The sequence below is a fragment of the Capsicum annuum genome, chromosome 3, assembly GCF_002878395.1.
Source record: "Capsicum annuum cultivar UCD-10X-F1 chromosome 3, UCD10Xv1.1, whole genome shotgun sequence".
NCBI classification, from domain to species: Eukaryota; Viridiplantae; Streptophyta; class Magnoliopsida; order Solanales; family Solanaceae; genus Capsicum; species Capsicum annuum.
In genome coordinates this window covers 211,874,234-211,946,322 of record NC_061113.1, presented here as the reverse complement: position 1 = coordinate 211,946,322, position 72,089 = coordinate 211,874,234, and the positions used below count along the sequence as shown (strand labels likewise).

The following is a 72,089-nucleotide window of genomic DNA, read 5'->3' as shown; positions in this document are numbered from 1 at the left end:
TTTGGAACTCCGAGTGAGAAGTCCACATTGTTTTCAATTTAAAGAGACGTTTAAGAAAAGAAGGGTTATCTTTGAAGATTGTAAGGAGAATAGGGCAGTGGTCGGAGTGGGTGCATGGTAAATGGAGTCGTTAACCAATCTTTGGATAACTAATTAACCAATCGTTAGCGGCCAGAAATCTATCCAATCTTTCAAAAAATAAGGCATTACATTTGTTAAATATTTTGTTGAGCCATGTATATTTATTACCTTTAAAACCCAAATCAATAAACCCACAGTAATTGATCATGTCTATAAAGTTCGAAAAGCAGGATTGGTTAATTAACTTACCTCCTTTTTTATCAGAGTTCAAGATGAGTTTGTTAAAATCTCCTCCTATCAACTACTTACCTGGATTGGTATCCTTAATCATTTTAAGGTTTTGCCACAATACCTTGCATTTCCATCTGTAAAGTCTAGCATAAATGCAACTAAATAATCAAGAATTATTTTCTTGTCTTACTTTTATAATGGCATGGATCTCTTGTTCAGTAGTAGCAATATCATCTAATTCCAATAGCGACTCATCCCACATGAAAGAAAGTCCACCAGTATTACTTATGAATGGGACTTCAATGATTCTGTTGAATGAGAAGTCATTTAGAAGGGTCCTGCATCTTGGTTACCAGCAACACCATAAGAGATGGTTTATGCCAGTCAACCAGAGTTCTGAAGTTCCTTATAAAATCTTGCCCATTAGCACCTCTATAATTCCATATTATGATATTCGTGGCTCTGTTGTGGTGGGGTGGATTTATCACTGGAATTTCTCTTGAGGAACTTGACAAGGGGGTAGTCTGGTTCCTCACCGTATGGTTCATTACTAGTACATAACTCCCTATCTTGGGAGTGAATGGGCGACGAATGTCTAGGGATGTTTTTACTAGGTTCTACGGACAAATAAGGATGTCGTTCTTTGCATATTTGTTGTTGAATACCATTCCTTTTATGTCTTTTAACACAGTAATTCTGGTTTTTTTGTCTCTCAGTATTTCTAGATCCTTCTCTATTTCTAGCATCGTTGTACTCACTTTTTTTTTTGAGTTAAGTCTACATTGGGAGGTACCTGGAATGATGAAGCTATGCTGTTAGGTACTTGGATTCCTAGATTCTCCATTGGCCTATAAAGAGGACCTACTCCTTGAGTCGATCCCTACATCTGCCTGTGATAGTAGAGCAGGTTGATGTCTTGGAAGTTCAGGTAGTTTGGAGGAAATGCAGGAGTTATCATTGGTAGAGATATTTATGGCAGGTTGGATGTTGAAGTCTCCTACATCGGGATATGAAAGAATGGTATTTATCGTACTGAGAAGTTCATTGGGGCTGGAGAACTATTGACATCCATAAGTGGCTGATGTATAGATATATAACCCTCTTTATTTCTTCCGACATGAGGTGGGCTAGGATTTTAGGGTTGTAGATAATGAACATTACTTCCTTGCTGTCCATGTACGTATTCATTAATATATATTGAACTTGTAGTGCCATTTCCACCCAAGACGTTGGATTTGGGTTTATTGCAGTTATGGGGGTGGAGTATATGGCTATTGATCCCACTAATAAACCAGGGGCTGGGTATAAATGGACAGTATAAAGGATAATTTGAGTGACAGTTGGATTCATTATACGTTGGATTAGTGGTGTTTAGTTGGATGTTCTCCGAAATTGTGACCTTCGTGGGCGTCTGGTCATAGTTAGTGTATTTTTGTTTGTGTTGTATTTAATGGCAGTCTGACTTATATTTAGTGTTGCTTCTAAAGTTCCTTAGATGTTAGAAGTGGATAAGTTTGGATATTTTGTGGTCCCAGTTCCTAAATCTAGAGAGTTTAGACTAAAGATTTCCTTACAATTCATAGTATCTTGATTTAGGATGCTTTGCTAAAAGTAAGATTTTGGTTTATTGGACTTGTGGCCATACTTTTTGCCATGTTTGAAGTATGGTCATCTATTTTTAAAATATTGGTAACTGAAGAGGCGTTTTAATGACGTGTTGTCACCTTATTTGTAGCTGAAGAGGCGCTAGTTTGATGTGACTCATTTTGGCCCCTTGAAACACCCCAAACTTTGGCCCTTGCAAACTTCTTATGTATTGAACCCTCTGATCATCATACGACTTACAGCCTTAACTTGTATGGTATGGGTGCGGGTCTCAGACCCTAGTCGTATGTTGGTCAGTATCATATTGGCCAAGTTCTATTTTGGTATAAGAAAACATCATACGAGTCGTATGTGCATTATACGAGAGGTAGGGTCCAAACCATATATTTTCTAGTGTTTAGCCTTTGATATTCTTCTTAGGGTACAATTTGAAGGGTACTAGTCGTATGGTTAGGGTACAAGTTAGGCTAAGGAGTCGTATGTTGGACAGAATATGAGGTCCAGCTTTCTGATCAAGTTACGAGTAGAGGGTCTCACTTGTATGATGTGGATAGAGTGGGGTGTCCAATCGCACCCTCCTGCATCCTTTTTATAGCTTTTAAGCTAAGGGTATTTTATATATTTCCCACCTCAAGCCCTTAAGACCCCATGTCTTATAATACTTTTTGGCCTTTCATTCTTCACGTTAGAAGATTAAAACACTCTCTAAAAACCTCTCAAGGAGATTAGGATAGTGTTTCATCAAGGTGGTTATCTAAAGGCTTAAGGATCGAAATCTCTTCATGAATCTTCATAACTCAGGCATGTGACTCTTCCTTCATTGTTAGTTCATAAAAATCACGTGTTTTAAACTTTGTTCTTAAATCATAATAGTGGTTTTGAAATCCATGGTTGAGGGTTTGAATGCATAGTGTTGAATATTGTTCTCTCATGATTTCTCTTGAGTTCATACATGTTTTTTATTATGGTTTTGAACATGTGGGTGGATGGGAATTGTGATTTAATAAATGGGTTATGTCTAACCCTAGCATAATGGTTTTTGCCTTGAATAATGGTTTGATAATGGTATGCCATCAACGTGTTTGTGAAAATGTCTATAAGAAGAATCTTGTCATATAATGAATTGTGTTTTAAACTAATGCTTGACATAAGAATGTTAATGAAGGATGAATGGTTTTGTAAGGTTCTTGATGACCATAAATTGAATTGAATTGTGATTTACACTAAGGCATTGGCCTAATAATGTAAATGGTTAGTAAATGGTTTCATGTGGGCCTTGTTGGTCATAAGTTTATTTGAATTGTAATCTTATTAGTTTAAATGGCTATATGGGTTAGAGTCCCTAAATGTTGAATTGAATTGATGTCTTTCATAGAAAATGGGTTCAAGTCCCAATGTTGAATGATAATGGTTATAGCATATTTTACGACAAGTGGGATTGGTATGACGATACCAATGGGATGCCTTCTATAAGTAATTGGACTAATGGTTGTGCGTATGTGTAAAGAATATTTTAATTTGGTGTTAAAGAGGAATGTGTATCTGGGTTGTGAAGGTGGAGTCCAAAGGACTAACACTGGAAATCGCACTAGTCGGTGCGGGTGTGTATATGATCGAGAGGTTCGAGTCCCCCGAATGGATATATGAATGGGAGGTTCGAGTCCCCTATATTGTATACATTGGTGCTTTAGTCACCTTAATTATGTCAGGAGGTTTGAGTCTCCCATAAAGGCATATACGAATATGGATATTCTCTAGTTCGTACGGCTACACGCACTGGGACACTTCCAGCTAAGGAAGAGCCGGGCCCATATAGCCTATGGGTTCCTTGTCATATGATGGCTGTGATACATATCCCAGGTTGAGGTTTTTAATATGCATGCTAAGCCTTATTTCCTATCCCGGCATGATGGATATATAAATGTATGTATATGATTGCATATGATGATTTGACTTGGTTTTGTATGATGACAGTACTTTATTTCTATATCCCTGAGTTACATGCTAGCGCTTCAACCGATAATAATCTCTGCACACTGTATCCCTATGCGATACAGGTTTCGGGATTTCTTCTAATTTACCTGCGCAGTGATCAGGTGTTCGAGTGGTTTGTAAGTTGACATTGAAGTAGTGAGCTTCCATACTTCGGAAGGCTTTATTTTGTTATCTTTATATTCTATGTCTTAAACTTGTTTAGACTTTGGTTTTAGCTATTGTTGAGGGCATGTCCCTATATTTTATTAACTTCAAATTGTAGAGGCTTTGGTAGATTACTTTGGACTTGGGTGTGTTGTTTACGATGGATTGGTTTAGATAATTCATGAGTTGTGATCAGTCTTATTCGTCATTATCTTGTTATATGTCAAAATTCATCCGACACTTGTGGTTGTTGTACTGGTTAGGTTAGGTGAAGGGGGTGATCTCTAGTCCACGTGGGACTTGAGATACCCATCAAGGCCAGGCCCTGGTACGGGTCATGACAAAGTTGGTATCAGAGCCTAGGTTCAAAGTCAATAGGGTATCTACAAAGCCGTGTCAAGTAGAGTCTCTTTTATGGGTGTGTAGCGCGCCACACTTATAAGAGAGAGGCTACGAGACATTTAGGAATGCTTTCTTTTATTGTTATCTTACTTCGAGCTATAGAGTCTAAGGTCTTGGATTCCTCTAATTCTCATTTGCTCGCTTTTTTCATATCATGCCTCCAGACGATCTGAAGCTCACAGGGACTCCTCTGTTCCACTTAGGGACACTGTTGATGGAACACACCCTATTTATGAGGTGCATACCCGGTCTAGGGGTCCATTTCCTTATTGCCCTCCTGGAGTTCCACCAGTTCCCTCTAGCCCTTCTCGAGCTCCTCAGGCAGATGTGATGAATGCTGAGTTTCGTCAGTCTATTCATATGTTGGCTCAGTTGGTCACTTCTCAAACTGAGCATAGTGCTTTTGTTGCTCCATTATCTGAAGCCACAAGGATTGGCCAATTCACGAGGTTTCACCCTCCAATGTTTACTGGTACAAAGGTTGAGGAGGAGCCTCAAAGTTTCATTGATAAGATGGAGAAGATCTTCTAGGTTATGCATGCTTCAGAGGTTGAAGATATAAGTTTGTTGCCTATCAATTAAAAGACGTGGCGTACCAATGGTATGAAGAAGAGGATTAGTCTGGAGGTAAGGATGCTAGTTTTGCCGTGTGGGATGATTTCTCTAGTGCGCTTCTATACCGCTTCATTCCTCAGGAGTTGAGGAAATCTAAAGTAGAAGAATTCGTTGACTTGAAGCAAGGTAGAATGGTAGTCAAGGAGTATGCTAGTAAATTCCATCAGTTGTCTAGGTATGCTCCTGAGTTGGTGTCTAGCATGAGAGCTAAAATGCGTAAGTTTGCTTTTGGGTTGTCCCATGAGTTGGTTCTAGTAAGTAAGGCTGCCTTGTTGAATAAGGATATGGATATTTCTCGACTTGTGGTGTATATGCAGCAGGCTGAGGAAGAAAGTAGAGATTGGTGTGATAGAGTAAGAATTTCTAGTTCTTACATCAGGGTAGAGGCCAGCAACAAAGTGGTAGAGATAGAGAAAGTGGCCTAAGAAGAAGTGAGGGAGTTTTGGTTCTTTCTTTACGGCTAGTACTCCTTACCTAAAGTTGTCGGGTAATTGTTTCTCTCAGCATGGTGGAGGGTATAGGGCACAAGGTGCCCAATATTTGACTAGTGGGGCTCATTCCTCTCCATCATATCCTCCCTGCAAATTCTGTTGTCATTTCACGACCCGAGGCTACCCCAAAGCCGGGACAATGGTGATTTCGGCCACAAGTGACCACAAGCGAACCCTTGATCTGGTACCTACTGTGAGTAATAAATAAAATAGTAATGCAACACATGTGCGAAAGATAAGCTGATAAGATACTTTAAATCTGAATACTGAAAAATATAGCAATGGCATGTCTGAGATATCTGATAAAAATACTGGAATCTAAACTATTTGTCTGAAACAACTGATAAAACTGAAAGAACTGAATGACTGTCTAACTAATTGTCTGAAAGCCTCTAAACATCATGAGGAGATGATGGGACAAACCCCCAACTAACTATAACTAACTGAACATAAATAAATACTAAAATAGATGAGAAAATATATCATGTCCCCGATGGATGAGGACTCACCACTATGACCGCTGGGTAACACTGAGTTGTCTAAAAGCGGCCGGGAAACTGAGCGTTCGAACCTATGTTATAAAACAACATAGTGCAAAGAAAGGTATGTGGTCAGTACTTTAAATGTACTGGTATGTAAGATAAGAGGTGACTGAAATACATGGGATAACTGAGCATAAATATATAAGCATGTAATATCTGATCATACAAGACCAAGCATAAACATATTACTGAGATAATCTGAAATTTGAGAGACTAAAATCTAAATAACTGAATAATTGATAATTTGTACACTTGGTCAAGGAAACCTGAGCTAATATACACTAAAATACTGACTAAAACTCTGGGAGATATCATGTAACCGATATGACCTAATCTGAGCTAATAGGGGGCCAACCTGTAACCCCAATTGGAAGGGTGTCAGTACTGTGCCACGGGTACTAACACTGGCTGTACGTATCCACTAAACTAATGTCTCAAAGGACTAGGGAGTCACCCTCTACAGGCAGGTGCTCTCATGAGATATGAATCAACCCTCAACTGGCAGAAAAACATCTCAAACCTATGCTGGTTACGTAGTTATAGAACTTAGGGACTGCTACTAAAGGTCACACCCTCTACTGGCAGGTGAGCCCCCATCTTTGGGTTTGCTCGGAGCTAAATCCTACACCTAACTGAATTGAACTAAGTTTAACTGAATATTATTTCTGATATGGCTCATCATGATCATAAATGTCTGAGTACAATGATAAGATTCATGTCTTAACTGTCTTATCACTTAAAAATATGAAATCATGTAAAACACATAGTTATTGGGTGTTCACAACCCTCCAATACTGAATGATCATAAAATACGACATCAAAGCTTAAAATTGTAGTATGGAATCATGGTTCAAAGACTCAAAACATGAACATTTCACCAAAACGAGTGAGAAGCATGAACTTGAACATGGGAATGTCTTGTACATGAAAAAACAATATGATTACATGACTCAATTCATAATTCGGGGATTTAAAATGAAATCAATGGCTTATGACATGGAAACTTGCAATTCAAAACATGAAATAGCGTAATTCACTTGGAAACACTTGTAGACATGACTTTTAATTGATTTAGCATGAAATTCATGAATTAATTTCACAAAGTAGGATAAGATTTACACTTGTAAGTTAAAATAGGGTTTGGGATCAATGGGTGAAAGGGACCCATTGATGAATACCCACATACCTTAATAGATAGTTTCTTGAAGATTTCTTGAGGGTTTCTTGAACTTGGAAACTTGAACTCTTGATTTCTTGAGAAAGGGGCTTGGATCTTGTTCTTGGGAAAGGAGGAGGGTTTCTTAAAAGTAATTTTTAGAGGAAGGGGAAAATAATTCCCCTATGATTTATCCTATTCGTGTTATGGACAATTTGGGTTGAGGGAAAAGACCAAATTACCACTTAGTTTAAAGACCAAAGAGCTGGACAGAATATCACTGGCGCACCACAAACCTTCCTCCAGTGGAGCAATCCCCACGCGACGACCCTCAGTTCGATGGAGCAAGCCCCACACTGCGACACTCAATCTGACGAAGCGAGCCCCACACCGTGGGCCTATCGTGAGGGAGCACTATTTGTGTTTTTCGAACATGCCCCTACTCCCATCTAAAAATCTTGAAACTCCCCCGAGATATACATTTAACATCCCCTAACATATCTCAACCCAAAAACCAACATCTCGTGGTCGAAAAGACCAAATAAAAATCTGTGAAGTTTAGGGGTCTTGAAAATGACTAAGTACTCAACACTTAGTGAAAAATCCCAAGCCTTGAAATCCTTAAGCTTGTAACTAGAAAATGAAATGAGCTTAGAATTTTATGGGGTATTACAAGATCTCTCCCTTGAGAATAGTCATCTTCGAATGAGACTGGTTAGACCGAGAAGACAAAGGCAACTAAGATCACATACTGAATATGCATGACTTGGAACATGATTACATAACTGAGTCTGAAGCATGATACATGAACTGAACTGATTTCGTGAATGCATGCAATGACATGAGAATGGGTACATGGATGAAACAGAGAACGAAAAGGATAAATCTAAGGAAGATCGTTACCTCAACTAAATCTGAGTTTGTGGGGAAAAGATGAGGGTACTTGGTTTGCATATCTGTTTTTGCTTCTCAAGTAGCTCCCTCAACAGACTGATTTCACCATAGAACTTTAGCAAAGGGAACTTCTTTATTCCTTAGCCTACGAATCTGACGATCAAGGATCTCAACTGGAACTTCTTCGTAGGAAAGACTATCCTAAACATCTATACTTTTAAAAGGAACAACAATAACTATATCACCGATGCATTTCTTTAACAAGGAAACATGAAACACCGGATACACTGATGCCAAATCTACAGGAAACTCAAGCTCGTAAGATACATTTCCAAAATCATTTAATATTCTATATGGGCTAACATAACGAGGACTGAGTTTCCCTTTTTGCCAAATTTCTTTACACCCTTCATAGGAGAAATCTTTATATAAACCAAATCACCAACCTCAAACCCAAGATCCCTTCTCCTCACGTCTGCATAAGACTTCTAATGGCTTTGGGTTGTCTTCAGTCTTTTCCTAATCAACTGAACCTTCACCATTGCCTTAAAAACTGAATCTGTCCCTATCAAAGCGGCCTCACCTGCCTTAAACCAAACAATATAAGATCTACACTTTTTTTTCATAGAAAGCCTCAAACGGAGCCATCTGAATACTTGAGTGATAACTATTGTTGTAAGCAAACTCAATCATTGGTAAGTGGTCATCTCAACGACCTTAAAAGTCAATAACAAAGGCACTCAACATATCCGCTGAATTTTGAATGGTTCATTCTGCCTAACTACCTGTCTGAGGATGAAAAGCTATACTAAGACGAACTTGGGTACCAAGACCCTTTTTAAAACCTTTACAAAAGTGAGAGGTAAATTGAGTACCTCTATCTGAAATGATAGACAACGGAATCCCGTGCAACTTAATCAACTCTCTAAGATAGAGTCTAGCATAATACTCGGCTGAATATGATGCATGAACTGGTAAGAAATGAGCTAGTTTGGTCATTCTATCTACAGCATCCCAAATTGAACCATGCTGATAAAGAATACGAGGAAATAGATTTCTCCCAAGTCACGGTACATCTAAGTTCTCCCTAGATGAATATAGTACCACGCACTATGCACTTCTACTAAAATTCATTGTCTCAAACCATCAACACATGGAATGCATAATCTGCCCTAACAACGGATCATACCATCACCCCCTTGGGAAAAAACCTCTATTTTTTTATCTCTAACCACCTCTTTAAACTTAACCAAACTAGAATCCCTATCTTTCTTTTCCTTTACCTCGGTAACTAAAGAATATTCTAAACCATTCTGAACCCATGTATTACCTTCAGCCGAATCAGCCAATCAGACACCTAATCTAGTAAGCTGATGAACCTCACGGACTAAATCCTTCTTATCATCCTTTACATGGTCAAAACTACCCATAAACAACCTACTAAGGGCATCTTCCACTATATTGTCCTTTCCCGGATGATATAATACATTCATATCATAATCTTTTAACAATTCAAGACACCTTCTCTAACAAAGATTCAGATCTTTTTGTGTGAACATGTATTGTAAACTCTTATGATCCGTGAACACTTCAACATGAACCCCATAAAGATATTGCCTCCAAATCTTTAAGGAAAAGACAACAGTTTCCATCTCAAGATCATGGGTTGGATAATTCTTTTCATGGGGTTTAAGCTATCTAGAGGGCTAGGCTATGACCTTACCTCTATGCATCAACACATAAACAACACCAACTCTGGAAGCTTCATAATAAACTACAAATACATCTGAGCCATCTAGAAAAGTTAATACTGGGGCGAAGGTGAGTCGAGTCTTAAACTCTTGAAAAATCTTCTTGTATAAATCTGACCACTGAAATTTGACATTCTTCTGAGTCAATCAGGACATGGAAGAAGCAGTAGAATAGAAACCTTCAATAAACTGCTTGTAATAGCTAGCCAAACCTAATAAACTACTGATATCTGATGGAGAGATGGGCCTAGGCCAGTTTTACACTTCTTTAGTGTTTTGAGGGTCCACTTAGATGCCATCACTGGTAACTATATGGCCAATGAAATCTACTTATCTTATCCAAAATTCTCACATACTGAACATTTTGAATAACTGATGATCTCTAAGGGTCTGCAGCACAACCCTTAGATGATTTACATAATCATTCTCACTATGGGAAAAGATAAGGATATCATCAATGAAGGCTATGGCGAACTTGTCCAAGTACTTATTGAACACCCTATTCATGAAGTACATGAAGGCTGTAGGGGCATTTGTTAATCCAAAATACATAACCAGAAATTCAAAGTGACCATACCGAGTTCTGAAGGCTGTCTTCAGAATGTCACACTCTCTGACTCTAAGTTGATGATAGTCGAAACTGAGGTCTATCTTAAAGAAATAACTAGCACCCTAAAGTTGGTCGAAAAAGTCATTAATTCTGGGGAGAGAATACTTATTATTGATGGTGACTTTGTTCAACTGATGGTAGTTGATGCATCTTCTGAGAGAATCATCTTTCTTACACTCGAACAGGACTGGAGTGCCCCATGGAGAAATACTAGGCCTGATAATATCCTTATCTAAGAAATATTTTAACTATTTCTTCAATTATTTAAGATCAACTGGAGCCATTCTGTAAGGGGGGATAGAGATAGGCTGGGTATCTGGAAGAAGATCTATTCAGAAGTCGATTTCCCTCTTGGGAGGAGCTTTGGGAAGATTTTCATAGAACCCGTATGAATATTCATTTACTACTGGAACCTACTCAAGACTCGGAGTCTCAAAAGTTGAGTCGTTGACTCAAACTAGATGATAAATGCACCCCCTTGGATATCATCTTTCTTTCTCTAAGATAGGAAACAAACTAATATTTAGGTATTGAAGTACTACCCCTCCATTCAATAACTAGTTTATTAGGAAACTGAAACTTAAAGACTCTATTTCTACAATCAACTCAGGCATAGCATGTGTGGAGCCAATCTATGTCGAGAATGATATCGAAATCAGTTATCTCTAACTCTATAAGATTAACTGAAGTGATTTTCTGAGATATTGTGATCGTGCAATTTTTGTATACCCGCCTAGCTATAATAGATTTACCCACCAAGTTAGACACTGAGTAAAGTCTGCTAACATTTTGAGACTGACACCAAAGTTTTTAGCTATATAAAGAGTCACAAAAGAAATTGAAGCTCCGTGATCTAATAAAACATAAAAATGAAGATGAAAGACCTACAACATACTCATAACCATATTAGGAGAAATTTTCTAATCATGCAGAGTTTGGAGAGCATACAATCTATCCTTACGTTACCCACTGGTTGCACTGAAAGTGGCACCCTGCTGAGTTGGGCAACTTGCTAGAGCTAAGAAATGATTGGACTGACTCTACTGACCAGCCTCTAGGCAATCCCTAACCCTATGTCCTCGCTTGCCACATCCAAAAAACATATCACTACCAGCCTTGAACTCACCCTGATTATTCCTACCATATTTTTGGTAAAACGAATTAGTACAGCTACTATTCACATTGCCTTGGGACTTAGAGCCTGGAGCTCTATCCCGACTGTCTTACCTGAACTTGGGCACTGGTTCACTAACTTAATATGGAGCTAGGGATGAAAATTTGTTATGGAACTAAGAACTATTACCATCTTCTAACGTTGGCTGAGAAAAGTTAAAACTACCTATTCTGGCCCTCTTATTCTCTCTCTCCTTCTCATTATGCTTCTCCTCCTCAATCTGCTAAGCATAAACCTAGGTCCATTTTCTTAATCAATATGGTGGTCCTACACCCCTTAACCATACTATTAGCTACACTAGATATAAACTTACTCATTTTAGACCTATTATCCGCCACCAAAGTAGGAGCGTACCTCGCCAACTAGGTGAACTTGAGCGAGTATTCCTTGATACTTATATTACCTATTTCAAATTGATGAACTCTTGAACCTTAGCTTTCCTTAACTCTAGGGGAAAGAACTTGTCAAAGAAAGTTGTGGCAAACTCTTTCCACTCTACCGATACTACATCAATACCTCAATCCACCATCCACTACTTAAACCAGATATGAGCAACGTACTGCAACTGGTATGCCTCCAACTCTACATTCTTAAGTAATGCCTATGATATCTGTCACTTTCTGCACCATGTCTAAAAACTCCCGTGGATCCTCCTCAGACTTAGATCTAGAAAATAGAGGGGTATTCATCCAAGTAAATCTTAAATCATTACTGTATCTGCATTTACCACTAGATTGGCTAGAGCAATAGCCAGTTGGTTGCTCTGAGTAGCTATAGAATAGGCTAAGGTAGTTAAAGCGGCCCTAAATTTGGTGTAAGAAACATGCTCATTCAGGGGATTTTCCTGAACAGGTGGTGGTATGGGTTGATCCCCATTCCTTTTTCTGGTGTTTCTTCTGGGAGAAATTATCTTTAGACAGAACGAAGGATGAGTTAGAAAGAGGAATTAAATAGAGCTCATGCTCTTTTGCACGACATGAACACTGAAAGAAGGAAAACTTTCCTAAAATATCTCATAGCCTCTTGCTCATAAGTATGGCGTGCTTCATACTTATGCTTATGAATCTACTCAACATTGCTTTTAGACACCCTAGGACACTTTAAAACCTTAGGCTCTGAGACTAAGTTTTGTCATAACCCAAGGCTACCCCCATATTGGGACAATGGTTCTTACGACTATAAGTGACCACAAGCAAACCTATGATCTTGTACCTGCTATGAGCACTGACTAAAATAGTAATACAACATATGTGCGGAAGGTAAGCTGATAAGATTCTATAAATCTAAATACTAAAAAATATAGAAATGACATATCTAAGATATCTGTTTAAATTACTGAAAGCTAAACTATTTGTCTGAAATAATAGATAAAATTGAAAGAACTATCTAACTATCTAACTGATTATTTAAAATCATCTAAACATCATGAGGAGATGATGGGACAAATTCCCAACTAACTCTGACTGACAAAATATAAAAAATACTAAAATAATTGAGAAAACATATCCTTTCCAAAATGGTTGAGGACTCATCACTACGGCTACTGGGTAACGCTGAGTTATCTTAAATCAATCAAGAAACTGAGCATCCAAACCTATGTTATAAGACAACATGGCAAAAAGAAAAATATATGGTCAGTACTTTGAATGTACTGGTATGTGAGATAAGAGTTAACTGAAATACATGGGATAACTGAGCATAAATACATAAGCATGTAATGTCTGAGAATACAAGACCAAGCATAAATATGTTACTAAGATAATATGAAATTTAAGAGACTGAAATCTGTATGGTTAAATAACTGATAATCTGTACACTTGGTTAAGCAAACCTGAGTTGATATACACTGAAATACTGACTGAAATTGTGGGAGGTATCATGTAACCGACATGCCCCAATCTAAGCTAATTAGGAGCTAACCTATAACCTAGTTGGATAGGTGTCAGTATCGTGCTAAAGGTACTAAAACTGGCTCTGCGGATCTACTAAACTGATATCCCAAAGGACTAGGTAGTCACCCTGTACAAACAAGTGCTCTCATGAGATATGCATCAACCCTCAACTGGTATGAAGATATCTCAAACCTATGTTGGCTATGTAGTTTTGAAACTTAGGGACTGCTACTAAAGGTCACACCCTCTACTAGCAGGTGAGCCTTCATCCCTTGGTTTGCTCGATGCTAAATCCTACTCCCAACTGAACTGGTATTGGTACAGAACTATACTAAGTTTAACTGAACATTATTTCTAATAGGGTTCATTATGATAAAAAATGTTTGAGTACAATGATAAGATTTATGTCTTAACTAATTTATTACTTGAAAATCTAAAATCCTATAAAACATAAAGGTATCGGGTGTTCACAACCCTCCAGCACTGAATGATCATAAAATACAATATCAAAGCTTAAAATTGTAGTATTGAATTATGGTTCAAAGACCAAAAACATGAACATTTCACCAAAACAAGTGAGATGCATGAACTTAAACATGGGAATGTCTTACACATGAGAAAACAACATGATTACATGGATCAATTCGTAATTTGGGGATTTAACATGAAATCGATGGACTATGACATGGAAACTTACAATTCAAAATATGAAATAGCATAATACACTTGGAAACACTAGTAGACATGACTTTTAATTGATTTAGCATGAAATTCAAGGATTAATTTCATAAAGTAGGATAAAATTTACACTTGTAAGTTAAAATAGGGATTTTGGGCTCAATGGGTAAAAGGGATCCATTGATGAATACCCACATACCTTAATAGATAGTTTCTTGAAGATTTCTTGAGGGTTTCTTAAACTTGGAAGCTTGAACTCTTGATTTCCTTAGAAAGGGGCTTGCAAGTTGTTCTTGGGGAAGGAAAAGGGTTTCTTGAGAGTAATTTTGAGAGAAAGGGGCAAATAATGCCCCTATGATTGATCTTTTTTGTGTTATGGATGACTTGGGTTACTGGAAAATACCCAATTACCCCTTAGTTTAAAGACCAAAGATCTGGACGAAATAGCACTGGCACGTCGCAGACCTCCCTCTGGCGAAGCAAACCCTACGCCATGACCCTCAGTTTGGTGGAGCAAGCCCCACATTGCAATACTCAGTTAGACAGAATAAGACCCACGTCATGGGCTTATCGCAAGGGTGCACTCTTTATAATATCCAAACACACCCCTACGCCCTTTTGAAAATCCTTAAACTCTCTCGAGACATACCTTTAATAACCCTGAACATGTCTCAACTTAAAAACTAACATCTTGGGGTTAAAAAGACTAAAATAAAAATCCATGAAGTTTAGGGTCTTGAAAATGACTAAGTACTCAACACTTAGTGAAAAATCCCAAGCCTTGAACTCCTTAAGCTTGCTACTAGAAGATGTAATAAGCTTAGAATTTTACGGGGTATTACAGGTCAGATGCACCATGGTCAGTATTAGAAGGAGAGAAACCAATGTTTCAATTGTGGTCAAATTAGGTATATGCAGTGTGATTGTCCATCTAAAGTTACTTCTGGGGCCAACAAGGTCCCGATTTCTACCTCATTAGCTTTTACACCAAAGGGTGTTGTTGCTGCTTCTATTTCTATTTTTGGCTTTAGCACGATGAGAATCGCTTATATGTATTGTTTCTCATCAGTACTTTGAGGCATCTCCTAATGTCATTACTAGTATGTTGAAACTCTTTTTCCATGATGTGTATTGTTTACTTGATCTAGGGTCCTTTTTCTCTTATGTGACCCTATTTGTGACTGTATATTTTGGTTTTAGTCCTGCGTATCTGTCAGGCCTTTTTTCTAATTCTACCCCAGTTAGAGACTCTGTGGTTGCCAGAAGAGTTTATAGAGGGTGTGTGGTATCTGTTGGTAGTAGAGAAAATCTAGTAGACTTTATAGAGTTGGAAATAGTTGACTTTGATATTAATTTTAGGATGGAATTATTACACTCGTGCTATGCTTTGTTAGACTTTCTGACCCACAAGGTCATCTTTCATTTTCCTAACGAGCTAGTTATTAATTGGGAGGGTGGTTCCCTATCTCTTAAGGGGAGGTTCATATCATATCTTAGCTCTCTAAGATTGGTCTCCAGGGGGTGTCTCTATCATCTAGTACAGGTTAAAGATTCAAACTTCGAGGGTTCTTCTTTGCATTTCATCTCAGTGGTGAATGAATTCCATGAGGTCTTCCCTGATGACCTTCCTGGTATTCCTCCCGATAGGGAGATTGATTTTGGTATTGGACTTGTTTCGGACACTCGTCCTATACCTATTCCCCGATTGAAAATGGATCAAGATGAGTTAATGTAGCTTAAGGAGTAATTAAGGGATCTTTTAAATAAGGGTTTCATCCATCCTAGTGTGTCTCGATAGGGTCCACCGATTTTAATCGTGCTTAAGAAGGATGGTTCCCTATGGATGTGTATTGATTATCGATAGTTGAATAAGGTGATGGTAAAGAATAAGTACCCTTATTTAAGAATTGATGATCTCTTTGACCTACTTGAGGGTGCCAAATTCTTTTCTAAGATTGATCTTTTATTTGGGCATCACCATTTAAAGATTAGGGAGGTGGATATTCTTAAGATAGCTTTCTATACCCGGTATGGGCATTTTGAGTTCTTGGTAATATCGTTTGTCTTGACCAATGCCCCTATGGCATTCATGGGTTTGATGAATAGGGTTTTCTATCAGTTTCTAGATTTGTTCGTCATTGTGTTTATTGATGATATCTTGGTGTACTCTAAGAGTAAGGATATCATGTCGATCACCTCCGTATTGTGTTGTAGACTTTGAAAAATCAACAGTTGTATGCTAAGTACTCTAAATGTGAATTCTTCTTAAACATTGTTATATTTTTAGGTCATGTTGTGTGTATTGAGGGGATTTAGATTGATCCTTTGAAAGTTGTTATGGTTAAGAAGTGGCCTATACCCACGACTCCAACCGATATTCGGAGCTTCTTAGGTTTAGCCAGTTATTATAGGAGGTTTTTGGAGATTTTTTCTTATGTTGCTGCACCATTGACCAAGTTGGCTTCAAAAAAGGTAAAGTTCTTAGGGTCTGATGCTTGCAAGGGTAGTTTTGGGAACCTGGAGGATAAGTTGACTTCACCTCTGATCTTGACTCTACCTGAGGGTATCGAAGGTTTCATCATCTATTGTGATGCATCTCGAGTTGGTTTGAGTTATTTATTAATGTAGCATGGTAAGGTGATTGCTTCTACCTATAGGCATTTGAAGGTTAATGAGAAGAATTATTTGACTCATGACTTGAAGCTTTTGGCTATGGTGTTCGCATTAAAAATCTGGCCTCATTATTTGTATGGAGTGCATGTTGATAACTTTTCTGATGATAAGATCCAACAATATGTGTTCACTCATAAAGAGCTTAATCTCATGCAAAAGAGGTGTCTTGAATTATGGAAATACTATGATATAAGTCTTCATTACCATCTAGGTAAGACTAATGTAGTTTCTGATGCTTTTAGCAGGTTATCCATGGGGAATTTAGCTTATATAGATGAGGATAAGTGGGAATTGGTGAAGGATATTCACCGTTGGGCTAACCTTGGAGTTTGTCTCTTGGACACTAAGGATAGTGGTAAGTTTATGCAACAGGTGGCTTAATCATCTCTTGGTTAAGAAATAAAAGAGAAATAGGTATTACATCCTCTCTTGATGAAGATCAAGGATGATGTGGGTAAGCAGAAGGTAATGTCTTTTGAGATCGATGGTGATGGTATCTTGACATACCAAGGGAGGTTGTGTGTTTCCGATATTGATGGATTGCGAGGCAGGATCTTGGCCATGGCTTATGAGTCACAGTATATGGTTTATCCTGGTACGACAAACATGTGTCTTGATCTTAAGGAAATACATTCGTCAAATAATATAAAATAGGATGTATATTATTTTGTGGCTAAGTGTATGGTATGTCAGCAAGTGAAGGTGGAGCACATGAGGCCCGGTAGGCTACTGTAAGAGATTTAACAATCTATGTGGAAATGGGAGATAATTTGTATGGATTTTGTTATTGGCCTTACTAAGTCGCGGAATCATTGTGACTCAATTTAGATCATCATGGATAGGATGACTAAGTTCACTTACTTCTTGCCAGTGAGAACTACTTATTCAACCGAGGATTATGCAAGGTTGTTCCTTCAAAAGGTCGTAAAGTTGCATGGTGCACCTGTCTCAATTATTTTGAATCGTGGTACTCAGTTCTCATTGCATTTTTGGTGCTCTTATCAGTGTGGTTGGGGATCAAGGTGAGTCTTAGTACGGCTTCTACCCACAGTCAGCGGGGCAAGTTGAAAGGGCTATTCATACTTTGGAGGATATGTCTCGAGCTTGTGTGATTGATTATGGTGCTAGTTGGTTTGATCATTTGCCTTTGATTGAGTTTGGTTATAACAATTGTTACTATTCTAGCAGTGGTATGGCCCCGTTTGAGGCATTATATGGTAGGAGGTGTAGATCTCCTATTGGGTGATTAGAGGTTGATGAAGCAGAAATGTTTGGCCCGAATTTCGTTCACCAAGCTATGGAAAAGGTGAAGATAATTTAGGATAGTCTTAAGACCTCTCAAAGTCACCAAAAATCCTATATAGACGTGAGGCAAAGGGATTTGAAGTTTGAGGTTGGAGATTGGGTATTCTTGAAGGTACATCCCATGAAGAAAGTAACGCTATTTTGGAAGAAGGGTTAGCCCGTATGTGGTTTTGAGAATGGTTGGTAATTTTTTATATGATTTGGAATATCCCTCTAGAATGAGTTCCATTCATCCGCTATACCATGTGTCCATGTTCTAGAAATGTGTGGGCGATCCTTCGTTGGTTGTCCCTTTGGAGGACATAGGTATTGCATATTCCTTGCCCTATGAGGAGGTCCTGGTAAGAATTATGATCAACAAGTTCATCGGTTGCTAACAAAAGATGTTGATTTGGTGAAGGTTCTATGGTGGGACCAAAAGTTTGAGAAAGCTATATGGGAGGCCGAAGAGGACATGAAGTCCAAGTATCCATTCCTATTTCTGATTCGAAAAAAATCATGTTTGCGGTATGTGTTAGTTCTTGACATCTTTATTTTCTATCTTGGTTATTGGCAGATTGTGAATTCCTTGGCATGTTGTTTTCTATCCTAAAGGTAAAAGTAGAGACATTTGAGGGTTAAATCATTTCGAGGATGAATGATCCTAAGTGGGGGAGAATAAAACACTCTGAACTTTATCCCTTGCAAATTTCTTGTGTTTTGAACCCTTTGATCATCACATGACTCACACCCTTGACTCGTATGGTATGGGTATGGGTCTAGGACCCTAGTCATATATTGGTTAGTGTTATATTGGCCAGAGTTTTCTTCTTGGTATGATAAAATATCATACGAGTCATATGTACATGATATGAGAGGTAGGGTCCAAATTGTATGTTGTCCAATGGCTGGCCTTTGATATTCTTCTTAGGTTACTAGTCGTATGGTTAGGGTATAAGTTAGGCTAAGGAGTCGTATGTTGGACAGAATATGAGGTCTAACTTTCTGAACCATTTACAAGTAGAGGGTACCACTTGTATGATGTGGATACGAGTGAGGGGTCCAGCGTACCCTCTTGTATCCTTTTTACAGCTTTTAAGTTGAGGGTATTTTAGAAATTTCCTACTGCAAACCCTTAAGACCCCATGTCTAATAACACTTTTTGGACATTCATTCTTCACTTTAGAAGATCAAAACACTCTCTAAAAACCTCTCAAGGAGATTGGGCTAGGGTTTCATCAATGTGGTCATCTAGAGGCTTAAGGATCAAAATCTCTCCGTGAATCTTCATAAATCAGGCATGTGAGTCTTTATTCATTGTTAGTTCATGAAAATCATGTGTTTTAACCATTTTTCTTGAATCATAAATGGTGGTTTTATAATCCATGGTTGAGGTTTTGAATGCATAATGTTGAGTATTATTCTCTTATGATTTCTCTTATGTTCATACATGTTTAGATGATGGTTTTGCATATGTTGGTGCATGGGAATTGTGGTTTAATAAATGGGTTATGGTTAACCCTAACATGATGGTTTTTAACTTGAATAATGGTATGCCCTCAACCTATTTGTGAAAATATCTATAAGAAGAATCCTGTCATATGATGAATAGTATTTTGAATTAGTGCTTGGCATGATAATGTTAATGAAGGATGAATGGTTTTGTAAAGGTCTTGATGACCATAAGTTGAATTGAATTGTGATTTGAACTAAGGCATTGGCCTAATAATGTTAATGGCTGGTAAATGGTTTCATGAGGGCCTTATTGGTCATAAGTTGATTTGAATAGAACCTTGGTGTTTTAAATGGCTAAATGGGTTTGAGTCCCTAAATGTTGAGTTAAATTGATGTCTTGCATAGACAATGGGTTTGAGTCCAAATATTGAATGATAATATTTATGGCATGTTGTACGCTTGCAAGTGGGGTTGGTATGACAATACCAATGGGATGTCTTCTATAAGTAATTGGATCAATGTCTATGCGAATGAGTAAAGAATATTTTAACTGGGCTTTAAAGTGGGATGTGTAGCCAGGCCATGAAAGTAGAGTCCAAAGGACAAGCTTTGGAAATCGCGCTAGCTAGTGCGGGTGTCTATATGACCGGGAGGTTCGTTCCCCCGAATAGATATATGAATGGGAGGTTTGAGTCCCCCATATTGCATACATTGGTGCTTGAGTCACCTTAATTTTGCTGGTAGGTTTGATTTCCCCATAAAGGCATATACGGATATAGATATTCTCTAGTTTGTGCGGCTACATGCACTGGGGCCCTTCCAGCTATGGGAGAGCTGGGCCCATATAGCTCGTGGGTGACATTTCATATTCAGTCCTAATTTGAGTGGGATAAAATGTTTGCACGTGACCCAACAAAATTCCAACCATGCATTTTTGAAACACATTGGTCTGTGTCGGTCAATTCTGACTTTGCTATTTTCTGAACCAGCATCGTGACACGTCGTCTTCGCGTCTCTGTACTGGAATTAATACTGTAACATTTTCTAAGTGTTAACCGTGTGCCCATCGACACGACGTGTTGACTCACTGGAATTTGCTTTCAAAAATTTTGGTTAAGTGTAGAACGTCCTATCCTTTGCCCATGCCTTTTGTAGTGTATTTCTAATAAATTTTGGCCTTTAAATCATCAAAATATCACCGTATTTAATTCAAAAAGCCTTCTATAATATCATACACCACATATTAAAAATCAAAACAACACAATACTTTCAACAACAAATTAAAACTAAAGCTAAGATAAGGCAAATTCGCAATGATCTTCCACTTATTATTTTGACTCTAGACTTAATTAAATTAAACTTTGCACAATAAAAACAAGTTATTTCACTTATCATTACGCATTTAAAATATTTTGAACAAATTAAACACATTAGAATCCATCGAAACCAACTAGACACACACCTAGCTCAAGCTAGTAAAACTCGTTTTCTGAGTTGAACTCTAAATTACTCAATTAAGCACAAACTTGTTTGAAAAATACTTTGGACATTATAAATACACACTTGGACACTTAAATGCTTATTTATATCAACATGAACATGTTAAGCACACGAAATGCTCTCAAAACAAGGAAAAATAAGCTAGAATAATGATACAAAAGTGTATAAAACCACCTCAGATCAGTTTTCAAAGTGCACGCTAAGTCTTATTCCTTTTCCAGTCATGATGGATATATATATTTATATATGTGATTGCATATGATGATTTGACTTGGTTTCGTATGATGACATTACCTTATTTCTATATCCTTTAGTTATATGCTAGCGCTCCAACCACTAATCATCTCTGGATGTTGTATCCCCACATGTTGAAGGTCCCAAAATTTCTTCTACATTACCTGCACAGTGATCAGGTGTTCGAGTGGTTCGTGAGTTGACATTGAAGTGGTAAGTTCCATACTTCAGTAGACTTTATTTCATGGTCTTTATATTCTATGTCTTAGACTTGTTTAGACTTTGGTTTTCGCTATTTTCGAGGGCATGTCCTGATATTTTATTGACTTTGAATTGTAGAGAATTTGTTGGATTACTATGGACTTGGATGTGTTGTTTATGATGGATTGGTTTAGACATTTCATGAGTTGTGTTAGTCCTATTCTTCATTATCATATTATATGTCGGAAGTCATACAACACTTATGGTTGTTGTACTGGTTAGGTTAGGTAAAGGGGTGATCTCTGGTCCATATGGGACTTGAGATACCCATCACATCCAGTCCATGGTTCGGGTTGTGACAAAGTTAGTATCAGTGCCTAGGTTCATGGTTAATTTGGTGTCCACAAAGTCGTGTCAAGTAGAGTCTATTTTATGGGTGTGTAGAGCTCCATACTTACAAGACAGAGGATACGAGATATTTAGGAATGTTTTCCATTATTGTTGTCTTACTTTGAGCTATAGAGACTAAGGTTTTGTATTTCTCTAATTCCCGTTTGCTCATTTTTTTTCAGATCATGCCTCCCAGATGATCTGAAGCTCATGGGGACTCCTCTATTCCACTTGGGGACACAGTTGATGGGACACACCCTATTTATGGGGTGCAGACCCGGTCTAGGAGTCCAGTTCCTTATTTCCCTCCTGGATTTCCACCGGTTCCCTCTAGCCTTCCTCGAGCTCTTCAGGCATATGTGACAAATGTTGAGTTTCATTAGTCTATTATATGTTGGCTCAGTTTCTTGCTTCTCAAACTGAGTATGTTGCTTCTGTTTCTCTATTCTCTGAGTCCACAAGGTTTGACCAATTCATGAGGTTGCACCCTCCGATGTTTACTAGTGCAAAGGTTGAGAAGGATCTTTCAAGTTATGCATGCTTCAGAGGTTGAAGATATAGAGTTTGCTGCCTATCAGTTGAAAGATGTGGCATACCAATGGTACGAAGAGTGGAACCGGTCAAGAGGTAAGGATGGTAGTTCTTCCTGTGGGATTATTTCTCTAGTGCTTTTCTGAACCACTTATTTCTTTAAGAGTTGAGAAAAGCAAAAGCTGAAGAATTCATTTACTTGAAGCAAGGTAGAATGTCAGTCAAAGAGTATGCATTGAAATTCCATCAGTTGTCCAGGTATTATCCTGAGTTGGACGCTAGTATGAGAGCTATAATGAGTAAGTTTTCTTCTAGGTTGTCTCGTGAGTTGATTCTGGTAAGTAAGGCTGCCTTGTTGAATAAGGATATGGATATTTCTTGACTTGTGGTGTATATGCAGCAGGTTGAGGAAGAAAAGAAGAAGAAGGCAAAGATTGGTAAGAGGCAGAGTAAGAATTTTAGGTTTTCTGATCATGGTAGAAGCCAATAGAAACGTGGTAAAGTTGGGGGAAGTGGCTTAAGAAGAAGTGGGGGATTTTTGGTTCTTTCTCTACGGCTAGTACTCCTTACCTGAAGCTGCCAAGTGACCATTTCTCTCATCATGGTGGAGGGTATAGGGCACAGGGTGGCCAATCTCTGACTGGTGGGGCTTATTCGCTCCATCGATCCTCCTTGTAGATTCTGTGGTCATGTTCTGATCCGAGGCTATCCCAAAGTCGGGAAAATAGTGCTTACAACCATAAGTGACCACAAGCAAACCCATGATCTGGTACCTGCTATGAGTACGGAGTAAAATAGTAATACAACACATGTGCGGAAGGTAAGTTGATAAGATACTATAAATCCAACTACTGAAAAACATGTCTGATATATCTGATAAAATACTGAAAACTAAACTATTTGTCTGAAACAACTAATAAAACTGAAAGAACTAACTGACTGTCCAACTGATTTTTTGAAACCCTCTAAACATCGTGAGAATATGATGGGACAAACCCCCAACTAACTCCGACTGACTGAACATAACAAAATACTAAAATAACTGAGAAAAAATATTTTGTCCCCAATGAATGAGGACTCACCACTACGGTTGTTGGGTAACACTGAGCTATGTAAAAGCAGTTGGGAAACTGAGCATCCGAACCTATGTTATAAGACAACATAGTGCAAAGATAAGTATGTGGTCCGTACTTTAAATGTACCGGTATGTGAGATAAGAGATGCCTGAACTACATGGGATAACAAAGCATAAATGTATAAGCATGTAATATTTGAGAATGTAAGACCAAGAACAAACATGTTACTGATATAATCTAAAATCAGAGAGACTGACATTTGTATAACTGAATAACTGATAATCTGTACACTTGGTCAGGCAAACCTGAGCTGAGATACAATGAAATACTAACTAAAACTGGGAGAGGTATCATGTAACCGACATGCCCTAATTTGAGTTAATTGGGGTCCAACCTGTAACACAGTTGAAAGGGTGTAGATACCGTGCCATGGGTACTAACAGTGGTTGTGTGGATCCACTAAACTGATGTCCCGAAAGACTAGAAGTCACCCTCTACTGGCAGGTGCTCTCATGAGATATGCATAAACCCTCAACTGGTAGGAAGATATCTCAAACTTATACTGGCTATGTAGTTCTGGAACTCAGGGACTGCTACTAAAGGTCACACCCTCTACTGGCAGGTGAACCCCCATCCCTGGGTTCGCTCACTACTAAATCCTACTCCTAACTGAACTAAGTTTAACTGTACATTATTTCTGATAGGGCTCATCATGATACTAAATGTATGAGTATAATGATAAGATTCATGGCTTAACTAAATTATTACTTAAAAATCTAAAATCATGTAAAACACATAGATATCGGGTGTTCATAACCCTCCGGGAATGAATGATCATAAAATATGATATCAAAGCTTAAAACTATAGTATGGAATCATGGTTCAAAGACCCAAAACATGAACATTTCACCAAAACAAGTGAGAAGCATGAACTTGAACATGGAAATGTCTCGCATATAAGAAAACAACATAATTACATGACTCAATTTGTAATTCAGGGATTTAACATGAAATCACTGGACTATGACATGGAAACTTGCAATTCAAAACATGAAATTGCGTAATTCATTTGGAAACACTTGTACACATGACTTTTAATTAATTTAGTATGAAATTCATGGATTAATCTCATAAAGTAGGATAAGATTTACATTTGTAAGTTAAAAGGAGGGTATTAGGCTCAATAGGTGAAAGGGACCCATTGATGAAAACCCACATACTTCAATAGATATTTTCTTAAAGATTTCTTGAGGGTTTCTTGAACTTGGAAGATTGAACTCTTGATTTCTTAAGAAAGGGGCTTGGATGTTGTCCTTAGGGAAGGAGGAGGAGTCAATCTAAGGAAGATCGTTACCTCAAGCTGAATCTGAGTTTGCGGGAAAAAAATGAGGGTACTTTGTTTGCATATCTGCTTCTGCTTCCCAAGTAGCTCCCTCAACAAACTGATTCCGCCATAAAAATTTAACAAAGCAAACTTCTTTATTCCTTAGGAACAACTGGAACTTCTTCGTAGGAAATACTATCCTAAACATCCATACTTTCAAAAGGAACAACAACAGCTGAATCACCGATTTATTTCTTTAACAAGGAAACATGAAACACTGGATGCATTGATGACAAATCTGCAGGCAACTCAAGCTCATAAGCTACCTTCCCAAAACAGTTCAATATTCTATATGGTCCAACATAGAGGGGACTGAGTTTCCCATTTTTTTTTCAAATCTCTTTACTTCATTCATAGGACACATCTTAAAATAAACCAAATCACCAACCTCAAAGATCCCTTCTCCTCACGTCTACATAAGACTTCTAACAGCTTTGGGCTATCTTCAGCCTTTCCCAAATCAACTGAACCTTCTGCATTGCCTTAAAAACTGAATTTGGCCCTATCAAAGCAACCTCACCTACCTAAATTAAATAAAAAAAAGAGATCTACACCTTCTTCCATAGATAGCCTCAAATAGAGCCATCTAAATACTTGAGTGCTAACTATTATTGTAAGCAAACTCAATCAAAGGTAATTGGTCATCCCAACAACGTTGAAAGTCAATAACACAGGCACTCAACATGTCCACTAAAGTCTGAATGGTCCATTCTGTCTGACCATCTGTCTGAGGATAAAAAACTATATTGAGAGGAACTTGGGTACCAAGACCCTTCTGAAAAGCTTTACAAAAGTTAGAGGTAAATTGAGTACCTCTATCTGAAATGATAGACAACGAAATCCCATGCAACTTAACCGACTCTCTAAGATAGAGTCTAGTATAGTACTCGACTGAATATGACACATAACTGGGAATAAATGAGTTGATTTGGTCATTCTATCTATAGCGACCCAAATTGAATCATGCTGACAAAGTGTCCAAGGCAACCCTGTCACAAAATACATGTTGACCACTTCCCACTTCCAACTGGGCATGCTAAACTCCTACAATATACCACTTGGCCCTTGGATCTCAACTTTGACCTACTGACAGTTCAAAGACTTAGCAACAAACTCTGCAATATCTTTCTTCATGCCACCCCACTAATAGATTTCACGCAAGTCACGGTACATCTTAGTGCTCCCTAGATGAATAAAATATCGTGCATCATGCGCTTCTACTAAAAGTCATTATCTCAAACCATCAACACACAAAATGCATAACCTGGCCTAACAACGGAGCACACTATCGCTCTTTTAGGAGAAAACCTCTACTTTTTTATCTCTAATTACCTCCTTCAACTTAACCAAACTAGAATATTTGTCTTGTTTTTCCTTTACCTTAGCAATAAAAGAAGATTCTGAACTATTCAAAACCCATGTACTACCTTTATCTAAATCAACAAACTGGACACCTAATCTAGTAAGTTGATAAACCTCGTAGACTAACTCCTTCTTATCATTCTCTACATGGGCAATACTACCTATAGACAACCTACTAAGGGCATATTCCATCACATTGGCCTTCCCCAAATGATATAACACACTCATATCATTATCTTTTAACAACTTAAGCCACCTTCTCTGACGATGATTTAGATCTTTCTATGTGAATACGTACTACAAACTCTTATGATCCATGAAAACATCAACATAAAGCTCCTAAAGATAATGCCTCCAAATCATTAAGTCAAAGACAACAACTGATAACTCAAGGTCATAGGTCAGATAATTCTTTTTATAGGGTTTAAGCTGTCTAGAGGCATAGGCTATGACCTTACCTCTCTACAACAACACACAACCAAAACCAACTCTGAAGTATCATAATAAACTACAAATCCATCTGAGCCATCTGGAAAAGGTAAGACTAGGTCAGAGGTGAGTCGACTCCTTGACTCTTTTAAACTCTTCTCGCATGAATTTAACTACTGAAATTTGACCTTATTCTGAGTCATTAGGTACATGGGGGAATCAATAAAATAGAATCATTCAACAAACCGCCTGTAATGGTTAGACAAACCTAATAAACTCATGATATCTGATGGAGAGATAGGCCTAGGCTACATTCTCACTTCTTTTGTCGTTTGAGGGTCAACTTGAATGCCCTCTCTAAAAAATATATGGCCAAGAAAAGCTACTAATCTTATCCAAAATACAAACTTATTGAGCTTTGTGAATAATTTATGATCTCTAAGGGTCTGCAACATAACCCTCAGATTATTTGCATAATCATTCTCACTACGGGAAAAGACAAGGATATCAAGTAATACCCCGTATTTTCATACTAGAATTCTAACAGTCATTCCTACGCGTCTAAGATCTAATCCAAGTGATTCCCACATGAATATAGATTTCATGATATTTATCCTACTATGTGAAGTGCTCTTGAGGTCAACAATGTTTATATAAATCATTTAGAGACAAGTTGAGCTAAGATCATTTGATTTGTCTAACATTTGATATTCAATTCTATAAGGAACTACTTCAAATTTGTATATCTCTTAATATACATGGAATTTTTCATCACAATGTCTATCAAATTGTAGATAATTGAATTATCTTTCCAACGATATCGATTTCGCAAAAATCCAATACCCGACCAAAAAGTTATGCCCATTTTTGTGAGAGGCAGTAAGGGTGTGCGATGGGCAATGCACCGCCCAATCAAATATGTGCAATTGGGAGTGCGAGGAATACTTAAATGTCTGTCATAAGGTGTGTGTCACACACCTTAAGGTACGCCATAGGTTGTGCGCCACATACCTCACTTCCAAGTGCCAAAAATACCCCTATATATGTCTATAACATGGGATTAAACTCCCATAACACCAAAATAAGTTTACTTCTCTCAAAATCACCAAGAAAATTCATTAGGGTTTCAACCTAAAAATTCAAATATCTCAAGACTCAACCATGAGTTTTCAATAATTCTTCGAGGTTCGGAATCCCCATTCCGAGGGCTACAAGAAGAACCTATTATTTTCACGAATAGAGTCCCAAGGTTAAGAGTTCATATAAAGCTTCAATTTCAAGGTATATGGGATTTTTCAACAAGAACATACTTTCATTCTTGTGCCTGAAGTTAATTTTCTTTACAAAGATATATGATTTGATATGCTTTACTACGAATTTGAATATATGAATTTATGACTTATGATATTTTCATGAGAATGTTGATATGGTTGCCTATAAAGCTGAAATTTTGATTTTTAAGTGATTATTTTTATGCTTATGACATAAAGTATGAAACTTTGAAAAGTTTTATTGTGATATTGATATATGGGTTTTGAAATCTATTTGAGATTACTATTTTGTGAAGTATGTGTTATAAATACCATGAGATTTGAATGATTTGAGATGATGAAGAATGATTTGACCTTGGTGGTCGCGGAAGAATTGCTTTTGAAACCAAGTGAGAAAAGAAATCCATCATTCTTGAATGATTATGAAAGGGGTAGCATATTGTCTCCCGTTGTGAATTATTAAACTATTTGTTGTGGATTTTCTTTTAAAAGATATGAGCTAAGTCCGGGAGTAGTCTTTAGCACTGAGCGGGCAGTATAGCGGTTTGGTACTTTCCTAGAACTACGTGCCCCCATAGGATGTGAGCCTGATGTTGATATAGTGATCACTAGTTTTGGATTAATGATTAAGGTCCTACTCTGATGGAAAGAATAGGACAGCTCTCCCCAACGTGGGTAATACGTTGGACTCCATATAGCTCATATGGTTTATGTCGGTTATGAGAAACTCCCAACGTGTGTGAATGTTTACCCTCCTATCTAAGATGAATGTATATATTTTGAAAGATTGGTTCTGAGAAAGTTATTGTTTCCAAAATATTGAGATATTATGTTCTAAAGAGAATTTTTTTGAAACTTGATTACTCTATATGTTTGAAACCAAGGAAGAAGTGAATTGAGAACTTATTATAATGACACACTTTTTTTACTTTACATGTATTATTCATCCATAATTTTGATGATTTAATTCGAGTTAAGTGAGTCATTTATATCAGCATGCATAATTTTATAAACTGAGATGATATTAAGATATTATTTTATATATGCATTACACCCCCATATGCTCGGTACGTTTCTATGGTACTGACCCACATATTCATATGTAGGCTATATTTTCTTGAAATATAGGGACAAGGTATAGTATGCACCTTTCGATCTAGTCAGTTCGTGGTATCCAGTCAGTAAGTGATGAGTCCTTTTGATTCAAGGGCTTGGGTCAGTTATGCAGAACTAATAGTGTTGTATTTTCTTTATTCAATCGTATTGAGTTGGGATAGTCGGGAGTCATGACCCGGCTACCTACAGTCAGTACTAGTAGATGCTTCATAGACAGTTAGTAGAAGTTGATGTATTCCATTTCAATTTTGGTTGTAAAGTAGAATTGTAATCTTGTAAATTCAGTTTTGCGTTTGATAAGATTCAGAAAAGAGTTATTTTTCCACAAATTTGTATAGATTTATACTTTTTATTCAGTTGCTTATGAGTTATGCTAGTAGAAGGGTTAGATTAGGGTCACTTGTGACCCTAAGCATCGTGTGACGTCTCGGGACTCGATTTTTGGGCGTTACAAACTTGGTATTAGAGCACAGAGTTCAAGTGTCCTGGGGTGTCTATGAATCCGTGTCTAGTAGAGTCTTGCAGAACAGTACGGAGATATCTGTACTTTTCTTTGAGAGGCTATAGGGCATTTAGGAAATGTTTCCCTTCTTTCAAGTCTAAGATCGTGCTATAAAAAGGTTCTCCAAGAAACTTAAATAAATTCTCATCTTACTCTATTCTGGCCAGCTGTGCCTCATTTTCAAGGTATCAGAAATAGTTAAGCTTAAGTCTCCATAGATAGTTGTGGGATTGTAAGAGAGCTAGAAAGTATTCCGTTAGTGCTTTTGAGTTCCTAAGATTGAATTTCTTTATCATGTTTGTAAAAATCGTGCACTAAATCCAAGTCAGATGTGTTTTCGGATTCCTCTCCAGAATCCGTAATGTAAATCTATACTTCCCTATCTATGTAGTATTCTTGAGATAGCACGATCAACAAGTTCCAGTTCCTCTCCAGATAATGCTCTTATATTTGCTAGCAAAAGTTTTAGAAGTTACACAAAGCAGCTTGAGAGGATCCTTCTAGTGTGTTTTAAGTCCCTTAAATTTAAAGTTATGCCCTCATTCTTACGAGTTATTCATTTAAGATAGAGTAAGGTGTATTCTTAGATCATTGAATATTGTGTGTCAAGTTTCTATCTCTAGTATTATGTAATTTTGTTATCATTGTGTTTGTGAAAAATCAAAGTCTAGTGAAGCCGTGTGGGGCCTATTTCGATTCACTAGCATAGTTGCTTTGTTATTCATCCAATTTTCTTGTTCAAAACACAAAACCAAAGTCTAGTGAAGCCGTGTGAGGCCTATTTCGATTCACTAGCAACTTGTTGTTTTTCTTGTGTTGATTGGAAGTTTGGGTTTAGAAGTGTAGTGACAAGAAAGGTGGTAAGGGCGATTTGTTGAATATGTATAGCTGAATTTTGTTGCTTATGCTTGAATTATTAATGAAGTGATATACCTTTGTTTGTTAGTTTAGTGAAGTTAGAGAAGGAGATTTTAGTTAAGGTGGATTGTTGTTTGCTTGAGGTAAGAAAAGAGTTATTGATGGAATTTGTTGTGCTAGGAAAGTGTAGGTTTTGATAGAAGTACTTAGTGGTTGAGTATTGTTAATTTAGGCTTTTCTAAGATTGCAAGAGGAAGTTTAGTTAAAATTTATAGAGCTATGGAAGTAATTTAGGTGTGAAGATAGGTAAATAGTAATAATGGAAAGAAGGAGGATGTGTTAAAAGATTATGAATAAGATAGGCCATATGATTATGATCGATTGTCATTGTGTACTAGTCTTTCTTAATCCTGTGTTCTATAGTTTTGAAGGGAGAATTGTGTGTGAGATTGGGTTGTAAATCATGTTTAGCTCTAGACATTAAGTTTGAATAGTTGATGGTTCGGTTGTTGATGCTAGTGATATGGAGGTGATCTAGTAGGCCTGAACAGTGTATGTAAGAGTGTAAGATCATATATTCGTAATTAAGTATGATGTAGAGGTGTTCCCGAGGTGATATGGGGCTATATTGTATGGTTAATAGTAACGTTGAGTTACTATATGGAGAAAGTCTAGTTAGATAATTTATGATGTTCTTGAAAGCTAAGTTAAGGAGTTATGATTGAAGATGTTGAGCCTTTTAAGTATGATTATTATTCTCATGGTTTGGGAAAAATATAAGTATATAAGTGTGATCTTGGTAGGCTATGATTATTTGATTAGAGATGTAGGTATGGGAGTGTAAGTCTTTGATGATGATTATTGAAGCTAGAAAGTTAAGGATGGTATATGGATGGGTTGTTCAAGAATGAAGTCAGTAAGTTCGAAATTAGTTTAATCTTGTGATTTTAGCATTTATGTATAGATATTAGAATGATGAAATTATTGCTTAATCTCGAGGATATGGAGTAGACCAACATGCTTAGAATACTGGCTTTGACCTAAGGGGGAGATGGTTAGTGAAGAACCAAACCTGATTGTGATACATGCCAATAATGAGTTATGACGAGATAGTGATCCCTTCTTACTCTATAGTATTCCTTGGATTTTAGTCATTATAACACCAAATCCATCACTTGCGTGATAAATCCATGCCACAAGCCTATGGTTATACCCATCATGCATGCTCAAGCCCATTCTCAGCTTCTAGGAAGCATGTAACAGCTTCACTCTGTGATATGAGTTATCTCTCATGAATCTATGATCTCCAGTCTTATATTGAATAGCTCATGATAAGTATGAACTCATGTTTCAGAGTATGACCAATTTTTAAACTCATGATACTAGTGAAGTACGTATTATATCATGCTTTTAGATCTCTTTTATGAATTCATGCCTTTGATATTTTATTCCTCAGGCCTAAGATAAGTGTTAATGTTATGTATTGTAGTTTCCATGCTTTAGGTTGTTATGTGTTAGCCCTTCGGTGACCTCTTCCTATGTTAAGATAGTGGCGATGATAGTGGATAAGCAATGGTTTAGATGTGAGAGAGTTGATGACTCTCATTAACAAAGATTATTTATGCTTTTCTATCTAATGCTAAAGTGTGAATTAAGATTAAGGCCAAGTCCTTGATACATGTTAAGGTTAGTTAGAGATCGCCTGTATGTTTTTAAGAATAGTGCAAGAAAATTGTTATTGTTAAAGGTTTAGAGATATGTGGAGTATTCCTTTAGGGGCATTTGCCTTAAAGTTATATGTGATTTTAATGATAGGCTTGAATGTCATGTTGAGTGTAAGAGGATGAATGCAATATGCGCTAGTGAATTCATATCAAGAGTTTTGAATTAGTCATTAATGTGGTAAGGCATGTTATGCTTAGGGTGTGAGCTCTAAGAAGATATAGAATATTGAATCGTCTAGTTTAGACTAGTATTGTGGAGTGGCATGTTGTATTTTATGATTTTTGAGTTAGTCTTGACCTTGGCTAGAGGACTTAGTTTACTTTAGACCTTGCAGAAAGATTTATCAGTGCCCATGTGAGAATTATAAGTTGAATCAAATGAGTATAGTATTTAAGGGGAATAGTATAGTTGAGAGAGTATTTGAGATGTGATACTAAGCTTGAAAGTAAGAAGTTGTGTTGCCTGCGGCCTAGCAATCCTATCCTAGTTTATGAGTTATATATTTTTATTCCATGCTATGGATTTATATCAATGTTGTGATTCCTTAGTCAGATGTTTTGTTTAGATCAAGCCCAAATTCGTTGCTCCGTAATGTTAATAGAATTTTGTAGAAAAATGCTGATAAAATATTCCATTTGAATATGGGCAGTCAGTATGATCTGGTCCATATAGCCTGCACTCTAGTTAACAAGCAAGCCGATAGCTCTTATAGAGTTCCAACTTCTCATCTAGTATTCCTATCTAAAGTTTTATGAGTATTGCTATTCTGTGAGAAAATTTCGTTCAATCCAAGCATCATGTTTTAGATTTGGCAAATTAATCATTACTCATTTCATAAGTGTTCAGCGCATAATCTCAATTTTCCAAGTGTTTTAGCCCAGATAGTGTAATACCCTTTGTATGATCTAAGTCTTGTTGTTTCATGATTCACACTTGGATAAGTTATCACTTCTCAGCTCGATATGTATTAATGGATCATGAACACTTCAAGTGAATCCTCGACTCTCAACATGTATCAGTTCCTTGAAGCAAGTAAAGTAGAGTCAGCTCAAAATTTAGTTTCATGATAGAAGTTTGAATGATTCAGCTCAGTTCATGCATCAGTTTCAGTTGGTGGATGAGAAGATCCATCTAACAACCCAAAAAGGCCCTTGTCTTGAATAAAGATTCCAAAGTAGAATTCCCAAAGAGCAAAATTGGAACCATCTAGTTTTGTGGAGAGCAAATCGTGCGATGAGGATTGTGAATCCATTGATCGATTGATTACAAAAGAGGGGAAAAACCCAAAGAGAACAAAAGGAATTCAAGTGAATTTAGATATGAACAATTTACTCATTTAATCCTTTCAAGTGTTAAAAAAACATTATGAATAATGATTGTTTTCATAAAGGTGCAAAATAGAATCTAAATTTGGTATCAAAAAATTGTTAATTTCTCAAAGTGAAAGTGTTAAAATATTATTTTATACAATTATAATAGATTATATAAAAATAAAAAATTGTGTGGAATAGAAAATAAGTCATAATTACAAGGCGTAGATAATATTTAAAATAATAACTATTTTGCAGCTTAAATTTAGAGTAAATAGCTAAATATATATTTCTGTTGTACTTGTATATTTATATATTTCGGGGCTCATATAGAGAAATCTCTAATTTGAAAGGGGGGGGGGGGGGGGGTCTCTAATTTTGCGACTCATATACAAATCTCTAAAATTTGTATTTGCATACAAAGTGAATTTTCGACTAATTCAAATCTCTAAAGTGAATTTGTATTTGAAAATACAATCTCTAATTTGTATATTTAGTTGCTAAAGTGTAGCTACGTCCTATAATTAAACTAACTTTAGCTATGTCGCCTCATTTATTGCCTAAAAACTATTTCTAAATTTTTCTTATATAAAACGTGAATTTTATGACGATTTCAAATTATATAATTTATTATCTAGCGCACACATTTTATTACGAGTTCTTTGAAGCATTCATATTAGTAATAACAACGAAAGGGATTGTGCTAGCACCGAAATACATCATTTAAGATCATTATAATGTTTATAAACCGCTTGTATACTAAAAATAAATCGTCAAAATTATTTCGTTCTTTTGTATTATTAAAAACCTGTAAAAAAAATTGTCACAACATGATTAATTTTGAGGAGGTTGAAACATACGCCACAAATTAAATGTATAGTAGAGGTTTTTTTAGAAACTCCACAATAAAATTACCACAGAAAAAACTATTTTGTGGAGGTTGTCACAAACACCATAAATTGAACGTGTAGTGGGGATCTCTTAGGATCCCTATAAATAAATCGCCACAATTTAACAGTTTTTATGTAATGATATTTGATGGTGCCAATTTTTCTATTTTTATATAAGCACTATTTTTAAAATGAGAAAAATAATGATAAAAGTGAGTTTGACCTGTCACGGTTAACAGGTCTTAGATTTCTTTAATTCAAATTATTACATGTTACTATAGGTTATCCTGACTACCACGTATTACTTCCTGATAGTTCAAAGAGTAAAAATGTTTAAGTCGATATCATAAAAATAGCTGCGGTAGAGCAGTATTAATTACTCTATTCGTTTTAATTTGTTTGTCTCATTTTTTGGTATAAAATTTAAAATAAGAAAAAAAATTAAATCTTTTATCCTAAACTAAAGATATGTAGAATGTATCAATACATCATTTAATCTTATGATTTTAACATGTTATATGGATAGTTAAACTTAAAAAGTTGACCAAAAAAAAAAAGAAACGTTTTTTTTTTAAAAAAAAAAGAAATAAGAAAAACAAATTAAAACAGAATAACTTTACCCCATAATTTCTTAAAATTGAGTGACCAATTTCCCTTTCATTTCTAGAAAAAAGAGACACTGAGATTGTATACTGCAAATTTCTTGGTTGCATAATTAACTAGAACAAAATGATGCATTTTAATTTAAGGTAGAAGCCGGCTTCGAAAAAGAAAAAAGAAACTAAAAAGTTGTTGACTATAGATTCCCGCGCCCCCACCCCCCCACCCCCCCGACTTGGATATATAGTTCAAACAAAACTTGTCCGTATCTGGTTTGTCATATATTTTGTGTCTAGTTTGCTGATGAGGCAAATTTTTTCTTAATCTTTATATAAGCACTATTTTAAAAATGAGATAAATTGGATGAAATTAGTCCACTATTTTAAAAATACTATTTACATATTCATAAACTATATATAAAAAGTACTACTCAAAGTTCATGTATTTAACTCTTAAAAAATAAATATGACAATCATTTTAAAAGAAAAATGTTGGTATTATAGGTTAATGTGGGTCTCGACCGAATTTGTTTTGTCAATTACTTAATTATAATGAATTTAAGTTTTGTGCATTATTCAATTTCCAAGCGATTGCCTTCGCATTATTCAATTTTCAAAGATCCAACTCTTTTGCATCTGCTGGTGGATGAGAAGATCCATCTAACAATCCAAAAAGGCCCTTGCCTTGAACAAAGATTCCAAGTAGAATTCCCAAAGAGCAAAATTAGAATCATCTAGTTTTGGGGAGAGCAAATCGTGCGATGAGGATTGTGAATCCATTGATCGATTGATTACAAAAGAGTGGAAAAACCAAAAGAGAACAAAAGGAATTCAAGAAGGTAGCAAAGTACCCGTGCAGAGAAAACAGAAAAAACGGAAAAAAAATTAGATGGTGGCTCTTGATACTATGACAAAGAAACGAAAAGAGAAACCAAGATTTTCTGAATAGTAACTTATATCATTCCATAGTACATAATGAAATACTTATAACTATACAACTATAGGTTAGAGTTCTATTCTAGGAAAAATATATATTGTTATAACTACACAATTAGCAATTACCTAACACTAGGAACTCAACTGGTTTGTTGTAGCATCATCTCCTGATTCCGCAGCTGAAATCCTCAAGACTCAAGATCATCTGCTCTCAGCCCGATTTGTGCCTAGAGTTGATACATATGAACTCTTTGTTATTGATCAACACTCAATTCTATGGTCAAGTCATTTGAGCAATCACTAGAAATTCTTGCGGACATTTTGTCGTACACATTTGTTCTCACCCAAAGTGATTAAGTCACAGACTGCTCTAAGGGAGAAAAAAATGTCTGAAATGATAGATTTTCTTGGGTCAAGGAAATGGAAAACCGTTAAGATTTCTGAAATTCTGTTCAGCACTGTTTTAAACACATGGGGGAACATATTTTTCTCAAAGGATTTATGTGATTTAGATTATGAAAGGCAAACCAGCGGAATCAAACATGTTATAAGGGAAATTCTTGAAGTGGGAGCTATGCCAAATATATCAGATTTTTATCCCGTATTTGATGCCTTAGATATACCGGGCTTAAGAAAGAAAATTGACGTATGTCAAAATCAATTGAGCAACATCAGGAGTGAAATGGTAAAGGAAAAAAGGCAGGCAATTAGTCATGGTAGCTCAACCAAAAATCAAGATCTTTTGGATTTCATGATTGATAGTGGATTCTCGGATTTACAAATCAATATCCTATTGATAGTAATTTCTTTTTCTCAAGATCTAATTCAAAACTTTGTAGAATATGAGAATTTGATGAAGCAAATGTGATCTTTTAATAAAACTTGATTAACACTGACATGACAAAATTTCATTCTTAACTTCAGGTCTTAATTGCTGCGGGTACAGACGGTATTACCTCAACAATTGAATGGGCAATGGCTGAATTGCTAAGGAATAAGAAAGTTATGCATAAACTTCAAGCTGAGCTTAGAAGTAACATCGGGGCCAATGATACTATCACAGAATCAAACATCAATAAACTTCCATATTTGGCTGCTTGTGTTAAGGAGACATTGCGAATGCATCCGCCTGGACCTTTCTTGATTCCTCATCGTGCTCTTGAGTGTTGAGACGTGTAAGATCGTGGATTACACCATCCCAAAGAACTCAAGGCTGTTTGTGAATGCTTGGGCAATAGGGTGTGTTTTATCCCTTTCGGATTTTATTTTAAAAGAGAAAATGGTTTTGACTACTATAAAATTATTTCAAAAGATTCGAGAAAATTTTAAAATAATTTAAAGAAAATTCACAGAGTCGTCACTTGATTTTAATAGAAAATATGAAGAAAACTTAAAAGAGTTTCAAAGGTTCAAAAACATAAATAAATCTTTAAAACTAGAGATAATGGGTAAAGATTCAATTAACGCCCTAAGAAGGTTTTTAAGGCACTTAGGAGCATCCGTTTAAAACGGTTCACCAAAAGATTATTTTTTAGACTAACTAAAATGAGGATGACCAACTTTATGAAAGGTTGATTTTTAAAATTAAAATTATTTATTTACACATTTAAAAATTGGCATTTGTTTATTCAAACAAGAAATAATCTACTTGAATTAGGAAAAGAAAAGGCTACAATATATCCTACTTAATAAATTTTTTGAGAGAAATGAGATAGAAAAAAAAAAAAACAAAAATCAAGGAGCATGGTAATTGAGAAATTTCTACTTTATTCGTAATCTATTTTTTTAGAGGAATTATGAAGTATTTATTTGGATTAAAAAGAAACTTATCTAAACTAGGTTGCATATTTGGATTTAAAGAGGAAATAAGTTTGATTTTTGTGGAAAAGAAAAAAAAATTACAAGAAAAACAATTTTATTTTTATTTCACTTTATTTATCTATTTTTTAATTAATTTATTTTTGAAGAAAAATCGCTATTCAAGTAGACTATTAATTACGTGGATAAAACAAAAGCCATTTTGTAAACGAAGTGTTTAATTTTAAAAGACTTGATTTTAAGAAGAAAGAATCGAAAGACCCTCTTTAATCTATTTAGGTGTGATAAATCAAGTGTGAAAAATAGCAACAACGTAGGGAAACACTAGGTTAATTAATTAAAGTTAGTACAAATAAATCAAGTATAAATAAGAGAATAATAGTTTAAGAGTTAGAATTAGGCCTTTTTGGGCCCATCAGTGGGCTGCCCAGCTTTGGGCTTCCCATTTTATGGACTTTAAGTCCATTTTCCTGTAATGTATATCAGTTGTATACTGACTGTATATCAGTTTCACTGATGCTGCGTTTTTGTATATCTGGTGTATACATGACCGTATTTCAGCCACATATCCATATACTTTGGTCTTCCACTTGTATTAATTTACAACTTTGGCTTCGTGGGCCTAATGAATAATTAAGTTAATCGATAAATAAATAAATAAGTGATTACAATAAGTAAAGTAAAAATTTAAAACTTTTAAAATTTTTGACATCTTCGTAAATAAGTTTTGATCCCCCTTTTCTTCTCCTCACGGTGACCTTCTTTTTCCAAAGATAGTTGACTCAAAAGGATAGGCCGCATTGGCACATCATGGAATGCGTAGGGGAAAAGAGTCCATGTAGGACTCGAGAGTATCCACATGCGAAAGAAAAGAAATAAAGCAATTAATATATGTAAAATATTGATACCTGTTATAAAGTAAGAAAGAACAAAGAAGAAGAGTAGAGAGAATAGAGAGAGTGATTCTTATTTCTTCTCTTGAGGGATGAGAGATCATAGGATTGTAAATACAATGAACAAAACCCCTCTATTTATAGGGAAAATTTACTCCTTGTCTGAGTAAAAGACAAATGCTTCAAATCCCAATAGATATCAAAGTAGATCTTGATAGATCTTGATAGACATTCACTATAATGTAAATACATTTATAACACTCCCCCTTGAATGTCTAATTAGTAGATAATGTGCCTCGTTAAAACCTTACTAGAAAAAACCCAGTAGGAAAAAAAATCTGGTGAAGGAAAAAGAGTACACATCTCTAATAATACGCATTTCGTCTTTCTCATTAAAAACCTTACAAGGGAAACCCAGTGGGACAAAACCTCGTAAGAAAAAAAGAGTACAGCATGTATTAACTCCCCTAATGAGAACATCCTTGACCTTTGCATCTCGATCTTATGCAGCATCTTCTTGAAAGTTGCAATTGGAGAAGATTTGATGAATAAATCAGTCACATTGTCAGTTGAACGAATTTGTTGCATGTTAATATCATCATTCTTTTGTAGCTTTGGCAAAATGTGCTTCGTTCTATCTCCATTTATGAATCCTCCCTTAAGATGTGTTATGTATGGTGAATTATCTCTGTATAAAATTGTGGGTAGATTGTCATATTTCATACCACATTTTTCTCGAATGAAATGTATCATGGACCTCAACCATACACATTCTCAGCTTGCTTCATGAATAGCTATTATCTTAGCATGATTCGATGAAGTGGCTACGATAGACTGCTTTGTATATATCCAAGATATGACAGTACCACCACATATGAACACATAGCCTATTTGAGATCGAGCTCTATGCGGGTCAGATAAGTACTCAGCATGACCAATAAGATCGGGACTGCAATCTTTAGAACAAAACAAGCTCATGTGTTTTATCCCATTTTGATGTCTCATAGTAGGAGCAGAAATATACCTTGCTACCAAATTAACTGAAAAGGCTATAGGCCTTGTAGTATTTGCAAGGTACACGAGTGCATCAATTGCACTAAGATGTGGTACTTCATAACCAATCCAATTTGATATATTTTGAATTTCAGCAAATAATTTATTGCTTTGAAAACTTTCCAAGAGTTCCAATGATGTTCAAGCAATAAGCTTATACAGTATAAGAATTAAAAATAAGTTTCCCAGAAACTTTTATATGCTTCAAGCAGTTTGAATCCTTAAAAGTTTTCACATAAGTTTTGTCAAGTGATAATATTCAATATTTCATGAGTGACATCTTCAAGTGTCTGGACTGTAAATCAAATAAGTTTTACGCTTACCAAAATGCATCCTTTCATGTCACTTGATAAATATTTCTACGTCAGCATGCTTAAATAAACGTAGAACTCAAATCCTCGTAATCGTTCACAATATTACGCCAATATTGTGTCAAAGATATTGATGATATATCATTTTGTATCGGTTCACAATGCGACATAACATTTTGAGATCTCATCACTTCATTATTTTCAGGTACATGAACCTCTCATAAGGTTTCATGAAGTGATATGTCACAGGCTCTTCAAGAGCTTATTGCCTTCTTATTATGATTATTTGCTCCTTATTTTTCAAGGACTATTTCATTTGGAACCGATCAGTCTACCACGCTTCATGCATGCATAGACTTTGTCTTTTAGAAAAACAAAATATGAGCACTTGCGCTTAATATGATATGCTTTCGACATTTGACTTGAATTATCTTTTGGATGAGGATCTGGCGATAATTCCTAACATATTTCATAGTTCTTATAATCTCCCCCTCATGTTAGGGAAACTAACATACATCCTCTATCTTCTTTGAGGAATCCATCTTTGTGCATCATAGTATATTCATTAATCGTATATTGCACATCAAAACTATTAGATAGAATAGTTGGTTCATGATCTTGAACCAATTGAGGGGGAAGGAATAATCATAATTTATTGGTCTAATGCATACAAGTGTTATTGTTTGCAATATATCATATTTCATACCAAGACATGAAGCTTTGTTCTCATTAGCGATGGTTTAGCTATTTATCGAAGGCATTTAATGTCAAACCATCATCATCAAGATAACTTTCTTAGTTGACCAATCTGAAAATTATGTTCTTAACTCAATTTTATTGAGCAAGCAACTTTATGAACGTCAAACTGCAGGTTGGCAATGAATGTACATGTGATCATCTTATTCATGCATCTTTTCAACATATCACATGATAGGTGAACGAGTCCTTATTCACCTTTTATAATTTTCAGATTTGAAGGGATCCAATCCCAATATTAGTTGGTCCAACCAACTTATCATGAGAACAAACGACATAAGCAATTCTTGAAGAATTTTCTAGTTCTTCAATACATGCACATCTTCGAGATGTCACAATCGTTCATATCAATTTATGAACTTTTATTCTAGTAAACTCCAAGTTTACCATGACATGTACTTTTTATTTAGTAAATTTCAAATTTACTATTACATGAATAAATTTCAGATTTACTACTTCAAAAGTAAATTTTAAAATTATTCAACCTCTTTCGAAGGTGAGTTGTGATACAATCACAATTAAGTGTACGTTTACATTAACAAGTTTCCCATTCCTCAGGAATGGAATATAATCGTGCCTTAAGCCTATCAAATTATGATAGCTTATAACCTCTTTCAAGAATTTGCTACTTCAGAAGCAAATTGAGGCATACATATGATGTAGAGAATTTTTCTCTAGTATATCTTATAATCATATAAGCGTGTAAAAATATTATCACTTTTGATGATCATTATCATATTGTCCCTCCGCGCATATATTCGTGCATTTAATCACTTGTCTTCTTTCAGACATATTATGCACTGCTACCAAATACACCTCAAGAATGAAGTAAGTTGTCATATTTTAGACTTATCATATATTGCTACCACACTCACTTTATGGAATGGAGCATATTCAATGGGTCGAATTTCATGACTTTTCATTAAATATTTATTATTTTACCTTAGCCATCATATTATCATCAATATGGTGTATTGAGATTCAAACTCAACATTTTATCCCTATAAAAGCGTCTTAGGCATGAAGCGATGGGATGCGAACCCAACATATTATTATCATTTTTGATAATATTATTTTTGAGAAATAAATTCAAAATATAAATGGTTCCAAACCAATTATTTTTCCTCAAATCCAACAATAATTATATCATTAATAGAAAAATATAAATAACATAAGGAATTACTAACCTTGACCTTTAGATTTATAATCTCACCTTGTTTGGCAGAGTCTCGTGCTGATAATGTGTTATAAAACGAGAAAGAATAAAGAAGAGTAGAGAGAATAGAAAAAGTGATTCTTATTTCTTCTCTTGAGGGATGAGAGATCATAAGATTGTAAATACAATGAACAAAACCCCTCTATTTATAGGAAAAATTTACTCCTAGTCTAAGTAAAAGACAAATGCTTCTAATCCTTATAGATATCAAAGTAGATCTTGATAGATCTTGATAGACATTCACTGTAATTTAAATACATTTATAACAATACCTAACATATAAATAATAACATAAGGTACTGACATTAAAAAAACAGCTAATATTAAAAGAAAAAAATTATTTCATTTTTACAAGAAATATTTTAAAACTTTAAAACAAACAACTCAAAATTTTATATTAATAAATAAAATTTTAACAACACATCCAAGTTAATCCATTGCTAACAAGTGACTAATATATTATTAGCTAAAATTAATCCTTACTTTTTATTAATAATAAATATATAAAGATAAAAGGTTACGTTAATTCAAACGCACCACTTTGAAAATAGCTACCAAGCCAAAACAAACAAGACAGGCCTAAATTATAAGAACAGTATTTCTATATGTATATATATATATATATATAAACCTCTTATTAAAATCTGGCTTTAGACCACTAATTTTATTAAGACATCCCTGATAAGTAGGCAAAAGGAGAAATCACACTTTTTCGACATATCATGATATGCACGATAATTAAAAAAAAAAAAAAAAAACAACCACAATACCATAAGAAAAAAATTATATCTTACAAGTGATTTTACTTGGCCCTATTAACAAAATTATATCTTACAAGTGATTTTTTATATCTTACAAGTGATTTTTCTTGGCCCAATTAACAAAATTATATCTTACAAGTGATTTTTCTTGGCCCATTAAGCATAAAAACATAATCTAAAATAGCATTTAGAAGAGAGCAAAACCAACCAAATCTAAAATAGCATTTAGAAGAGAGCAAAACCAACCAACAAACTGAGATGTTACTATACATTCAAACAGAGGGACGACAAATTTCATATATCATATCATCAAGATTAAATGCAGGATATTCATAGTAACTACTAGGAATAACGTTTAACTGTTATTAAACAAAACAAGGAGCTAAATCATCGACGGAGCATCAAACCAGTAAAAGAAAATACCATAACTAACACACTTCAGAGAGTGGTTGAAGACTTAACAAAAAGTTGAGAAAAAAAAGTAAAAACACATCCCGTAAATTTAGATATTTCTGATCTTGAATGGATTTTGGATTTGAAAAACACTCAATCTCAAACAAAAGTCAACAAGGATGGCTCCTAGGCCTACAAAATTCAGAGATAAGGATGTAAAGATAGAATTTTCCGTGATTCAAGGGATTTTTTATTGTATTTTGCGTTGAAATTGTCGGTATTATGCGTGCTTTTTGCTATTGAATTTTTCTTGTTTTGCAGTTGTTGCTGTTTTTTTTTCCCTTTTTGTTGTACGCTAGTTTTGTGTGTATGTTGAAGCTGAAAAGGGAAAATATAGTGGGCTAGATCAGGCTAAGAGAAGTTGTTGGGCTGTTTTGGGTTGGACCGATGGAATGGGTAATTGGTGAAAGGAATGGGCTAGTTAGGGGTGTTTCTGGAGAGTGGGCTGAAAAAGTTTTTGGTCTGCTTTGGGTCAATGTTGGGTTAATTGGGTAGATGAGGAATTTAGGGATCTAGGCAATAGGTATTTTTTAAGTATAAATAACATAAATACCAGCCTTTTAAAAGTAATTACACTTTCTCTCACTTTTTTAATTACTTTACTTTCTCTCCCTATTAATATACATGGCATAGCCGACATATACATAACATTCTGTGTATATGTAGGATTTTTGTAATATGTTTGGGGAGTTGAGATTTTTTGTAATATTAAAAACATAAGTTGTGTATTTGTATAGTTTTTAGATTTTTTTTTAATTTAGTCAATTTAATTTGAAACCTAGCCAAATTAAAAATTAATTTATCAATTGTATTACAATTGTAATCTGATTAATTTCAATTATGACCAAATTTAATTCATTGACTAAATTGAATCAAAATTCAAAGCAAAGTAACAACTAGTTTAATCCTGAGTTTCTTGACTTAATAAAATCAAATAAATATTTTTCAAAATAAATTATTTTGAAAAGTAAATTACATTTAAATCAAGATTTTAATCATTTAAAATTACTTAAAGATAAGCCTTGATTAAAATTTATTTTTCTTATTAAAATAAATATTAAGTAACAAAATCATAAAATTTCGTATAATTGAATACCTTGATATATAATCGCTGCTAAAAATGATAAATTTTTCCAAATAAATGCTTTTGATAATAAATTATATTAAAATCAAGATTTTAATTATTTGAATTTATTATTTATTTATTTTATCATTTTTTTAAACAAGCTTTGCTTAGGATCTGATATTTTGTAAAATAATTATTTACATAAAAAAATTATATAATCTCGTACAATGAAATACGGTAATATATAATCTTTGCTAAAAATGACAAAAATTACCAAGATAAACACTTTGAAAAGCCTTTTCAATTCGGATAAAATAAATGTTACAATTTATTTAAAATCGAAGAAATTCAGAAATAATTTAGTCGTGGAGGGCAAAAATTAGGTGTCAAAATGGAGTGACTCTAACACATGGGAAGATGCATTATCTTTCAAGCCCGAGCGATTTCCTGACTCCAATGTAGACTTCAGAGACCATGATTTTGAGTTCACGCCATTTGGTGCAGGGAGGCGAATATGCCCTGGCTTATTATTTGCTAGACAACAAACTCACTTGATTTTAGCTAGCTTGATCCATCACTTTGAGTGTCCTTGATCCATCACTTTGAGTGTTCACTTCCTAATGGCGAGGATCCAATGAAGTTAAATATGGAAGAGAAGTTTGGTGTTACTCCACAGAAAGAAAAACCTCTTTTGGTTGTTCCTATATAAGATGTTCCCCACATATTCCAAGGAACAATATATAAATATGTCCTTTATTTTGGTTTTAGCTACTATCTATGTCCTCTAACTTTGGGTATGCACAAGCAAACATTAAAACTTGTATAAAATTGAATAAGTAAATATATGTGTCCTAAATAATGTCCTTTGTGGCGTCTTACGTGAAATGTCACGTAAGATACATGTGTCTATTTATTCAACTTCATATAAATTTAAATGTCTATTTGTGTACATCCAAAATTCAAGGCCAAGTTAAAAGACTCATTTATTAGGCGTTTTTCCATGGAAAGTTTTTCATTTTTTTCATAAAATTATTTCACTTTAATGAAAAAAGTGAAAATAGTGGTGTTTGGCCATAAAAATTATTTCACTTTAGTGAAAACTATTTTTGAAAAAGTGAAAACTTGTTTGAAAATTAGTTGTTTTCACTTTTCTCACTCCTATTTGTCTTACAAAATCTGAAAAACAACTTTAAATTATATTTATGGTCAAACACAAAATAACTCTAAATTATATTTATGGTCAAACACAATACCAGACTCCAACTCTGAAAAATTATTATTTTCATGGCCAAACGAGGTCTTTTAATTTATGTATTATGCTACATATAAAATGTGCCTTCACTAGCCTTGGTGATTCCTTACCCTCTTTACTTTGTATATTAGTTTTCTAAAATTTCAAATAGGCAAAGTAGCTCGCTGGACCCTTGTACTATGTCCGGTTTGTAATGTAGATACTCCTACTTACATGTTTGTCATCTGGAACCTTGAACCCATTAAAAAATAATATTTTAAACACTTTTTATGACCTAGCATCCTATGTGGCTGGGACCACATAGGAGTGTATATTGCAGCCTCCAACCGCGTGTAAGCCATCAAAAATAGGGCCCTAACGGTCTTAAAAGGGCTTATAGATGCCCTTTTCATACCCCTTCTTCCTCATTTGCTTCCAACACATTGTTGGACAAATTTGAGTTTTTTTCTCCCTTATTCTCTATTTTTTCTCTCTCTAAGTTCTTGTTTCTTAATTTTTTTCCTGCTCTTTTCGTAATATTGAAAAGTCTATTTTTTCTGTAATTTTTTGCAATACAATGACGGTTTGGATTTGTTATTATGGTCTTTACTCTGAACTTAAGATGTCAAGAACACCAACTAACCCTTGAAGAATGTTTTGGGGTTATCAAAAATATAAAGCTAGTAATTGTTGTAGATTTTTTCGATGGACTGATGCAAATGAACAATATAAAGGCAGACATAGAAGGCAATGAAAACAAGAAAGGCAAGGAAGAAATGGAAGGCACGGAAGACATGAGAGATCAAACACTAGCATTGATATCACTGTTATCATTATTGTTGTCATCTGATTTTTATCTGTTGTATTTAAGATAACTTGATCTTTGTAGTTGCAATGTGCAATGAAAATAAAGTTTAAATTTAACGACAAACACCATTTTGCCAACATAAAAATCTATAATATATAATGTCTTAACAAGAGTTGACATAAAAAAATCTTGTCTTAACAACATCTTTAATGAGAAATACAGCAGAAGTCTTAAAACAATTGTCTTAACAACACTTGGGATCACTATAGAAAGATAATTATACTATTGTATGCCTTGAGTGCTTGTTGTGGACTGATTCTTACTGGCTTGAGTGCTTGATGTGGCTTGAGTGGTTGTAGATGATTTTGTCTTTGATCTTTTGTAACTCTATTCTTGTAGTTGTCTTTGAATTACTGCAGCTCCACCTTTTCACCTTAGTCTATTTGGTTTGAAACCCAAGTCAATATTGGTTGGAATTGAACTAATAAGTGTTGGACTATGTATGTAATACCCATGCTTTTTCTTAGCTCAAAAATCATCTCAAGGATGTTAGAACTTGCTTTGAAATAAGAGTTCATTCTTATACATATGGTATTTCCATAATTTTCACTTCCTATCATGTGGGAAATTGAATAAGCTTTCCATTGAGATATAATTCGCCTAAATTCGACAGCCGGGCGAAGAGTTAGAGCCCTTTTAGTGAGACAGTGTTTGACCTGAGCCTTCAGCGCATCGCGGAGATAGATCAAATGGCAATTGTCAATTTTCAGTATTGCTCTGCGATACTGGTTCGTCGCGCTACCATGAAATTTCTCATTTGTCAATTTTCAGTGACACGGCGCGATAACACCCATCGCGCCAAGGGCCAAATTTGGAAAATTTTACTGAAAATTAAATTACGTGTCCAGGGTTAAAAAGGTCAATTTGCGTCCCCTATATAAGCTTCCAATCATGGGATTTAGCCCTTATTCATCCAAAATATTGATTTTTTTCTCAAATACTCTCAAGAATTCAAGCTAGGGTTTTCATAGAAGGTCCAATTTCAAGAAGGTTTCACCATCAATCTTCACAAAATCACGAACTAAGGTATGCATAGATACTACTTCCCACAGTTTCATGCTACAAAAGCAGGACTGTTAGATACAGTCAATCAGTCTCAGTAATAGAACTCAGATAGTTCTTCAGATTTCAGGACTGTCAGACACAGTCAACTCAGTTACAGTACAAAACTCAGATAGTTCCATCAGATTCAGGACTGTCAGCTACAGTCACCCCTATTATCAGTTATACTCAGATACAGTCATTCATGTTATCAATTATGTCATGTTATCAGTATTCAGATTCAGTAATCATAATATCATGTTGCCAGTTACAGTTGCGTATTTATGTATGTATTCTCACATTTATGTTAGATACTTAGATAGTATCAATTATGCATGCAAACCCTTGCATATAGCCTAACTTACATGTATACTCAGTACATTTCATTGTATGGACGCATTTACGCTATGGTGCTTTCTTTTTATGTTACACCATAGGTTCAGAGACACGAGTTCCAGATTAGCAGTAGATTCCAATTTCAACAGTCAGAGTAGAAGTGAATCCTCATCCTTTGAGGACATAATGATTTTCTATTATCTCATTGACTAGCTTATTAGTTGAAGTTAGTTGGGGACATGTCTCATAAACTCCTTATTCAGATTCTTCAGACAGTAGAGGCTTTCAAACTAGATGCAGACTAGATACAGACAATCATGTTTTAGACTTCAGTTTTGTTTTGGGTATTCTATTACCCTACACAGATGTTACGTTATTCAGTTATGTTCATGATCGAACCTTATGGCATTTCAGTGCATGTTTCCACATTATTATGTTATCTTATGCAGTATACAGGTACAGATATTAGTCATGGGTTAGCTTGTGGTCCTTCGGGGTTATGACCACCGTGTAGCATTTCGGTTCAGCAAATTAGGTCGTTACAAACTTGGTATCAGAGCCTAAGATTCAATAGAGTCCTAGGAAGTCTGAAAGCCACATCTAGTAGAGTCTTGTGCATGAGTGTGTTGCCCGCCACATTTATGTGCAAGGGGCTATGAGATGTTTAAGAATAGTTTCCCTTCTTTCAGTATTCATGTCGGGCCAGTGAGCATAGTCATAAGTCAGTCTCTCAGTCTAATCTGCTTCTTCTCTTTATTTCAGAACATGCCTCCTAAGAGAATAAATCAGTCAGCCCCTTAGCTCGAAGAACCTTTGGGCGATCATATTTCTCATCTAGAGTTTAGGACCGTATTTATCACTCTTGCTCAATCAATCGTTGCTCATAATGAACTACCAACAGTTATTTCAGCCAACCCAGTGGCCAACTCAACTGCAGCAAGGATTCGGGACTTTACCCGAATGAATCCTCCAACCTTCCTCGGGTCTAAGGTAGACGAAGACCTTCAGAAATTTTTAGATCAAGTTCAAAAAGTGACAGACATCATGGGGGTGACTACTATTGAGAGTGCTGAGCTAGCTGCATATCAATTGCAGGATGTGGCTCATACTTGGTACAAACAGTGGAAGTCTAAAAGGGTAGATGATGTAGGTCCTATAGAGTGGGAGGAGTTTGTCACTGTATTTTTAGACAGATTCTTTTCCTACGAGCTTAGAGAAGCTAAGGTGCTAGAGTTCATCAACCTCAAGCAGGGCAATATGATAGTGAAAGAGTATTCTCTAAAGTTTACTCAATTAGCCAGATATGCCCCTCATGTGGTTGCAGATGGTAGAACCAAAATGAGTAAGTTTGCTTCAAGGGTGAATGACAGCGTGGTTAATGAGTGCAGACAGCGTGGTTAGTGACATGACCTTAGCCAGGCTTATGACTCATGCTTAGTAGATAGAGGAGCAAAAGATTAAGCATAGGGAAAAATAGAATAAGAGAGCGAAGACAGTTAGTTTCAACTTCGCTCAGCCTAAGTCAGAAGGAGAAAATCGTTCCCAGTTTCATCCTAAGTCATCAGTTCCAGCCCCCTCTACAACCAGCGCTCCAGTTCCTAAGTTTATAGAGGGTAACAAAGATAGAGTGTCAGGATCTAAGTCCCAGAGCAGTGTTAGTAGTGCCCGCACCTATCCTATTTGGCAGGCATGCGGTAAGTACCATCAGGATGTTTATAGAGTGGGTTGTGGCATTTGTTTTGATTGTGGCAAGCCAGACCATAGAGTTATAGACTATCTGCAGCCAGGTCCTCAGGGTCAACAGAATCGTTCTTCAGCTCAGTCCGGACGCCCAAATCAGCAGGGTGCCACTTCCAGTGCTACTAGCGGGCAACGCCCAAATCGTCTCTATGCTATTCAGACTTAACAGGATTAGAAAAGTTCTTCTGATATAGTTACTAGTACGTTACAGATCTTTCATATGCATGTTTACGCTTTGCTAGATCCAAGAGCTTCCTTATCATTCGTTACTCCTTATATAGCAGTTGATTTTGGAATCAGTCCCAAAATTCTAGCAGAGCCCTTTTCAGTCTCTACCTTAGTGGGTAAAACTATCATAGCCCGGTGGGTATACATGAACTATCTGATTAGAAATAACTGATTTTGATGTCATTCTCGGCATGGATTAGCTTCATTCCTGCTATGCCACAGTCGACTGCAGAAATAGAATACTTCAGTTTCAGTTCCCGAATGAACCCGTCCTAGAGTAGAAGGGTAGTTTATCCGCTTTCAGTGGTCAGCTTGTTTCCTACTTTCGGGCAAGGAAATTGATATCTAAGGGATGTGTTTATTATCTAGTTCATGTTAGAGATTCCAGTTTTGAGACTCTTAGTCTTGAATCAGTCCCAGTAGTAAATAAATATTCAGATGTCTTTCTCGAAGATCTTCCAAGAATTCCTCCCAAAAGGGAAATAGACTTCGGTACTGATCTTCTTTAAGATATTCAGCCTATCTCTATTCCGCCATACAGAATGGCACCAACAGAACTTAAGAAATTAAAAGAATAGTTGAAGGATCTCTTAGATAAGGGATTCATCAGACCCAACATTTCCCCGTGGGGCGCACCAGTCTTATTCGTGTGCAAGAAAGACAATTCTCTCAGAATGTGCAATGATTATCATCAACTCAATAGGGTTACGGTCAAGAACAAGAATTCTCTTCCCAGAATCGATGACTTGTTTGACCAACTTTAGGGTGCTAGTTATTTTTCTAAGATAGACCTCAGATCCGGCTATCATCAGCTCAGAGTTAGAGAATGTGACATCCCGAAGATAACTTTCCATACGCGGTATGGTCACTTCGAATTTATAGTCATGTCATTTGGTCTTACCAATGCCCCTGCCACTTTCATGGACTTGATGAACCGTGTGTTCAAGTAGTACTTGGATATTTTTGTCATAGTCTTTATAGATGATATTCTAGCCTATTCCCGCACTGAGTAAGATCATGCAGACCATCTCAAAATAGCACTTCAGACTCTCAGAGATCATCAGTTATTCACCAAATTCAGTAAGTACGAATTTTGGCTAAGGTCAGTAGCATTCCTTGGTCATATTTTTTCTGGTGATGGCATTAGAGTAGATCCTCAAAAGACCGAATCGGTAAGGAACTAGCCTCGCCCTGTCTCTCCATCAGATATCAGGAGTTTTTTGGGTCTGGCTGTCTATTACAGACAGTTTGTTGAGGGATTTTCTTCTATTGCAACCCCTATGTCCAGATTGACTCAGGAAAAAGTCAAGTTTCAGTGATTAGATCCTCGCGAGAAGAGTTTTCAGAAATTGAAGACTCGACTTACCTCAGCTCCAGTCTTATCTCTTCCAGATGGTTCAGATGGTTCATAGTGTATTGTCATACATGCAGAGTAGGTTTGGGTTGTGTCCTTATGCAGCATGGTTAGGTCCTAGCCTATGCCTCCAAACAACTTAAACCCTATAAGAGGAATTATCTTACTCATGATCTTGAGTTAGCAGTCGTAGTCTTTGTCTTAAAGATCTGGAGGCATTATCTCTGAGGAGTTTATGTGGATGTCTTCACAAATCATAAGAGCCTTCAGTATGTCTTTTCTCAAAAAGATCTCAATTTTTGTCAGAGAAGGTGGTTAGAGCTCTTAAAAGTTTATGACATAAGTGTCCTCTATCATCCGGGCAAGGCCAACGTAGTGGATGATGCTCTCAGTAGACTGTCCATGGGTAGTATTTCTCATGTTGATGATAGTAATAAGAAGTTATCTCAAGAAGTACACCAGCTTACTAGACTAGGCGTTCGCTTAGTCGACTCTTTAGAGGACGGTGTATGTGTTCAGAGTAGTTCAAAATTATCTCTAGTTTACGAGGTTAAAGGAAAGAAAGATAAGGATCCTAGCCTTGTCAAGGAAAAAGAATCATTTCAGAATCAGAAAATAGAGGTTTTCTCCCAAGGAGGAGATGACATCCTTTGTTGTTAGGGTCGTCTCTGTGTTCTATGCGTAGATAATGTAAGGCAACGAATTCTTGCAAAAGCGCATGGCACACGCTAATCTATTCATCCAGAGGCCACTAAGATGTATCGTGACTTATGGGAGATCTATTGATGGAGTGGGATGAAGAGAGATATTACAGAGTTTGTGGCTAAGTGCTCTACATGTCAGCAGGTTAAGATAGAGCATCAGAAGCCTAGTGGGTCCATGTAGGAGTTCAGTATTCCTACCTAGAAGTGGGAAGTTGTGAACATGTACTTCGCGATGGGTTTTCCTCAAACTCATCATCAGCATGATTCTGTTTGGGTCATTGTAGATAGGATAACCAAATCAGCTTATTTTCTTTCGGTTCATACCTTTTATTCAGCCAAGGATTACGCCAAAATCTACATTAAAAAGTTGGTTATATTGCACGGTGTTCCGTTATCCATTATCTCAGACAGAGGTACCTAGTTCACCTCTCATTTCTGGAAAGCATTCCAAAAGGGTCTTGGTACCCAGATCCATCTTAGTACAACCTTTCATCCTCAGACAGATGGTTAAGCAGAAAGGACCATCCCGACTCTAGAAGATATGCTAAGGGCGTGTGAAATTGATTTCAAGGGAAGTTGGGATGACCACTTGCCTTTGATTGAGTTTGCATACAACAACAACAATCATTCCAGTATTTAGATTGCTCCATTTGAAGCTCTCTATGGTAGGAGATTTAGATCTTCGATTGGTTGGTTCAAAGTTAGTGACGCCTCAGTTATAGGGCCTAACTTGGTATTCGATGCCTTAGGGAAAGTCCAGTTGATTAGAGAAAGACTCCGGGCTGCTCAGAGCCGACAGAAGTCCTATGCAGATGTTCGTAGAGAAGATCTCAAGTTTGAGATTGGTGACTATGTCTACCTCAAGATCTCTCCTATGAAGGGATTGAAGAGATTTAGCAAGAAGGGAAAGATCAGTCCCCGATATATCGGTCCCTTCAATATTCTCAGTTGTTTCGGCAAGGTAGCTTATGAGCTCGAATTACCTTCAGATCTAGCCTCAGTTCATCCAGTCTTTTATGTCTTTTTGCTCAAGAAGTGTATAGGTGACCCATTAGTCGTAATCCCTATTCATAGCATTGATGTTCAGAACAACCTCTCTTATGAAGAGATTCCAGTTGGAATCTTAGACTATCAGACCCGTAGATTGAGGAACAAAAAAGTCCCTCTAGTTAAAGTTCTTTGGAGAAATCAGTCCGTAGAGGGAGCTAATTGGGAAGCAGAAGCAGATATGCGTACCAAGTAGCCTCACCTTTTCCCCGCCGACTCAGATCAAGCTCAAGGTAATAGTTTTCCTTAAGCTTACTCAGTTTCATGATTAATGTACATCACTAACTTAGTATTCAGTCCCATGATAAACTTGGTATCAAGTACCACCGCATATTTAGTTATGCATTTATGTGTTAGATTAGTTATATAGTTATGCATCAGACATACATTCTCATTGTAAGAAAACTTAGTTCTTCAAAACTTTCAGTTATGCATTTATGAATCAGTTACGCATGCATCAGATATACATGTTTAGTTTGTTATATTCAGTTGGCCAGTCACGTCCGTCACAGATCATGTTCTAGTTATTCATGTTCATCTCATAGTTTCCCCTCTCAGTCAATTTTATTCGAGGACGAATGTTCTCAAGGGGAAGATATTATAATACCCGTGCTTTTTTTTAGCTCGAAAATCATCTCAAGGATGTTAGAACTTTCTTTGAAATAAGAATTTATTCTTATACACGTGTTATTTCCATAATTTTCACTTCTTATCACGTGGAAAATTGAATAAGCTTTCCATTGAGATATAATTCGCCCAAATCCGACACCTGAAAGAAGAGTTAAAGCCTTTTTAGTGAGACAATATTTGACCTGAGCCTTCAGCACATCACGGAGATAGCTCAAATGGCAATTGTCAATTTCCAGTGTTGCTCCGAGATACTGGCGCGTCGCGCCAAACTTCCAGGTCGTAGACAAGGTGGCAATGCGATAGCTCCGTGTCGCGCCACCATGCAATTTCCCATTTGTCAATTTCCAGTGACACAACGCGATAACGCCGCGTCGCGCCAAGGGCTCAATTCGGGAAATTTTACTGAAAATTAAATTACGTGTCCAGGGTTAAAAGGGTCAATTTGCCCCCTTCTATATAAGCTTTCAAACATGGGATTTAGCCCTTATTCATCCAAAATATTGATGTTTTTCTTAAATACTCTCAAGAACTCAAGCTAGGTTTTCATAGAAGGTCTAATTTCAAGAAGGTTTCACCATCAATCTTCACGAAATCATGAACTAAGGTATGCATAGTGTTCATTCATGGGCTCCTTTCTTCCATGAAGTCCAAGAATCCCTTTTCAACTACAAGTTATGGATTTTCTTCATGTTTTCATACTTTATATGTTCTCTTTCATGTTGATAAATAAGGAATTGATTTATATTCCATTATTTGATCATAAATTCCATGTGGGTTGATTAGTATAAATAAAGATTTACGAAATCTCATGACTAAAACCTTGTATGATAAAATTGGAAGTGAACCATGATGTTTAATTGCTATACCATGATGTTTACATGTACTATGCCTGCCATATGTTTGATAAAATGCCTAGATGAAGGAAATCTGCCTAACTAGCATGATATCATGAAAATCCCCATAAATGTACAAGCTTATGCCTATTAGACATTTGATGAAATTCTTCAATAAATGTATTGTGGTGATTATCATGTAATCAAGAATATCAAGTCATGTCAGTATTCTTTCATCGAGTCCTAGGGGTACTTGTACCCGAAATATTAACTGTGTGCCTAGATCCATGTCATATTTTTAGGATACTCTCAGTCATGCTATGAACTCTTAGACTTCAAATATTCTTATGACTCAGGAAAAATCTCCATGATCTCATGAATCAGTCAGTTGCCAGATAGTAGTATTCCGTCAGCCACGGAAATTCAGTAACTCAGTCCATGCTCAGTTCAGTTCAGTAAATCATATTCAGTGTTAATTCAGATGGGAGTAGGAATTAGTACCGAATGAACCCAAGGATGGAAACTCACCCATTATATGAGGGTGTGATTCTTAGAAGCAATCCTTGCTTTCCAGCACTATGTAGCCAGCATAGGTTGAGACATCGTAGCCTATTATATGAGGGTAGATGAGGTGGCTTAACCTGTTATGTGAGGGTTCCCACCGCTCTCACTAGAGTTACCTGTTATATGAGGGTTACTCACATATTGTCCTTACCAGTGGCGTGATATTGACACCCTTCCAATCAGGGCATAGATTGGACCCCAGTTCAGCTATTATAGCACTTTTGGGGTATGTCGGTTAGATACTACTTCCCAAAATTTTATGTTACAGAATCAGGCCTGTCAGATACAGTCAATCAGTCTCAGTAATAGAAATCAGATAGTTTTTAGATTTCAGGACTGTCAAACACAGTCAACTCAATTACAATACGAAACTCAGATAGTTCCATCAGATTCAGGACTATCAGCTACAGTCACCCATGTTATCAGTTATACTCAGATACAACCATTTATGTTATCAGTCATGTCATGTTATCAATATTCAGATTTAGTAATCACAATATCACGTTGTCAGTTACAGTTGGGTATTTATGTATGCATTCTCACGTTCATATTAGACAGTCAGACAGTATTGATCATACATGCAAACCCTTGCATATAGCCTACCTTAAATATATACTCAGTACATTTCATTGTACTGACGCATTTGTGCTATGGTGCTTTCTTTTTACGTTACACCATAGGTTCAGAGACATGAGTTCCAGATCAGTAGTAAATTCCAGTTTCAGCAGTCAGAGTAGAAGTGAGTTGTTATCCTTCAAGGACATAATTCTTTTCTATTATCTCATTGACTAGCTTATTAGTTGGAGTTAGTTGGGGACATGTCCCATCAACTCCTTATTCAGATTCTTCAGACAGTAGAGTCTTTCAAACTAGATCCAGACTAGATATATACTATCATGTTTTAGACTTCAATTTTATTTTAGGTATTCTATTTCCCCACACAGATGTTATGTTATTTAGTTATGTTCATGATCGAACCTTATGGCTTTTTAGTGCATATTTCCGCATTATTATATTATCTTATGTAGTATACAGGTACAGATATCAGTCATGGGTTAGTTTGTGGTCCTTCGGGGTCATGAGCACCGTGTAACATTTTGGTTCAGCAAATCGGGTCGTTACAATGTAACACTCTATCAGTATTTTCAGACTGAAAAATTAAAAAATTAGTTATAGATGCACTAATTAATACCAGTTAAATGTAATAATATGATAGAAAATTTACCCTCTCCACCACACTGCCACTTGGTCCAAATAACACACAAAAACCAGCTGTTTTTGCCTTCTTTTCCCTTGGTTTTTATATGTAAGATTTGCACCACCTCTTAAAGCTGTACCAATCTTCCTCTTTTGGGCACCAATACTACTAGTAGACTACTGATTTGTAAATTATGTAGCATTATCACCTACTGCTGAAGTGGCTTCAGGCATCACAGTAGTTGCAGGGCTTATATCAGTTGTTGAGGCAGTTACAGGCCTCACACCACTAACTGATGCATATTTACAGGCCTTCCTGCAGCTGTTGGTGCACTGTGAGCATTTGTAGCATTTGCAGGCCTTTTTTATAGGTCTTCTCTTGCTTAATTTAGCATTTGCAGGCATGTCAACACCTGCTGAAGCATTTGTAGGTCTCTCAGCAGTAGCAATAGCAACAACTGTAATACTAGTGTTGGGTTTCATACTTGGTTGACTGCCACAACTACCAGTGAAATCTTTTTTCTACAAAAAATATGTAAAGGTCAAAAACACATTCAAAAGAGGAAAATTCATCAATAAGAAAAGATTTAGCTTACCAAAGTTAGACATCCTTTCTTGTTGTATCTGATAGACTTGCGCACTGAACATGTCATTTTCATTCCTTTCTAGAAGCCTTCCCAAACTTTTTCTTAATAGGCTCATCCCTAGCTTTCTTTCTATTTTTACTTGGCCTTCCTAGCATGGGACTAATCTCAGGTAGCTCAATTGGTGGTCTTGTGCTTCTTGGCCACATCTTCATGTTTGTCATTGGTTTAATATACTTATTATATCCCTTCAGGTATGTTTTTCATTGATATCAGTGATCAACAAATGACTCTACATTCTATTCCTTGTAATGCATTACATCAATTGCATATGCACAAGGAATTCCCTTTAGTTGTCATGACCTACAACTACATTGCTTCCTGTTCATATTAACAACATGTGTATATGGTGGATCACCAACCACAAAGCCAAAATCACCATTAAACCTCACCTCACACTTAGCTGCATATTCACCATTCTCCGCAAGAACTTTCATAGCCATTGGTGATACATCACTGATCAATTTTTTTTTGAAAAATCTCTCATTTGATTCATCATTTTCATGACTTTGCATCTTATTTCCTCCAACATAGTGATAATTATTTTGAATCTAGCAGCTAAAAACCTACTATTGAAAGTCTTGCACATGGTTTGCTCAACCACATCACAGCTGCTATGGTCTTTTAAAAAAGCCCTACACCATGCCTCTTTATTGTACTTGAGCAGATCTTTCACAATTCCATCACCCAACTCGCTCATTTCATTAAGTTTCAATTGCAAATACACTTCAAATGATACCTTTGCAATTTGCTAGAATTTTTTCCTCTTTTCTTCACTTCTCCAAACCTATTTTCAGTTGGCCCATATATGTCTAGCACACTATCTATGATCAACATTTGGCAGTAGATTAGTAAGTGCCAAATGAAGACCCTATCAAAATATGTAAAACAATAGTTAAACATTAATTTCATCACTGCAACAAACTGAAAAAAATAACTAAAAAATATGAAACTTCATACCTTCTGCATATCAGACATTATTGTCAAGCCTTCACCCTTATTCTCTTTAAGTTTCAAATCATAGCTGATGCACCTAAGAAACCAAGACCATGTGTTCTTGGTTTCTTTATCAACTACTGCCCATGCTACATGGTATATTTGATTATTTACATCTTTGAAAATGCAAGACAACAAGATACCTTTACATACACCCTTGAGAAAGGCACCATCTAAATCAAATATTCTCCTACAACCCTCTTTCCATCCACTTTTTAAGGCCCCAAGACAAATGTAAATGCATATAAACACCTCTTTTCCTGGAATTGAATTCTTGGATGTCCTAATAGATACAGTGGTACTAGGATTGGTGGTCCTCAACTATTCAACATAGTCATACAACCTAGAAAAATCTTAACTAAAATCACCAAAATGTTCGTTCATAATTCTGATTTTTGCCTTTCTACAAGTTATTTTACTAACATACAACCCATAGTTCTTTCTTAAAAGTATTTGAATCTGATGCAATTTTATTGATGGACCACTCATAATCCTATCCTTGTAATGCTTACTAATCCACCAAGGGTTACACAACTTATTTCTTGTCCTTTTAGAACACTTGTGGACAGAAAAGTAAGTTTTCACACTAAAATTTCCTGTGTTATCAAGAATTCCAAGAATAACCCAAAGACAACCCTTATGCTTACACTTTGCCCTATCCTTTCCTTCTTATTAGGTTTTAACTTAAGGTTCACACCGCTTTTAATAGAGTAAGACTGCAGTGTCTCTCTAAACTCAACAGAATTCAAAAAAAATATATAGAACTGAAAAAAATACCTTTTTTGCAGTTTTATCAAAGTAGATCTTGGTAGATGAAGTTCTAGGTGATGGATCTACCACTTCATTATCATCAACATGATATCCTTCCTCTTCACTAATGTTACTAGTTAAATCTGAACTATCAAATTAAGGGTCATCCTCACCCATTTTACCTTCATATGTAAACCCCTTGTTCTTACAAATTTTCTCAAAACCAGCATCTATACCTACTTGTCCGGATGGTATCTCATCTAGATTCACCCAATCAAACTTTTCTTTTACTTGTTTTTCAATGTTACACTTCCTAGCTTGAAGTAACTCTTCATCAAAATCACTCAAATCTTCAACATTTCATCAGCATGATAAAGTGAATCATCATCAGAATCAGTGATATCAAAACCTACTTCAGAATCAGATGTTTGAAGATAATATGTGGAGAAGTCATTAACTTGACTTTCCTCTAAATCTTCTAAAGAAACCTTAGCTTTTTCTTTGTCTGCCCTAGGAGGCTGATATTCATTTATATACTCATCTTCATTTATATCTAATGGTTGAGATGAAGACACATCAGCCCTATCAGTTTCAAAAGGGGCTGCCACATTACCATTATCAAATAGTAATATTGGTGGAGTGACTGCCACATCATCATTAACAACTATAGGTTCACTAATTTGGTGAACAACATATACATCAATATAATCACCAGCTTTTAAACTATTGGTAAATCTTAAAACATCAACATCATTATCTAACTTGTAATAACAACACTTTTTGTTAACTCTACACCAAAAAGTTTCAACTTTTTCCACATTCAAATCTAGTGCTAACTTATGAAATAACATAATATGAAGCTCATCTACATCTACTCTAATTTTTTTAGGAATAGAAACTCCATTTGCATACCTTAGAAAAGGGTCTGACAAAAATACCCCCCATAGGTGAATTGAAGTGTTACAATTGTATCCATTTAGTTAGAAAACCTGTACAATGACAAGATAACATATACAATTAGTCAATTATCCAGAAAGCCCTAATTTTTAAAGAAATAATAAATGAATAAAAAACTCAATTCTGATTTTACCAAAGATACCCTAAAATGTAATCAAAATAACAAAATATGCCATTGAAGGCACAAAACTGCTACACAAATGTTTAATAGGAGCATTAGACAACAAAAAAATTAAAAGCCCCAAAATTTTCAGACCCAATTCTAATTTATCAAAAAAAAACTAAAATATAATCAAAATAACAAAACATGCCATTGAAGGCACAAAACTGCAGTATATAGGTATAATAGGAGCATTATACAACAAAAAAAAATCAAAAGCCCCAAAATTTTTGGACCTAATTATCATTTTACAAAAAAATCCTAAATTCTAATCAAAATCCCAAAATATGCCATTAAAGGCATATCACCACTACATATACTACCTACAACAACATTTGATACAAAATAGTGCAAAACCACCCAAAAAATTGAAGGAAAAAGTTGATAATCACGAAAATTCTAAAACCACTAAAACTGACTCCATTAAATTGACAAAACCTTGAAATAAACTACGAAATACTACAACTAGCACAAAAGATTAAATACTTACACTTATTTGCAACAATAATCAACAACAATCGATCAAAAATTAGTGAATTTCGGGAAAATTTTGATGTTGGAATGAAAGAGACGAAGTTCAAGGGTCTGAAATGACCTAAACTTTCAAACATTTTTTCTATTTATACCTTGAACATGTCATTTCCTACGTGAAAATTATTTTTAAAATATTTAATGACATGTCTGCGATTGTGCAACACGTTTAAATGAGTGGACCGATAAAGTGTTTAAAATATTATTTTTAATAGGTTCAAGAATCCAAATGGTAAACATGTAAGCATGAGTATCTACACATTACAAATCAAACATAGTATAAGGGTCCCACCGAGCTATTTTACCTTTCAAATATTATGCATTCTTGCCTTTCAAGATTTCATGAAAAATGATGGGACAGTAACTGATGTATTAAATCTACTGATGGTTACTTACAAGTTTCTTTTAAAGTAAACGACGGATACTAGTTGAAGTCCTTCGATTTTCTTGTTTTAAAAGATAACAACTTCTTTTTTATTGTTTCTGTGCATTTTTGCTCGAAAATAATGTGTGGAATTTCATCTTTAAAAAAAAATTAAAATTATTAGATTTTTCGATAATGTTTGTCGGTTTTAGTTCATAAATTTTGTCAGTTTTTTGCGGATTTTTAGTAGTGTATTTCTAAACAATCCTTATTATGATTAAGTTTTAATTGTATAATTTTGGATTGTGCACCAGATTAATCGATTTTTTTCTCATCAAACTTAAAAAGAGTTACTTCTATACAAATATCACTGTGGTCATGGATCTAGTGGTACAAATGACTATTTAAAAAACTGATACTTGTGTAAAAGCAAGAATGAATGATGTTGAATTATGTTTGGTAATTAGTTCATATATTCTCTATCAAATTAAAGGTAACTTTCAAGAAAAATATGAGAGATAACTAAATCTATCTCACTCCCAAGGGATATTGTAAAAATCGAAATGCCTTAGCTTAGGTGAGGGATGGCCCAACCCTTTTAGAAAAAAGGCAACCGCTTTTGGTCTCCAAATTTGAGGGGCCTCAATTATTTTTAGCAATAATATATTATAAATTTTTTTTAAAAAAATAAATATTATTTGTAATCTTTTACATAAAGAAAAGAATTATTAAACAAAATTTGATATATCTAGAGTACTAAATATGAAATGTGCTGATTATATAATTAATTAAAAAATTATTAGAAAAAGTCATTTATATAATTTTAAAAGGGAAAATGGATCAAAAATACTCTTCTTTAAAAAAATTGCTAATTTTACCCTCAGTCATACTTTGGGATGAAATATATCCCGCCATTATGAAAGTTTGCGTTTATACTCTTCTATTTAATAGAATAGCCCAAATCACCCCAAAATGACCCGTTTTAAAAAAGAAACCCATATCCGACCCAACCCACTAAAGGAGACCCAAACATTACTCACGCAGTTCTCTCATCTATCTGACTTCACATTACACCCGTTTTTGTCCATCTGGTGTCACATTCAATTGGCAAAAGCAGTTTGTTCATAGTGGCGGTGGAGCTTAATTCAAAATTTGGTGTCATATTGAACTGACAGAAGCAACTTGTTCATCGTAGCAGTGGAGCTTAATTCAAAATTTGGTTCGTGAAGTAAATTAGGATAAACATAAAAGTGGACAAGCTTTACACAATGTCTTGTGCTGGAAATTTCTTCAAAAATCATGTCAAACAAATGTTACTATTCATGTATATATCCAGTCCAATCCGTGAAAGCAGAAAAACCATTAGTATGTTGGCTCTTGCTCATGAGCTTTCGGGACCAAACTATAAGGAGGCTGTTTTGGAGCTAATTTTTGAAGTCAGATAGATGAGAGAACAGCGTACAGTGTGTAATGTTTGGGTCCCTTGATAGATCGGGTCGGATATGGGTTTGTTTTTTAAAACGGGTCATTAGGGTGATTTGGGCTATTTCGTTAGTTAGAAGGGTATAAATGTAAATTTTTATAACGGTGGAGTATATATGATCCCAAAGTATGACTGAGGATAAAGTTAATTAATTTTTTAAAGTAAGGTGTATTTTTTACCCTTTTCTCTTTTAAAAATAGACCTTATAAAAAAAATTCGTAAAAACTTAAGGTATCCATTTGATTTAACCTTAAGTCACATATATGCTTGCGACGATTTTGGAAAGGGGATTTCTAGTAAATTGTATATGCAAATATGTAACATTAGCTCCCACCCTTCCGAGAATTTTAACCTCTTGAGCCTACTTGTCTATACAGTAGGATCACTTTTTGTTTTGGAAATGCAACAGTACACGAGCTGAAGATAATTTACATGTTAGATATTTTTGTCATCAACATGTATAAAATTAGGAATGCCTAATTATTATTTTTTTAATAATAAATTGTAAAATATTACCATAACAACAACCACAATATAAACTAAGAACATCTAATCTCCCTGCCTAAGAGGAGTTGAAGAGAAAATTAAATCTCAAGAAAGACAACCTAAGCTAATTACAAATTCCATGTATCAAGTATGAACATTTCTTTGCTTTCCTTGCGCTACTAATCATGCTCACTTATTCCCTCAAATCTCTTTGTATCTGTGTCACTATATCCTCACTAATAACAGTTATTTGCCTGAACAATTTCCAATTTTTAGTTTGCCAAGTATAATAAAATAAAGCTTCACAGGTTGCAGCCACCAGCTCCTTCTTGAACTGCCTTCAGTGTCTTTCTTTGATCCTTTGTAAGCTTTGTTTGAAAGCCCTCTGTGTAATAGCATAAACCAGCCCATCTAGCTATTGTATTCCTAGCTTCAGTGACCCACTTGCATTCAACAAACAGATGTTGAGCAGTCCCATCCATACCTTCATCACACAGACAACACTTTGCATCCTCCACATGTATGTATATGCAAAATTTATGTAGTCTCTCCATGGTGATTTATTTTGATAGGCCATCCAGCTAATGATTCCTTGTTTTGGTGGCATTATACAACTCCACACCAAATCAGCTTCCCTCATTGCACCCAATGGTGGATCCAAAATTTTACTCAAATGGGTCAATTAGTAAATATGAATAGATGGTGATAGCGAATAATGCAAGTAGGATCGAGCAAAATAAACATTTGCCCATTGAGCTATTATTTGTTTTTGTAGTAAATTCGGAGAAAAATAATAATAAATTGTGTACCTTAAATTTGCAGTGGAAATTGTTTTTGCTTCCGAAAGAATCTGCCCCAAGTCCACTTCGTTTCTCTTGGAAACGAAATTGTTTCACCAACTAAATGCTCTTGTTTTGGTGTTTTTGTTAATTTCAATTGCTTGTTTTTCGATCCAGTTTTTCTCTCTGTATATTTGTTTCTTGCCCTTATCAGAAAAAGAGAAAAGAGATCATATAGCAAATCTTTTTGGGCGGGAACGGGTATTACCGTTCCCTTTTTTTTAGGAATTAAGATTATCTGTTAATCTTTTCCATACTCGTAATCCAACATCTCCCACTTCACATATGGTGGACATGACCTGAGCCAGTACGACATCAACAAATCACCAATTCATACTGCAAATAGTTCGTGCGACCTGTGAGTATTACGAGCTTTACCTATAAGGTTTTACAAGCTATACTTAGGAATCCAATCACATGTGGAAAGAATTCTCTACCAATATGGGGATACTAATACTCACAATACCCCAGACACCATTCACTATTTCAGTAGTTACTTATCCGATCCCTCATCCTCTTAAAAAGGTGAATTCGAGTTCATGATTAACTTTATATACACAATTACACTTGACTCTTATATGGTTAGTGTAATAGCCAGCTTGTGTAAACAAGTTAAAATATTCATTTTAATCATCTTCCCTTTCTACTTGAATCTATCTGTTCCAATCAACTGCTTTCTTAGACATTCACCGCATTGCCGAATCTCTCATGGCTATTAGTAACATGCTAAAGTATCAACACCGATCAAAACTTCAAGAAACAGTTAAAGGTCTAAGGGTATTTCAATGAAAGGTTACAATGACCTTGAGGGTCTCAGACAATGAAGAAGCAATGATTCATTCTTCCATTAACCCATTGGTCGCTAAGCACACGTGGTACAAAACACGTGTTACAATGTTATCACCTTATATTGGTGCATGTGTCTTATTCTTTTAGTCATTCAACATCGTACATATCTGGGTCTAGACACTTCTAAATGTCTAACCTGAGTTTCTTTCTTTAATAATCCTCAAATTCACATTCTTAAAAAAACTCCATCTGGCTTTACAAAACAAGTCCTTATCTTATGGTGGAACTTTTCTCTTTACGTTCCTCCATGTAAGAGGCGATTGCTCGTGTAAGAGAGCCAATCTCGTGACTTATTCGACACACTATTTTAATACAACACATTTTCACATGCATATGAGATTGAACATAAATTCAAGATTCTTATATTGATAATAATTATAATCAAGTCATCTACAATACATAAACATAATCATATCCTACGTAATCCTAGAGCCATAACACGTTTTTCAAACAAGTCTTTAGATATCGCCTTAGTAAAGGAATCAACTATCATTTCTTGTGTAGGAATGTATTGTAAAATTACTTCTCCACTTGCTACTATGTCTCTTATAAAGTTATACTTAATATCAATGTGCTTGGTCTTGCTGTGATATTTAGGACCCTTCGTATATGCGGTAGCCGCTTGACTGTCACAATATAAAATCATGGGAACCTTAAAATTCTTTACGATGTTTAAATGCTCAAAAAATCTCTTCAACTAAACAGCTTCTTGTACTGCAGATGCACAAGCCACAAATTCTGATTCCATAGTTGACAGGGCTGTACAAGTTTGTTTCTTACTTTTCCACAAAATTACACCACTATTTAGCAAGAAGGCATAACGAAAGTTGATTTTCTATCATACTGGTCATCAGCCCAATCAGCATCTGTATAACCTCTTATGGATAAATCAGATCTACTATAGCATAGTGAATAATCCGCAGTTCTTTCCAGGTATCAAAAAATTCTCTTTACTTCTTTTCAATAATCTCTTTCAGAATTAGATTAATACCTGCTAATCAGACCTATGGCATAACAAATGTCAGGACGAGTACACATCATAGCGTACATCAAACTCCCAACTGCACTGGAATATAGTACTCGAGATATATTTTTTTATTCAGTCTTTGGAAACATTTCAAGGTTTAAAGTTTCACCTCTTGCTATAGGAGTATCCATGGATTTGCAACTATTTATTCGAAAACGTTCCAAAATTTTCATTATGTATGTTTCTTGAGATAGACTCAAAATTTTCTTGAAACGGTTTCTTTGAATTTTAACACCCAATGTGTAGTCTGCTTCACCCATATCTTCCATGTTAAATGACTTTGAAAGCTACGACTTGATAATTTTTACATACTCCAAATTATTTCCAGCTAATAAAATTTCATCCACATAAAGCGAAAGAATCACATACTTTTCATTAGACTTTTTCACATAGATGCAATGGTCTTCATCGATCATGGTGAAATCAAATGAAATTACATCCTTATGAAATCTCAGGTACCACTGCCTTGAAGACTGCTTAAGGCCATATATTGATCTGTTTAATTTACAAACCTTCTTTTTTTGGCCTTTTACAAAAAAAAACCTATAGGTTGTTCCATGTAGATTTTCTCTTTTAGTTCTCCATTGAGAAAAATGGTCTTTACGTCCATTTGGTGTAATTCTAAATCTAAACGTGCAACTATAGACAAAAGCAGGTGATTTGAGATGAATTTTACAACTGGTGAAAAAGTTTTCTCATAATCTATTCCAACTTCTTGAGTAAAACCTTTTGCCACCAATCGTGCTTTGTGCCTTTCTATTGACCCATCTGATTTGCATTTAACTTTGAGAATTCATTTGTTCCCAATAGCTTTACACCCAGAAAAAAGGTCAACTAGATCCCATACTTTATTGGTTTTCATGGACTTTAATTCTTCTTTCATCGCTTTTATCCATTTATCTTTTTCAGGACTTGATAAAGCCTCAGTCACAGAATTAGGTTCATCCAATTCTGTGGGAGATACCAAGAAAATATAATCCTCAATCTCATAAGATCGTTTAGGTACAACTTTTCTGGTACTCTTACGTAATTGAAGTGCAGATTCCTCAATAGAATTTTGGGATTCACAACTCTCACTTGGACCAAGAATCGTTTCTTGATTAATTGAATTATAAAGCATGTCCTGTAATATTATTTGATCATTTGAATTCAATATTTCGTAAAGAGGCTCATTTTCCTTTATTTCACCCCTTTTAGAAAAATCATTTTCCAAGAATGTGACATCTCGTGATTCAATTTCAGCAATACTTCCATCATCTAATTCACCAATGAACACATATCCTTTGGAGTTTTCCAAACTTACCAAAATTATCTTTAATATATGCAGTACAACCCCAAGGTCATAGATCATTAAAGGTTGATTTATTACCAGTCCATAGTAAGGAGTAGAAGATACTGATTTAGAAGACACTTTATTCAATATATAGGTCGCTGTTAATAACGCATCTCCCCAGAAAGAGATTGGTAAATTTTCCTGCGCCATCATGGACCTTGTCATATCCAATAATGTTCTATTCCTTCTTTCGACTACACCATTTTGTTGAGGTGTATAAGGAATAGTCAATTTTCTGATAATGCCTTTTTCAATACACAGTTCTTCAAGCTTTTTTGACAGATATTCACATCCTCTGTCGGTTCTTAATGCCTTTATACTTTTGTCTAATTAATTCTCAACTTCATTCATATATCTTTTGAAGCATTCAAATGCTTCTGATTTATGAGATATCAAATAGACATAACCTAAACGCGTGAAATCGTCAATGAATGTAATGCAATATGAAGCACCAGTCCTTGCCCTCACATTCATTGGACAACAGATATCAGAATGGATTAATTGCAATGGAATTCGACTCTTTTAGCCTTCTCAAATGATTTACGTGTAATCCTTCCAGCAAGACAATTTTCACAAGTTGGCATTTCAATTTTGGAGAAAAAACCTATATGTCCTTCCTTTGCCAATATATTCATTCGGTCTTACCCTATATGACCCAATCTAGCATGCCATATAATTATATCAACATCATTATTACTAGAATAACATGACATTACACACGATCAACATAATAATTAAAAGTTGAAGGGTTACAATCTAAAATAATAAAGTGATCATAATGATGTCCAAAATCATAAAAAATATTATCTAGAGTAATTATTACACAATTATGACTAAAGAACAAATAAAAACCAACATCTAAAAGAACAGACACAAACACTAAGTTTCGTCGAATTTCTGGAGCATATAGGACGTCATGCAACATTAAAGACTGGCCTCCATACAAATCTACTTTGTAAGTGCCAATCTCTTTGACTTCAAGTCTTGCATTATTTCCTACATAGATCCATCTTAATCCAGGTGAAACTCGACAGAACTACACAAACGCTTCTCGATCTCGACTCACATAGTTGGTGGCTCCTGAGTCTACAATCCATATAGGATAAGATTCAGTTAATAAAATAGTGCTAGAAACATATGTAGCACTTAGATATGCGTTTAGAAATGCTACCTTTTTCTCCTCAGGACATTTACGAGCAAAATGTCCTAGGTTTTGACAATTGTAGCACTTCATCTTGCTCTTGTCTTTCTTCTTGAAAAACCTTTTTCCCTTATTGGAGCTTGGCTTGTTCTTTTTTTTTAGGGTCCTTCTTCGATCTCTTTACCCTTCCCATTCTTTTTCCACTTCTTCTTACGCTTGAATTCTAAAGAGTTCTTACCACTTGATTCTGCCATAAAGGCATTAGAAACAGCTTTAGCAGCACCAAGCTGCTCATCTTCAAGTTCAACGTAATGTGCAATATCAGAAAAAGTTTTAATGCTGTCACTGTAGGTTAAGTTGACCTTCAGGTGTTCTCAACTTTTGGGTAGAGATTGGATCACTGTCTGAACTTGCTGCTCATCCGAGAGAACATGACCAACACTTTTGAGTTGAGCTATCATATTCAACATCACCCTAAGGTGTTGTTTGATGTTTTGATTATGACGTTTCTTGTAATTGTCAAATTTGATAGTCAGCTGTCTGAGGTTTGTAATAGAAGTGCCCCATATGTTCCTCGCAAGTGTGTCCAGATGGCATTGGTAGTAGAAAATTCCTCACACTCATATATGAAGTCATCAACCACAAAACTTACAATGATTCCACGTGCAATGGAATCAACCTTTTTCCAAGCCTTATAAGCTTCAAGTTCTCTTCTTTGTTGTGCAGTATTGCCCTCTTTTGGTAGACTTAAGACATGGTTAATACCTTCAAGAGGATTTTACTCTTCCAGTACATACCAAATCTTACGACTCCAAATGTCGTAGTTGTCTCAATTTAGTTTTTCTCCTTTGTTTAAGTCAACAATTATACTTTTTGATGCCATGTCTGTTATTAAGAGACAATTACACAAGTGTGTTATCAACTATGCATGCGAATTACACATTTAAGCAAATTATTTCACCTAAAGATTTCATGTTTAGTGTAAAATCGAAAGGACACTTAAGAATCCAATCATCATATACGAACTAAACACTTGATCAAAATTAGAAATTACTTTCTTAATGTGTATTAGGATGATAGCTTTCAATTAAGTCATTTTAAACTCAAATAAATGAATGAAATTCACGTAAAAAGAGATAAACAACTTAAAATATATATATATATAAAGTTAATAAATAACTTCATGTTACAAGTCAATCTAAAAATAAAAGTCATTCCACAAATATTCTAGACGACTTATGTACACCCAAAAAGGCTCGCTAGACCAAATCTCATGGTAAACATCAATTAATCTCTCGCCCCAAGGATCACGGAGAGAATTTGATAATATAGCTAATTCTTCTCAATCCGAGATTTTTACATAGTTTTCTAGTTCTACACGTTTCATTTCAAATAGATGTATAAAACTAGCAACACTAATGTTAGGTGACATCTTAAAAGACTTGAGCTCTTTCAATTTCTTTTCTCTTTCCCTTTGTATTGCTCTTTCATTCCATAACAAATTTTGTGTCGCCCTTGGGACACCATTTCGTATGATCTCACGACCTCGAAAACATGCCCTTCAACGATGCGCCCTTCTACCTTGCCTCTTTGCTCGACATTCAGAACTCCTACTTGGAGTGATTCGAGTTTGTCCCCGTTAAGCCATTTCTGAAATACGAACTAAGAAATAATAAGAATGAATTTACCACTCTATGTGACACATATGTCACATTTATTTGTAGAATGCAAAGTCCGTTAAAGAAAAAATATGAACTAGTTAAGACAAGGAAAGAAAAATATCAAGTCATATATATATATATATATTCTCTTATGTAATTTATAAACATGTCACAAAATTGGTCAATTCTATTTTAAAACAAAATCGTTTCTATATTTATTTAGACAGAATCCAAAATATGACTTTAATAATACACTTTTAGATATTAAAACATTTAAAACAATAGAAAAAGGCCGAATAAATATTCTAATCATAAAAGAAATTGAATGAGAAAAAAAAATTCTTTCTTTTAAAACTAATTCCATATTCACTTCCATGATTTTCTAGAAAGAAACATAGCACTAGTAAATGAGAATTAGTGTACTGCAAACAATTATTAAAATAAAGAAATACAAAGGATGCTTTTCACTTTATACAGTGCCCTTTCAACTGACCTTTCTATACTTTTCATTTATCCGAAAGAAGAAAAAAATGAAATACACTGCATTTGTTCTCCATCAAAGTAAAAATCAAGCATAAACAATTTTTTTTTCTCTTACTCGATATGAAATAATCTCATATCAGTATATTCATTTCCAAAAGGAGATACGAAGACTTTTAAACGCAGTAACAGATTATGACTAAATTCATTTTATTTTCTCCAAATTAAAATTTATAATCATATCCACAACGAAATCCGCCGCTCAAAGGTTGCGTGTTTGACCGGATTCAGAACACAATGGAGTCGCGTCTGTCGGCAGATCAAAAGTTTAAGTGACCGATTTTTGTCGGATCTAAAATTCTGATTGCATCCGGTTATTTTTATTTTCTTATCAGGTAAGCACTTACATAATATTTCAAGATATTTGCACAATAAAATTTAGAATTTTTCATGTAAAATTAGGACAACCAAAACCTGTCTCTGATGCCATTGTAGTAAATTTGGAGCAAAACAATAATAAGTTGTGTATCTTAAATTCACAGCGGAAATTATTTTTGCTTCCGAAATGATCTGCCCCAAGTCCACTTCGTTTTTCTTGAAAACAAAATCATTTCACCAACTAAATGCTCTTGTTTTGATGTTTTTGTTAATTTCAATTACTTATTTTTCGACTTAGTTTTTCTCTCTGTATATTTATTTCTTGCCCTTGTCAGAAAAACAGAAAAGAGATCATATAGCGATCTTTTTGGGTGGGATCAGTTATAACCGTTCCCTTTTTTTTGAATTAAGATTATCTATTAATCTTATTTTCTAACTAAGATAAAAGGGTCGAGTCGGGTCCACATGGATGACCCATACCCATAATCCAACAGTTTTTTTGTTTGTTAATAATGTAACCTGAAAAAAGATCTTTTCTTAAAAAATAAAACTTTAAACACATTTTTTATTAACAAAGTTGAGAAAAAGATTGTAATAGTCCATAATAATAGTCATTGAATTACTTTATTATGGTTTTTTGTTCTTCGATTTCACGTATTATCTGTTGTTTTGTGTATTTTGATTATAGTATTATCTTTCTGTAACATTGTAATCTACTATTTGTTGTTTTTGTCATTATCTGTTATTTCTTATACTTTCATTACTTCTTTTTTGGAATATTATTATTTTGAGTCGAAGATCTATTAGAATCAACCTCTCTATTTCGATGGTAGAGGTAAGGTCATAGTCATTGTATTGCTTTATTATAATTTTTTGTTCTTTGATTTTTGGTATTATCTGTTGTTTTATGTAATTTGATTATATTATTATCTTCCTGTAGCGTTGTAATCTACTATTTGTTGTTTTTGTCATTATCTGTTATTTCTTATACTTCCATTACTTTCTTTTTGAAATATTATTATTTTGAGTCGAAGATCTATTAGAATCGCCCTCTCTATCGCAATGATAGAGGTAAGGTCTGAGAATACTCGACCGTTCTTACACCCCATATTGTGAAACTACAATGGGTATATTGTTGTTATTGTGGAAAAAAATAAAAGCTTACACAGAACCAATTTATATTTATTTAATAAATTAAAATAAATTAACAAAAAGTACTATAACATGGGTTATAGTGCAGCGGATGAGATTGCTCCACCTTTAATCAGAGGTCGAGGTTTGACCATAGGCATGGAGAAAACTCTGTTGGGAGAGCTACCCTCGAATGGGACCCTACCCGGTGCGAATCTGGATTAGTCAGGCTCCGATGCGGGTATCGGACACCGAATGAAAACTCCCCCAAAAAAAACAAATATAGTAGCATTCTTTTTAAAGAAAAACTATGAAAGAGAGTACCAAAATTCAATTGATAAAAAGTTGAGTGTTCTTTTGAGAAAGTTGACTTTAGATTTTTGTGCAATTTGAGTAAGAAAACAGAAAGTACAAGATGATAGAAATACAAAGGTAAATTACTAAGTAGCAAATATGGTTGGGCAATTCTTTTTGATTTTTTTCGTAATTGGGAATCGAACTTATATATAGTCTGTGGATTGAACCTCCTTGACCGCTGTTCCACAAAAATGGCTTTCTTCATTGTAGATTCAATTTTTTTTATACTCAAAATTCATAATATTTTTCCTCATGTAAACAGCAATTTTTTTTGAATGAAGTGGGTTCATTTGAACCAACTTATAACCACGTGGGCCGCGGGGGTGCGCGGATTTGGTGTAGGTATAATAGATTTTGTACATATTTGTAGGGAATCTATTTAGTGCGTGGATGTTATCTTTTAATAATTTACTTTTTTCGTAAGATATATTCATT

General features: G+C 35.3%; 1 long non-coding RNA gene and 1 pseudogene across 1 annotated transcript; one reads left to right on the top strand and one right to left on the bottom strand.

The window, feature by feature from the left end:
• Nucleotides 1-22,531: 22,531 nt before the first annotated feature.
• LOC107865098 lies at nucleotides 22,532-45,023 on the top strand (annotated as a pseudogene).
• Nucleotides 45,024-68,784: 23,761 nt separating this feature from the next.
• LOC124897066 lies at nucleotides 68,785-71,557 on the bottom strand. Its single transcript, XR_007053574.1, has 2 exons — nucleotides 70,263-71,557; nucleotides 68,785-69,297 (listed from the first exon to the last, which is right to left on the bottom strand). It is a non-coding gene; the product is annotated as an uncharacterized LOC124897066 (long non-coding RNA).
• Nucleotides 71,558-72,089: the final 532 nt, after the last annotated feature.